Source organism: Mya arenaria, chromosome 11 (genome assembly GCF_026914265.1).
Source record: "Mya arenaria isolate MELC-2E11 chromosome 11, ASM2691426v1".
NCBI lineage: Eukaryota > Metazoa > Mollusca > Bivalvia > Myida > Myidae > Mya > Mya arenaria.
In genome coordinates this window covers 35271722-35329334 of record NC_069132.1, presented here as the reverse complement: position 1 = coordinate 35329334, position 57613 = coordinate 35271722, and the positions used below count along the sequence as shown (strand labels likewise).

Genomic DNA, 57613 nt, shown 5'->3' with positions numbered 1-57613 from the left:
AACAACGTCATGAAAGCGACACAAGAAAACAAAACAATTATTTGTTAAACGTTTTTGTTTTTTTTTATAACTATTACAGTTCAATTATACAACCATGGAAACAAGATCATATGTACAATCATACTCTTATTTAATATTAAATTTTGAAATGTTTTAAAATCTGTTCCTTTCATTTTGAAATATTGTCTTTAAATTGAATGTCAATGTTTAAACGAGGATACAAAATAAACATGCCCAAATTTCTCGAAACTTCTTAAGTGTCTTATATAACAGGATTAAGCTAAGCTCACTATTTTGGTTTTTCTATAATTTGCGTTAAATTTTATCTTTAAGAAAAAAATTAGACTTTAAGTGTAAATTTTTAGCTTATTGAAATCAGTTTATTAAGCCGATTAACCTTTAAAAAATCAGGGCCAGAACCCTATTCAATAATGAACTAAGTCTGAGTTTCAGACTAAAGACTCAGAAATTCAAAATCTTATTTTCATTGTTAATTGTACTGCAGAATGTATGGTGAATTTTGCTGAACATATTCCAGATGACAGGTTTTACCATTGAATAACATTTTTTTTCAAGAAAACTACATCAACTATTTTCCAAAACATTTAAATAATCAGCAGTTCTGAATCTGAATCTTAAACCCAGATTCAAGACATTCAAAAATTTGATTGCATGAAAATAAACAGTGTCAATTGAATATAAAAACAGGCCAAAAGAAACCGCATACATTGTAAAATTACGAATAAAAACATGACATATATCAACAATAACACATTGGTATCACCATCCCAGAGTCATTTACACAACCATAGAACCCGTGTTTGATTTTCCTGACGGATGTAGCTTAAAACACCACACGTCTTCCGTCGAACCAGCCGTCCAGTTTCCGTTCATTTCCCTCGGTGGACAAAAATGTCTCTATAAGCTTCAACCAATCTTGCATTCTAGCTTTCACGTAAGCCCCGTCGCTCTCAGCATACCTGTTGAAGAACTTTTCATCCATGCAAAACATTTTCCGAACAGAAACGTCTGTATCTTTATCCAGAGTTCTTTCACCATGAGCTGCCAACATGTCTATGATACTCTCAGCCAGATTCGTCTCCCCGTTTGCTGGATCTGCATCCATCATTGACGGGGACTTGCCCCGCCTACCGTCCGCGTCTTTAGGAAAGAAATATTCGGGGTGATGAGTATTGCTACAGTAATGATGCTCAAGCGCCAATTCCCACTCGTGTTTCTCCCGTTCATCGTCAATTTGTCTGTATCCACCTCGCCCAAACATCACTGCATAGCCTAATAGTTCTTTATCGCTATATTTACTTAGATCATGTATTCTGATACGGTTCTCCATCTGCTCCGAAAATTCCACACCGACCGCAACACAAAGTTCATAGCACCGCCTTATCCAGTACCGATGAGATGTTGCCTTGTCGAGTATTAGCGGCACATTCCAGCGCCTGAGTGCATCGTATGTTGTCGCGATTTTTTCATCGGTCGGATCCGTGGCTGTTAGCGCCACCGGCTTATACGTGTCGGCAACATATTCTCGTATGGTGTCCTCTTGCTTCTTGTCCAGCCTAACGCCTGAACCAACTTTTCCACTTAGCCATTCGTTAACCAGACGAAAAAGAGCTTTGAAATAGACGGTGTGGGACACGCCTAGGAGCGGTACAAAGCTTCGATCCTCTGACAATGATTCACTAGGAATTTCACGCGATTCCTGTAGGAGAAATATTGATAAATAATTCAAACAACAATGTTATTCATTAATTCATTCAATTCATTCATTCATTCATTCATTCATTCATTCATTCATTCATTCATTCATTCATTCATTCATATGAAAATTTATTTATTTATTTATTTATTTATTTATTTATTTATTTATTTATTTATTTATTTATTCATTTATTAATAAAAGTTTTATTATAACATACCATTCGATTCGGCATTCTGAACAAAACAAATGTTGGTTAATATTCTCAATGTAAACCGTAGTATGAATGTTAAGAAATATGATTGAGATTTTATTTTGCCGCGTTTTGGTATTTCCCATAGTTAAGGGAGTAACTAAGAGTTGTAAGAGGAAATGAAGTAGTAAGGAAAGTAACCTATAAATACACCGCTACGTCACAGCATATTGGCCAATGAGCTATTTTAATACTGTGTACATCTATTATTTTCCTTTTTTTTTTTCAATTTTCGTAGCCATCGTTTGCTTTATATTATACAAAATGACTTGTATCAATAATAGTTTACTATTCAGTGTACGTTTGTATTCAGCTAAGACGTTTTTTATGTTTATGTAAGAAACCCAGTGTTAAATGGTGACCTAAATTTTGTCCATTGATATCGAAACTGAAAGTGGATTTTCAGGCGTGTCCGGAAGTCCCGCTTATGTAAATAATTAAATTTCCTATGTCATCTTTTTGCCATAGTATAGGATATATCAACTGCTCGGAAAAAGTAAAAATGTAAATTTACATAACTTACAAATGCATACTATTTTAGAAAGACACGTTTTCATTTAGATTGTTTTTTAATCTCCACATCGGGACTCCTGGCTTGACTTGCCCGCCTTCTAAACATCTGATAGCTCTTGCTAGTCGTTGCTATTGCACGTGCATTTCTGAATTTTAAAAGCTACTGAGCATTCACTTGAAATTCTATAAGGAAGTATTACATGTATTTAAATTCTCGAACACGAGAACGTTCTAGTATACTGGCTGAACGGAATATATAATCTACGAAAACATTATTACGACGAGGAACACTTACATGTTGCTCATAGCTCTGACGTCCCATACTATTTTCCAAAACAGTAGGCACCGACTTCTCACGTCCATGCCTCAACGGAGCATATAAACGGACAGGTGCTGTATTAATTAGAGCTGAGCATTTGAATTCCAATTCCCACCTATTCCGTCAGATTGACAATTTTCTTAACTGATTTTTATTATGGAAGAAAGAGTAATGTCATTTAGTTAAAAAATAAAGATAAAGATTGGAATGAAAAAAATAAATATTTTCAAAACATACACTACCTGAAAAATTGCCAATTCAGGTGAAATATGGGATATATTCTTAAGGAATAAGCAATTTGTTGAGCAGATGTCTGGAAACCAGTTATATAAGACTGCTGACAAAAAATCATATCATTAAAAAAATCTTCGAAAAATAATGTTTTATGGCTAATAGTGCTACTAACGCTTTAAGAGGCAGTTTTCCAAGCAATTGAAACCTGTTCCAAAGTGAAATATCTTATATGACTAAATTTAATACATTGATGCCAATATAAGCTGATTCTGAGACAAACATTAAAACAAAGGTCAAAACTTTCAATCTTTGAGAGTGCAGCTTTAAGGAAACAGCATATATTGAACATGCTTACCCAATTTGTCATGCCATAATGACTATTGTCTGGTATCATATTAAAAAAGAAATAAAATGCAGGAAGAAAAAAAAACATTTTTTTTTTTGAAAGGAACATAATGGCAGTGTTCTACACTTTTTCCATTTTACCATGAAATAAATCCGTATTTAACAAAACATCAGATTGTGTTTAAAACACTTTGGAGGAAAGTAATTTAATCTTCAAACAATTTTTCACACCTCATACCGGCAAAGCCACTTGTTTCCAATATAAATACATGTAATTTAATCATTAAGTATTTTTTTGCGTTGACAAAACAAATGATGTTCTTTCGAAAGAAAGGTATCAAAGAGCTTCCATATCGAATTTTATTTTATGTGGCCCATATATAAATGATTCGAGTCACTTTGAATCTTTTACTTAAATGAATTATTCCTTTGCAGAAAGGCAACCTTTTTATTATTCACTAGAAAAAAACAATTTTACTTTAGTTCGCACCAAACGGAATTAAACTTGAGTATCCATCGGTTTCATATTGGATTGAATGAAATGCATCATGATTAAAAATTTCGGGTGTAGCAGAAGTCTTTTTTTGTTAAATGACTCGCATGAGTTTTAGAATGAAGATTTGTTTTGAGCTGGAAAACGATGATCGCGAACTCCGGCCGGCCCCGCCGGTGAAGATGTATGGAAAACTGTAACCAGGGTATATATATGTCTTCCATGACCGAGAGTTAGATTTAGCCAACCCGAGCGTGATGGGCCAGTTTTGCAGAAATAAGGTTTTCTGGGATTCCACATCTAACATCCTTTGCGAGGGTTGGGATGAACGTATCTTATACAAGCGGTCATGGTAGATGTTTTTCTCCGACATCAGTCAAACAAAATATAGTAAAAATGTATTTAATTCATTTATACATACGAGTACTTTTTTTATCTTTGCCCGTGGGCAAGATAAATATTTGGATCTGGGGTGGGAGAATAGACATTCAACTGTTGCAATAGGCCTGGGCTGCTCTGAGAACATGAATACTAATATAGAAAATACCCCATCAATGTGACATTATGAAACAGACGTGGGAGCAGTCGCAGAGCAGTGCCAATGACCTTTCAGAAACGGTCAGTACCATGGGAATGGGCAAGGAGTTGATGAACAAGATGAAAGGATCCAGTCGTTTACATATAAGATCGTCGATCTAGAAACAAGAGAGCGCATGCGGAACTTGCTCATCAATTCGATTAAAGGAATCACACAGAATTGACACACATGACATGGTAAATGACTTTTTGAATGATCAAATAAACTAAATCCTAGTGATTTCCATATTGAAAATGCTATTCATCACGGTCACATCAGTCGCCGAAACGCCAACAACATATCCAGGAGAAAAATTAGAGTCAGATGAAGAATCTTTCCCATATTTCACTGTAAGTGGTAATATTTTATGTTTTTTGTTTTTTTTTAAGAATGAAATCTTGGAAATTAATTGGTCTTCATTCTAAACAATCTTCAATTTCTGTATTTTATTTTTAGTCTAGGTGACATTACTCTTTTCTCTCTATCAAAAATCAGTTGAGGAAATTGTAATTCTTGCAGAATAAGTGAAGCTTCGCTTAAATGGCACCTGTTTTTTTCCTGACCTGTGTTAGTTTTATCCATGCCACTATATTTTATAGTTTATTTACGTCTCATCAATCTTTATCAACACTTTAGTTAATTTCAATAATAATAATTATAGGCTTCTCGGAGACATTCGATGAAGCATGGAGGCGTGAAAAGTCGGCGTCTGCGGTCCCGGTAAATAATTTGGAACGTCAGAGCCGTGAGCAACATGAACGTGTTCCTCTGCCTCGTAGGTTGGTCGATCCGCCATCATGGCATGATTTTCTCAGATAATATGCTGTTATGCACCAATCAATTGTAACAACGGCCCCCAGGTCCGGGGAATGACGGGGATTTTGACTTTCGGTCCAGCCAACCCCGACTAAAATCCCCACCAAATGCCCGCGCACCCAAGGGACCTTAAGTAAGGCCCATTCCCCGCTGACTTCGGGGCCACCTTAAAGTTAAAAACGGCCCATTTCCTCGGCTATTCCCGGTATACCCCGGACCTGGTGGTGGTGGGGGGGGGGGGGTCGCGGTTACAATAGACTGGTTCATTAAGCCAGTTTATTTGAGCGTTCTGGTGTTCCAAACACGTACCCCCCACCTTAATTACATGTCTGCCCGACCATGTCATGGATCTTGAGCGCTACAATGTGTCCATTTTACATGAAATGCTTCCTGATAGAACACAAGTGAATGCTAAGCAACTTTTCAAATTTAGAATTGCACGTGCGACAGTAAAAGCTTGAACTGCCGCAGATGATTGCCCAGTATGTAAATTGGAAAACAATCTAGTTGAAACCTGTTTTTTATTTGTAAGTCATTTTACTCTCACTGGAGTGCAATCAAAAACAATTGGTATATCATATATTATGTCAGAAAGCTGACAGAGGATATTTATGTATTAATATTTAAGCGGGACTTCGAAACGGCGGCAAATCTACTTTCAGTTTCGATTTCAAAGGACAAAAGCGTCTAAGCTGATGAACCAAAATGCATAATGTATAGTTTCATATAATCAATTACATGTATGTTTAATAAAATTGGCTTCAGAAATTGAGGAAACTTAAGTGTCCAAAACAAACATAACAATAAAAAGTTCATTGCCCAATGCTGTGGCGCGGTGGTATTTTTGTAGGAAACTTTACTTTCTATATCATTTCCTTTTAAAGTTACTCCCCTTTTATATTAATAGAGGTAGCAAAGTTTCCTACTTCTCCGCATAAAACCCATATTTTTTAAACATTAACACTACTGTACGGTATACATTGAGAAAATAAACCTATAATTTGTTTTGTTCATAATTCCGAATCGAATGGTATCATGAAATAATAAAATTGTAAATTTATCGATGAACTAGATGGCGGTAAAATTGCGCTCAATTAGCAGAACATCATTTAAGTATACTCGTGGTCAATGAAAACGCACCACAGAACATTCTTATCCTAATTTGACGTTGATGTGAAGTTCCATTAGAAAACCTAGAGTAAAATGATGTTTATGCTATTCTGAAATGTAACACTTGCCAAATGATGATTTGTTGGTAATTTGATAATTATTGTGCCGCCTAAGACTTCGGGGGTAAACCGTTGAATTGAAATTCATAAACTCAATATCTAGTATGCCCGCCATTAGCATCCAGGACAGCATGTCATCAGCGTATCATACTACGAATTAGACATTGCATGCGGAAGCTCGGCCTTGTTGTTGATAACGTGACGTCCACAGTGTACCTGACGTCCAAGCTGGTTCCAAAGATGTTCAATGGGACTGATGACCGTAGAGAAGGCAGGTCAGGGCAGAACATTGATGTTCTGACGTGTCATAGAGTCAGTAGTGAGTGGGGCTGAACGGGACCGTGCGTTGTCGTATTGGAAAATGGTGACATCACGGTGATTTTGCAAGAAAGTCTGAGCAAAACCGCTTTTATTGCAGCACGTACGATGAAATTTGCAGAACAAGTTCCAAAAACAACAACAGGTTTTAGCATTGAAAACAGTGTTCCTACATTGTAAATTTTATCAGTACACATCTAAACTCCAGACTGTTCAAACGCCAGCAAAAGCAGTTTTGCTTAGACTCCGGTCATTATTGTATAAGGCCATGTTCATTTATTATCGTCGTTTATACAGTGGCACTCACTTTAAATTAATTATTTCAAAATGTGAGGGGACAGATTAAAACAAAAGTTTGATTATTCATTGTCCATATGATCTTGTTATCTCGGATGTAAAATAAAACAAATAAAGTAGTTTTGTGGTTTTTTGTTTCATAACGTTGTTCTCTCAAGGACTGAAACGCTGACTGTCACAATTGCTTCCTTTTGGCAACATTGTTTGAATAAAAACATTTGTAAATATATTAACCACGAAAAATCGGAACTACATTGTATTGCAAATATGATTTACGAAAGGTTGTAGAGTGTGTTCTGATATGCGGAAAAAAATATCAAGTATTACAAGTGTATTTAAATAAATGAATGTAGTTATGTTATTATAAGATCAACATCAAACAGGATTTCTAATAACAAAATTATTTGTAAAAATCAAAATCTGCAGGTCGGAACTTTGACTGACAATGGCATTTTCTTTTCAAAAGCATTTTTTAAACATCAAAATGCATGAAACTCATTGCATTCGTTTTACTAAAATAATGTTTGTACACGGACACTTATATGAAGTCATGAAACTAGTGTGTTCTTCCCTTTGAAATAAATACAAGTTGTTTCCAAAACAATCTTAGAATGAATGCTAATACAATTTTATTACTTTGTAAAAATGTTGACCACACCTTTTTACAAAGTCAATCCTTTGAAATGTACATAATGGGTTGTACATATGTATTTTTACACTTGAAATATAATTAGCACTCTTATTTTTTCCTAGGCTAAGGGCCATAACTCTGAATGCATAACCTGTCAAACAAAAGCATTTTTTTACATACTGAATGTTCCTGTGAAGTTTCAGTAGATCAGGCCATTATTCTTTAAAGATATGCGTTCTACAATAGTGTAAGTCCTATATCATGACTTTAATCTTATAAGGCAAAATTTGATCCTAAAACCCCAGCAGCCGATTGCATATAACTTACAGAAGTTATGCACCAGTCAATTGTAACCACGCCCCCCCCCCCCCCAGGTAGCGGGGACTTCGACTTTCGCTCCAGCCAACCCCGGCTAAAATCCCCGCCCTGCGAGGACAAACAGATGGTAAAATTCCCGCCAAATGCCCCCGCACCCCAGGGACCCAAAGTTAGGCCCACTCCCCGCTATATTTAAAGCGAAGCAAAACCACCACATTCACTAATGACCAATCAAAATACACTAAGGTTAACTGTAACCAAACCTAGGAATTATCCAGCTTGATACAATTGGTTGCAGGTTTGCATTTGCACATGCCGATAAACATTTTTATTTTGTTTCAAGAGGTTAGGTAAGGCTATATGGGCAGTATGTGCCACTCAAACATTCTAGAGAATGGTGGATGGACAGATGGACAAAACCAACTCTATACACTTCTCCCACTCTTTTAAATGAAAGCATAATAAACTTTGATTCAGTAAATATGCGTACTTATTAATATAACTTTACACAAATGCATGAATCAGAAACAAGACCATCAATAAGTGGATACAATATTTTCGAATACAGCGACGTTGACTGTAAAAGGTTGACTCTTAAAGTTTATCAATTGACCATAAATGCTAATAAATAAATTTATTACCAGTGACCTTATCTTATGTAACAACGGATTCATCAACAAAAACAAAATGCTTATGAAATTATTTATTTCATCAGCGAGAAAAAAAAATATTTTAAAAAACTGCATACTCCGGAAATTTTATGTTGTTTTTTTATCAACAAACATGGTCAAAGCAGTTCTATTAATAACTATATTATTTCTAAATTTCATCCTTAATTTCAACAAATGATCTTCATTATTTCATAACACTTTGTACCACCACAAAATATTTCCCAACTGAATGTAGACAGTTCCTGCATCAGCGAAAAATGAATAAACCTGTAATAATCATACAAGTGTGAAATTATTGACAAAGAATTGAATTTTCGATGAGGAAATGATTAAGAGTTTCCTATGTGGTAATGATAAGGAGTTTCCTATGACACAGAGAATGAACATACATGATTGGATGACCACTATGAAACAAACATTTCCTTGTATTGATACTTTTATACCACATACATTGTAAATTTGCAATGTCACCGATAAATGAACATTAGAATTTAAACTCCTTGTATTTTTTCGCGGCTTTTCCACTTTCTTCTTGTTTTTTCTTCCTTTTCTGAAAAACAGAAAATGACAGTATTAATATTAGGATTGAAATATTACATAAATTCCTGTTATTTAATTATTATTTTTTTGAGAAAATTATTGTTGAATATTGTTTATATACATTGTACTAGCAGAATAAAGTAACTGTGCATGCAATAAAACATTTCAGTTCCTAAATAACTACAGAAATAGAAAATAGAAAATGTAAATGGTAATAATAATATTAGTAAAAATAGTAATTGTTATGAGGAGTTACCATTGTATTAGAGTTGATTAAACAAATGAAAACCACAGAACGTCTAAAAAGGATTTTAAATAAATTTCCTAAAAATGCATACATTGTTACATAATTGTACTACATTGCAAAAACCAGCATCCCCTACCTTCTGTTTTGCGGCATGTTCTGCAACCATATCACTGAGGTCCTCTTTCTCCAGATGTGACTGTTGTTCCTTGAGTGTCTGGTCGTACTTGGCTTGCATGGCTGCTGTGTCAAGGTCAAGCTCCTCAGGATTCAAAGCCACCTCAATTCCTTCTGTTGGCCCTTTTTCTCCAGGTTTCTTGGCGCCCACAGGGACCTGTAAGAAAAAAAATCATTTGTGAAATTAAATAGCTGCAAGGTCGAGGTCAAGGTACTCATAGTTAAAGATCACCTTGATACCCTTTCTTAGCTCCTTTTTTTCCAGCTTCTGGTACGTAGAAGTTAGTTTAAAAGTGTTTAAATTGCCTAATGAAATGAATTTTTAAACACAATTAAATAGAGTCTTAAAGAATGTTTTTAAACTACAACTGTCTCTTTATGTCATCACTCTGTAAAATATGTATCAACAAGATATAAAAGTCTCTCAAGATGAGTTTCTGTTCATTTCTACTCATATTTTGTTTCCTTGACAACCGCTAACTTCGGAACCCCGAAAAATCTAGTTCATTCAAACTCACCGCAGTCACATCATAAACATGTGCCGATCCCATCATGGCCCCTCCAACACTAGTTTTCTTCTCAGGGATAACCTGGTAGAGGGCTGGAGTTTCTCCACCCTGATCCATGGCATCCTCAATCCGCTTCTTACGCAGCTCAATCATGTCTGGGGTCTCCATACCAGCAGGGACTGACGTCATTCCGCTTGGGGTTACCAGCCTGGTGAAGGAAACAATTATCATTTCACATTAGCTGTTGTTTTGTAACTATTTCTCAAACTCATTTTACATCTTAGCATTATAGGCAGTCCTGATCCCCTGATCCCCATCCCTACCCTAATAAGTATCTACTTAACCCCAAGTCTTAACCAAACCAGTCTCATTGGGTCTCCCTGTTCTGACCTTTCCTAACTCTATCATATACTGACCCTAACCCTAACCCTTGCCCTGTACCAAATGGGTGAGCAGGCCTGTATCATCTGATCCCCTTTTCTGTCTTTTCCTAACTCCCTCTTACTCTGACCCTAGCCCCCACCCTCACCCTGTACCCAATGGGTAAGAAGGCCTGTATCATCAGGGGCCCCTTTTCTGACCTTTCCTTACTCTCTCATGCTCTGACCGTTACCCCCACCCTCGCCCTGTACCCAACTTACCCCTCAGCGGGAGTGACCAGCCCTGTATCATCAGGACCCTCCTCCTCGGACTCTTCTTCACTTTCTTCTTCACTTTCGGACTCTGACTCCAGCTCGCCCCAATGGCTCTGATCTATGTCATCCTCCTTGACTTGTGTCTGCGTAAATATAACCAGAACTAATTTAGTTTAGTTTAAAGACTTTATTTTCTAATGACTGTGAAACGTAATAACATAATAAGACAAATAACACCTGTGGACATATTCAATACATTTGTAATGAAAGTAGTTAACAATTATCTCCAACAATATTTTTTATGATAACATCATTCATTAAATGCTTAACAGTGCCAGATCCTAATGAAAGCACTAATTAAAGGTTTCTATGAATGAAAAAAGTGCAAGCTCTGTCATAAGTAAACGCAGCACACTTGATAACACCACACCAACCACTTACCTCAAACTCGGCACTTTTTGTACCAAACACATCTCCGTACAGTGGTTTTCCAGTCTCGTCAACAGGCGGTTTACCCCACCCACCCGCATGGTAGCCAAACGAACAAGCCTGGAAATGGTAGAATATTTTTAAATAGAAAAAAATAGCATGCTTTCAACAAACATTTTATTGCTATGAGTGTCTTTGTGATGCCCAAATCCTATAGCATTGCATAATATTTACATACCGTATTGTACAAGTTGAGAAGAGATTAAAATATTTAAATAGGCACAGAAATTAAATTTTGTAACACATAAAATTATTCTGTTGCTGTACAAATATACCAGATAGTGATAATAGATAATTATAATAAAAAAGAATTAGAAATAGTTACAATTATGTTGGGACCATGTCACACATTCATCAAACATCTTTAATTTCTCATTTTACTAAGCTAAATATCTCCTTGGTCATGTGATATAATAACTTGATAATATCTGAATACTTTATTTTGTTGATTTTATTTCAAGTACACATTTTTCTTTTTATTTTCCTATTCAAATTTAAAGAAATAGACAATAGACAACTTCAGTTAAAAAATACCCGTCCACTTCGGTAACAGCATTTTATTCCCCATATGAAAAACACAGATATGCGAATACATGTTCTTTACATGTTTTTAAGTAAAGATAAAAGTCATAAACGTTGCACCTAAAAACCACACGATCACACTCCCATGTTGAGAAACAATTTCTTACCTCCGGTATAGGGGCGTTGAGACCAGGAATTTTAAGGTTGGGATAAGATGGTGGAGGGCCATATCTCTGCATGGCAATTAACCAGGGCGGAGGAATCTTCTCTGATTGCTGAAATTACACACGATTGGATTATATAACATTTAAATGATGTCATTGCACATGTGTGGTTAAGAAATGCATATATCAGATAGTCATTTATTGAGAATAAGTTAACATGTAACAAAAATATATCAATAACATGACTTTTCTGACAGAAACATACACACCCTTTTTGCAGTGTTTTTTGTTCCATTGGAAACAAATTTTTGTTTGCAAACTAAATGCAACATGTTTTTTTCATGAAAACAGAATCAGTACAATGTTTAAAACATTTAAAATTCATTTTTATTTGACAAGCAAAAGACCACTCACTGGGCCGATGGGCATTCCAAGGGCTGTTTTAAGATCATCAGACAAGTTGCCAGGCTTTTTCTCCTTCAGTCTGGTCTCAAACTCTTTACCCTGTAAAAAAAACAAATTAAAATATCATGGTTTAAATTAACAAGTCATTTGTACTTGGGTGCTCTTCTCTTAGAACATGCACAAACAATTCAACTCGTGACTATGAGGAGATTTTCTTTCTGCTTCCCAACGTGCATGTAAGCTTATTTATACTCGTCTTCAGTCAATAAGGTTCCTGAAGCACAGACAGAATATAACCCTTGTTAGAGCTACGTTGGTTCTTTAATGTGCACCAGTGTATAGCACTGTCACAAGGGACCCCCATTAAACATCCCTCCCATAGATAGTACATACTTTATTTTTAAGTGGTGCGGCAGGGAATCGAAACCTGTGACCCCTATATTTACAGTCAAGTGTGTTACAAATAGACCACAGATCTGCCACATTTACAGTTGTTGGTATTTATATCCCTGGATCAATAATTATTCCCCTATTGATAAACACAAGGTTGGCTTTAACGGACAAAGTGGAAAACCATTAGAGAGCACAAAGCATGTTATGGACATAGCATTATATCATAGATAACGAAGGAAGGAACTTGTCAGTTGGTCAACCAATCAAACATTTAGTCTAATTTGTAAGTTGATTTATTGATGGGTTATAGCCCCTAGCAAGAATGACACATGTAATCAATATGTTTACATGCCAAAAACTGATAAATTGAATTACTTAGGAAGAAGTGATTCAAAAGATATACAGAATTTATTGTTTTTTTTGTCAGATAAATTATTATTGTTCTATTGGTACCAGTATTATACAAAATATTAAGCCCCGCTGCCAAACTCCGCCCTCCCCATACCTCATAGTAGAGATCCCCATGAATGCTCATCTTGGGTTTGGTTTGCCAACGGAAAAAGGCGTCGTGCAGTTTCTGGTAGTCAATGTCAATTTTGCCCATCTTTGGTCGAACCTTTTCCCGCATTTTTGACTTCAGATTCTTTTGGTCCTCCTGAAGACAGTACACAAATAGAATTCAGTTTGGTTTGGAAAGAAAACAGCTGGAAAGGAAGACCGAAGTTAGGTACAATAAAAGTTTACATAAAGATTTTTCTTAAGAATATTTTTTACAAATAATTCATTGTGTAAGTATGTGCTCTTACATGTGTTGACATTTAATTCAAAAGAAATATGAAACGAGTTAGGAAAGCAAGCCTTTGGCCTTTAGTGAGCTTTATAACCTTTCTGTAATTTGATTCATAAAACTTAAACTATTAAAAGGCAGCAAATGTAAGAATCATTTCATCACATGACATATTCATCCATCAAAATTAAGATTTTATTTATTTCTCAATGTAAAGTCTTACTCTAAATTAGCAGGGCGAAATGAAGTTAAGGTCTAGATATATAACGATGGTGTTGCATCAGAATATGTGTAATGACTATATAATAATATTACACTTGAAACATACAAAAGTGAAATTGTTATAAATAAATGCCAATCAAGTTTTAGATGCATGATAACTTAATGTATATGGCTATTTAGCAAGCATAAGGATAATGAAATTGAAAAGCATTACATATACTTGGCAAACAAACCTTTTCAGCAAGAGCAGCCCTCATCTCAGTGATGCCTGTAGCCTGGATGAACTCTGGAAGTTCAAATGGCGCCTTCTCGATACCTCGTTTTCCAGCCAGGTACTTGCGCTTGAAGCACCAGTGACGGGGAACAGCAACAGAATTACGATATGCCTTCAGGTGCACCAAAAATTTGGGGTCCTGTAATAAATAAAGAATATTACTTAACTAGTTTTTTAAGGGATTTCTAGAATTCCAAACCAGGGGGACGTTTCAATAAAGACCTTAAGTCTAAATTGAAATTATCTTAGTACCATACTTTCATTATATTTTTGTGTGAATTGAAGTTTAGCTAACATTTAAGTTTAAGAAGATTTAAGACAACTGAAGTTTTGATTATAATCCTTCACTCAAACGGCCCCAAAGGACCATTTCCCTCTTGATAAGCATTTGAACTTCTTCCAAAAGAAAAGCAATCCTTAAAACAAAACAACAGTTTTTTACATAAATATTAATCATGATGAAAAGTAAACCAGTTGTTTCAGTGATGTATTATAAACTTTAAACAAGAATACCAAGAATCAGATGTGTTGTCTGGCAAAAGCTCAAAACACTTTGTGTAGTATAAGTCACCATGACCTTGACCTTTGACCCCAAAATTAATAGTGGTCATCTAATGAAGAATACCAATGTGCATACAAAATTTTAAGACTTTTCAACAAGTCATTCTAAAGCTATCAACTGGAAATGAAAGTGGGACACAGACAAAGCCCCTGACCACGCCGCCAGACAAAATAATTACTATGTGTCTGCCATGATTTACAGAAGACACAATTGAATAATAATCTACCAGACAGATAATTGACCAGACAAATATAAGAGCCACACGAAAGTTATATAAGTCACTACCATTCCATTTTGGGCAGAAAGGACGTAATAAATAGTAATCATCTACATGTACGTACCTGTGCATTAACGTCGTGCATCTCAACCACATCAGGCCGGGTGACAAGCTGTTTCAACTGGGCTACACTGAGTCTAGTCAACTTCTTAAGCTTCTTCTTTGACAATTTTGGGCGGTCATCTGTGTTTTTCTCATCCTTAAAGAAAACATTTTTGTTAGATACTGCCTAGTCAGAAAGCATCTTACATTATTTTGCTGGGTTTACCACCAAGAGTCGGAATACAATGTTAGCCTTTTGGGCAAATGAACAGTTTACCAATTTGCAGACAAGCTTTGTCTGTATAAACATACACATGATCTTAACTAAAAACAATATTCTGTCAAAATCTGGAAAAATGACAACTCCTTTTCCCTTTGAGATTCAAAAATACCAGTTTATCATCTGTGCTCGCAAAATGTTAAAATTCCTTTATATCTTAAACAAGATACCTGCAGAGCAATTGTCGGCACACATCTATACATTTTTCCGCAAAAGGGCAATAATTCAAAAACTATTAAAGCCAAAGTTATGAGCCTCGTTGTACACATGAGTATTGTCACTGGCAACATGAGCGCCAAGTTTCACTCAAATTTCTTATGGCAAAGTTATGGTAAGTTTTTACTCAAAAATGAGCCATCGCCACCAAACTGTTATCACAATACCCAAAGTAATTTTATTCGTACAAAAGACAAAAACAGTATATTGTGGAGTTAATGCCAGACGCCATAACTGTAGAAGATATTGGTACGTTCTAGCTTTACGAGCTAGAAACCAGATAATGCAATTGCAAGAAAAAAAGTAAAAACTTACATACAACTGACATTGTTGTGTATAACCCATTGAATCTTACTTATGTATCACATTGCTTTTGACACATGTATCTTTTGCAGTTTTTCCCCATTTTTAAATTTGAAATTTACCATGGTAGTCTACCACATAATTTCCAGTAAGTTTAAAAATAGTGTTGGTATATTTACCTATACTCATAAACAGATATGATTTAAACTGGGAAACCTTTATGCGCTTTTTTAAACGGGGAAACACAGTTCAGACAGCAACATGATTGTTGCGTTCATTATTTAAACCATGTAAAGTGATGTATTATCGACCTTAAACTAGCTCCCATTGACTATTCTAGGCTTGTTTTTAGGAAATACTATATTTGCCAATTTTTGGATCATCTAGTGTCTAGTCCCTTTAACCAGAAGAAATTATTCTTATTGACTCCACCAATTTCCTTTTCAACACCCACCATGTCTTCATCTGAGTCATCATCAGCATCAGGATCATGGACTTTCTTGGCTGGCTCTGCGGGCTTCTCAGGCTGAGTGTCCATGGCCTTGGGCTGATCTTTAGTCTCATCTTTGATCTGTGTAAGAAAAAGTTAATGACTGTGTATTGGAAAAACAATTAAATACATTTGCAATAGAACTTACAGGTAAACAAATAGGACTTGATGAGATTGTTCATAAACTAAGAACTGAACGTGATTGTTCACTACAGTGTTCCAGCCAGGATTTGAAAAGGGCAGGATATTAGGTCAAAAAGGGCACTTTTGATCTGCATTAAATGAGCATTAATGGGGCACTTTCGAGGGCCAATCTTCAATTCTTATTATGAATGTCTTGTAACTACTTTCAATACTTATATTGTTGTGAATACCTTAGCTGTAAACTAAACTTAAGTGTCAAAATTTTGTATATTTATTATTCTTTTACTTATTTCTGAAAATTGACAGGGTGCCCCTCCTGCAACAGGGTGCCCCTCACTAGACCTAGCTGGAGCACTATTCATTGCCATACAATAAAATTCAATTTATCGTCCCAATACATAACATAATGTGCATAACATATGTGAACATAATTTATCATTGCAATTTCAACTCAAATAACTTACCTTGAATGCCTCAAATGTCTTGCTGAAATAAAAGTAGTTGGGGTCCATGGGGTCCAAATCTGGTTGTTCAGGAACGTACCTACAAGGGGTTTAAAAGTATAGTGAGAAAGAGAGTAAGAATGTTACTGACCTACTGATGTTGTTTTTTGTCTTCAAAGTACTGCAGTGTCAATGAAACAATGGTTAAGTTATTTACACACATGTATGTACATGAATGGATTAACATCCTTTTCAACATAAATCAGTCATTGTAGAAAAGCACCACCAACAAGCTGATTGTAATCTAGTTATTTTGCCATATCATCTCTTGTACAGTAAAACTAAACCTTGGTACTTTTTCACTTCTAATCTTACCAATCTGATTTCATTTCATTGACAATATCATCATATCAAACAGGTCTAAAATTGTAGCTTACTCAATTTGAACATCGGATTCCTCAGCTGGTGTTTCAAAAGTCTGGCTTTGCTGAACATGACGATTCTTGCGAGACTTCTTTTTCTTCTTCTTACGCTTTTTGTTTTTGGACTTAAAATATAAAAATGAACATTTATTTAATTTACTGTCATACATGTGCATACTTCATTGTATTGAAGTGATTAACTATTTGAACATTATAACCACTATAATCTTATGAGGCTAAACACTAATATTCAGCAGTTTAGGAACTTGAAATGTATTATAACAAAAGTTCTAGCCCACTCATCTCCTTTCCTGTCTCCTGTTGCACTGGCTCAACCTTGCAAATAATCTCCTGCCCACTCACTTCCTTGCCAGCCTCCTGTTGCACTGGTTTGTTCTTGCCAATAACCTTTATCTCACTCACCTCCTTGCCTGTCTCCTGTTGCACTGGCTCCTCCTCTTCCTGGTCCTCCATCTCCACCATCTCAATCTCATCATCTACCTCCTCCTCTTCCTTTCCTGAATTACATATAAAGTGACACGATATAAATAAGATATTTTACATGAACATTAAAAGTTGTAATATTATGGACTTAGTGATTCAATATAATGTGATATGCACTAGGTCAAACAAAATCAATCAAGCATCAAAAGTTAAGTGTAAAAAAGCAATTTACAGAAGTGAGAACTCACTATCAGGCATGTTCATCTGTTCTATCTCCTCCTCAGTGAGGCCCACTTCCTGTGCTCGCAAGTCCTTGAAGGCAAGTACCTTCTCCAGGGCTGCTGACAGCTTAAGTTCCCGCATCTCCCCTGGGGGGCCTCTGTCATCTCCCCTAGGGGGTCGGGGCGGCTCATTTAAGTCCGGTGGCAACAGTGGGGGAATGTTGCTGAAGAAACAGAGAGAGCTAGTTATAAAATGAAATGCCCTGATCTCCCTCTGGGGGGCCTTTGTCATCTATCCAAGGTTAGGTAGGCAGGTGGAGGGGACTGGCTTGAGTTGGGGGAGAGGGGGCAATGACAGAGCCATCTTGTTGTATAAACAATCTAGATAGTTACTATATAAAGCTAATGCAACTACTTGCAGGAGTGGGTAGCTGACTGGAGTCGAGAGGCAACAGCAGAGAATACTACTTAATAGTGACAATAAATGATTTACTTGGGTTACAATTAATGTATAACTTATACAAAAGCAAAAATAATTTTCCACATGGCCCCAACCATACAAAATTTGTAGCATTTTGCCAAATGGACAGAACCTTGCATTGTTATTGAACAACAGCTGATAATTGTCAATCCTGAAAAATAGCTGGGGTATGTTTAAGTTTGGGGGATTCATACAAAAAGCAGTGTAAGGGGCTGAGAACAAGTGCAAGACTAGACTCAGACTTGGAAAAATACCATTATAGATATACAAACAATCTTCTTTATTCCATTTATTACACACAAAAATATGTAAAAGATAGAAAAACTTAAAATAGTGATAAAATGTAGCAAATTAGAGAATTCACAACGAAAATAAGTTTTGACATGACATTTATGGAACATTTTATTCAATAACCCATTTATCACACCCACATTGTACCTGGTAGAAGTCTGTGGTGGCAGGAGGGGTGGGATCCCGCTAGAGGGCCGCTCCCGAGGTCCGGGACCACCGGAACCATGCATCATAGAAGGGCTCTGGCTGAATGGCATACTGGAACCAGTAGAGGCCGGAGGTGCTGTAATTGAAAATTGTTACAAATGTAATAAAGGATTTTACCTTAAAGAATGCATTAGACAAGTTAAATGTTGCAATAAGTGAAAAAGCTGATCTCAATCTGCATAAAAGATTATTATTTTTAATCATAACATAACCAACAAGTTTTATTGGCAAATGGTATCTTGTCATTGGCCATTTACAAATGGTTAAACAGTTATATGGCCAAGAAACACAAACACATTTACACAATAATAATAATGTACTTCACAGTAACATATATTTTAGATAAAAATGAACCATGATGATGAGCATAGTACTATTTACCATGATACAACTAAACAGATTATATACTATCCAGGCTTTCATGTGACCAATAACAAAAAAGTAGGGATAAAAGTAGGAGGATTTCTTTGAAAAAGTAGGGAAAAATAGGTATATTAAGAGCAAAAAAGGGGATAGTAGGGCTCTTTACTAACCCTTTTGGATGCAAATAAATGACTACTAAACCTATTCATCAATTGTAATGTACATGTAGTTATCTTTGCTTAGAAATCAGTGCTTCAAGAGGAATTCAGCCATAGGATCAGGAGATGAACCTCCTTCTCCTCATGAGAACCCCTCTTGCAGCACTACTGCATCAAACTAATCCTACAAAAATACTAGAAAGGGCTTCTTATTAAAATCAATATTTAGATTATTTCAATCAATGCATTTAGTTCAAACTGTTCTATTATTTCTCGACCTATTTTTACAAAAAAGTAGGGATAGTAGGGCTTTTTCAAGAAAAAGTAGGAGCCTAACAAAAAAGTAGGAAAAAGTAGGAATAGTAGGAAAATAAGGGCCCGCTTGAAAGCCTGAATATCGCCAAATATGTTATATATTAACAATTCAAGAAATATAAGATTAGGATCAGCTTATGACCTTCATTTCACAGCATCCGAAAAAAATTTGGATGAAATAATCAAAACAATTAACACCCTTTTAAAACTTACGCCTGCGAGCTTGTTCCTTCTCCTCCCTGTCCCGCGTCTCCATAATGGCGAGCTGTTGTTGCCGGAGTAACTCAGTCTCGCTTCGTCGTCGTTCCTCCTCCAGTAAAGCCTGCTGTTGGCGGACTTTCTCCATCAGATCCTCACCTTGTCCCTCCCCTGGTGGTGCTAGACCACCTCCCTGTTGCTGCTGTTGTTGTTAGGATAAAGAATTATGCAAATTAAACAACATTTTCCATGCACTTTTCAGTGTAGATCCAAAAAATTGGGGGAAGAAATGATCTCCTGTATTAAGATTAAAACCTACATTTACCACCAATAAGCCTTTATATCAGCCTCTAATAAGGACCCAACTGAATCATTAAGGATTGCAGTTTAACAACTTAACAGAATATGAAGTCATAATTTGGTTTCCCACCTTCTGAAAAAAATGTTCTTATCTAAGTCAGAACATATTATATAAAATCTCAACAACTAAGGAAGGCTCACTTACAGTACTTTGCTCGCTCTGCCCTTTCCACAGACTAAAGACCTAAGACAATAATGTGATTATGTCTGCTTAAAAATCTATCAATTCTTCAAAACAAATATGCCATAGACCAAGAACTGGAAGTATGAACTATGAAGTTTTTCACAGAAATGTGAAAGTTTAATATCTTTTTGCACTATTTTTCAACTAGTATCTTAAAAATCAAATTATTTCCACTTTAACATGCCAAATTCGCAGACTTATTTTAGAATAATTCATTTTAGTTTAAGACTGATTGAAATTGTGACAATAGAAGTAACATTGACACAAGATTTTGATATTTTGAACTGGCTAGATTTCAACTTTGGAAGTTTTCTTCAAATTTATAGATGTTTTTATACTCCAAAGGACTCATTTTGGATGTTTTAACTAGGAATGCAAACAAATATTCGAATATTCGATCAAATGTTTGATATTCGAATGTCAAAATCGGTATTCGAATATTCCAAAAAAAAGTTCAATAAAGAGAACAAAACAGATTTTGCCTTCATCACTGATGTTGTTTATAAAGCTCGTTTATTTTGTTTTTACAACGATTGGCCCCTAATGCCAGAGGTGTGAATGTGATGACTAGAAACGCGTCATGTGTCATATAGGAACATATTGTCGGGTACTATAAAAAGTCCCCCTACTTTTACAGTAACTAGCTAGGGATCAGCTTGAACACTAATGTGTTGTCTTGGCTGCAAATTATGCTGTGCAACATAGCGCAAATCGAGGTGATGATATAAATGCCATAATAATGTAAAATTGTGCTCAATAATGTTGTTGCATGATATGTTCTTTAAACTGTTTCTATCTGTCAATAAAAATTTTGTGCTTTGAAATGGATTTAAGGATATATTTCCTCTATTGTTGTACAGTAGATGAGTCCAATCCACTTATGTTTTAGTTTTACTATTTTACTAGTTCCCGAGTTGGTTTGGGTTTTCCATAGAACTTTATATTTAGTCAGTTTAGAGGTCAATCTCAGAACGAGGCTGATCGTCCTAGGGAAAGACCTTCCATTGGCGCAAAACACTGCTTGACTAGGAATCCATCTTATTTCACATTGTTTACAAAAGGAAGCGGAATTGAATTATTCGATTTTGTTGTTTGTCTGTTTATAATGTAATGCATTGTTTTTTTCTTCCTGAAAAAAGAGAATTTCAAAGGCTCATTTGGGGAAAATCAGGGTTCGCCGGGCGTACTGGCGAATAAAAAATAGGGTTTAAATGACCTGGCTATTACTTATATATATTTTGGTAATCGAATATTCGATCAAAAGAATTACCGAATATTCGAATATCTATTTTGCCATTCGTTTGCATCCCTAGTTTTTACCCATTTCTAGGGAGTAATAAACTTCCAAACTTCCTTAAACGGAAGCCCTGATTTGTTACCTGCATAAGAAGAGCCTGTTGCTGTATGGCAAGCCTCTCTTTCTGGCGTTCCTGCTCCAGCAGTCGCTTCTGTTGCATCTCATCTCCAGTCTGGACAATGGACGGAGAGAAAAAGGCATTGATACAGTGTCAAGAATATGATCTAGAGACAGTTGAACCTTCCTATCAGTTGTTTGAATTGGTAATTTTTAGCAGTAATATTAACCATTTCAAAACAGATTGTATCATTGGTCAGGTATGGCCCAGTTAATCTGAATTGGCAAAACAAATAAAAATTGCAATTTTTAACTAAAACATATGCCCTTAGTGATAATAATTATGATTCATTTAAATAGGCTTATTTATGTATGTCAAAAACAGATACTGAACCAGGCTTGCTCTTACTTCATTGACTATCTATTTGTCATAGATATTTTCTTAATTATTTTTTTTTTGAGACAGCTTGTACGAAAAAAGTGTGTTTGAGTGATGTACAACAGAGATAATTCAAGTCAGAAGTAGCATAAAACTTTTTTCTTTAAAGGTCAGACAAAATTCAAATGGTTAAGGTTCCAGGTCTCACCTGTTTTGGTGGCTGTACTTGCTGCTGCATGAGGGGAGGGGGCTGGGAGGCAGGGGGACCCAGGTGGGACCCTTGGGGCATCTGACCCATGGGCCCTGGGGAAGAGGACATCTGGCCCGGGTGTCCCATTTGAGGAGGCTGAACCATTTGCTGAGGCGGTGGAGCTTGGCTCATCTATAAAATGTCAAAATATTGTATTTTGCTTAGTATGGAAATTTGTATCTGTGTCTTATCAACAATTTTAAAGGCTGAGCAACTGTGATCTAAAACACCTTTTTATTAAAACAATGCTAAAAAGTAAAGCCCTAAAGGCTTGCATTGGCTTCTATCAAAGAATTTACCCAGGCAAAATTCATATCATTGGAGACAAGTCTTCAAAATTAAGGTAAAATAAAATATAGACTTAATTCATTTGTAGCCCATTATGGGTTTTGAAGTTGATTACTCATATTTCTACTTGTTATACCTGTGGAGCTGGTGGTCCGCCCATAAGAGGCTGAGGGGGCATCTGTTGTGGCTGGCCCATGTGTGGTGGTCCAGGAGCCATTACTCCCTGAGGTGGCTGTGGGGGACGGTATTGTGTGTCTCCAGGAGGCCCAGAGGACATACCCCCCTGGGGATGGGGTGGCCTGAATGGAGCTTCCCCTGGGGGTCTGACTGACATACCCCCTAGGGATGGAGGAAAACCCATTGGCCTGCTAGCCTGTGGAGGAGGTGGTCTGAACTGGGGACCTTCTCCTGGTGGTTCTGGTTGTCGAACCGGGGGTCTGAATTGGGGCTCCCCTGGTGGGCCCAGATTTGGTCGCATCTGGCCTTCTCCAGGGGGCTTGGGCATTCTGGGCTGGGGTGGAGCAACTGGCTGTGACATCAGTGGTGGAGGCTAAAACAAAGGTTAAATGAAGGACTTATTTATATTTTGTAATGAAACAAAAGCACCAATGAACACCAAATTGCAACGAAGACATATTTGAGTCAGAGGATTGTGACTTGGTACACATATATGTTATTGTATGCATATTGTCATTGCTGAATCAAAAAAGTTTCATTGGAGTACCTGAGTAATGGGTAAAATTGAAAGCTGTAAGGACTTTGCAAAATATCCAAGCTGTGGCCAACATCAAAGTTTTATCACAACTCATGTGCGGTTAGAGACAATGACAATGCCTAAAAATATTTCTAAAAAGGCAAATAAAAATGACAAGTTGCTCCAAATTCTTCTTTCAACAAACCTGTGAAGGTGCCTGAGTGGTGGGTGCCTGTGCAGGTTTGGAGCCACCCTGATTGTCTTGATGGCCAGCCATCTGTTGCAGTCTCATCTGAAGTGAGGTTCTTGTCACATGCCCTGGGGCGGCCCATGTGCCAGAGTCCTGCTTTGGGGAGGTTGCAGGGGGTTGGGGTCGCTTGGGCTCTTGGGTGGGTATGGAGAGTAGAGAAGGGGGCCCTGGTTGGCTCTCAGAAGCTTCATCTTAAAGAACATACATTAAAATGTGTGATATGATATTTTGAGGGTTGAAGTTGAGAGAAAAAAATCAACAATATATTTCTATCACAAATATATATAGTATTTATAGTTATATATAATAAAAGTATGGTGTTATATATACATAAGTTTCATTATTGTTAATTTGCATTTATCCATCATAATGTGGTTAGCCTGGTGTAGTTTGGTGGCCCAATTGATTTAATTTATGCATATCAGCAACCATTAACCATCTTTTGTTGAAAATTATAGTCATCTAAAATCAGTCTTTTGACTGAACAAGCCTGATTTTTACACTAGTGCCTGGCATGAAAAAAGCAGGGCATACACTAATTTCAGACTCTGAAATCATAATTTGTCATCTGGGCCAGACCCTATTCAAATCAACTGTGTATGTAACATTGTTAAAATCAATAATGTCTGACTGCAAATTGACCAAGGTAAATGTCGGTGGAATTTGAGAAATACTATAATTGCATTTGACATTTTTTTTACATTAGGCCTAAAAAAAAAAATAGTTTGGTTAGGGTTACATCCTTTTCAAAAATAGGTAGGGTAGGTAGGCTTTTTATTTTTTTTTATTTATTTTTTTTATTAGGCTTTATATAAGAATGTCATTTTCATCATTGGAGAATGGTGTTAAAGTTATCTTCTATATAAGCAATTAAGGTTTTAATCTAAATATTTAAAAGCAAAAAAAGAAAGAATTTTTTTTTTTTTTTTTATTTTTTTTTAGTTTTTTAGTTTTTCATTTTTTTTTTTCAAACTGACTATAAAAACGTTAGGGTCGGCGCCTATTCCGTAGGTAGGGTCGGGTAACCCGAACCAAATGTATTTTTTTTTAGGCCTTAAGTATACAAACATCAATGTTTGAAATCTAACATGAGTTCAGGCTTTTAAAAACAAAATTTTGATATTAAATCAATTTGATTGTGGCAGTGCTTCTGATAAATCACTTTATTCCAGATGTGCATACCCCAATAATAAAAGTCATACTCCATAGACCAATACAAATACTATTACAGTACACTCAATGAGTTAGACCCACTTTCCTCGCTCACTCCGAGGGATAGAGTCGATGATCGTGGGTTTCCTCAGAGGGTAAAACTGTTGCCCTCGCTAAAATCCGCCCGAGTTCCTCCGAGTGGCTGGCTTACCGCCGAGTTTAATATGAACGATAGCGTTGAGAATCGTCCGATTTTATGACCCCGCGGCGGAACTCCAAGTCTAATCAGATAAGCAAGAAATCATTCTTGTTTAGAAGTTACCGTATTATATCATGCATAGGACGCACTTTTTACCCCCAATTCTCGTCTTAAAAATTGCCTGCGTCCTTTCTATGCTATTAGAATTTCATCTGTTTTTTTCCAAGTCCATTTCAGGTTGAAAATATCGGACCGGGGAAGAACGCGGTAATAGTAAGTATCTGTACTGCGTCACCGAAGAGAACAACTGACATAGGTAAAATCACGCAAGTTAACACACGCAGAAATATATTGAATGTTTACTTTAAAATGATTTATTGAGAAATAAATTGAAACTAGAAATGTGTCCATAGGACACGGATGCCCCCACTTCGATTTTTTGTCACAGAAAATAAGCCATAATGATTATTCAGGATAATCTGAGGGCCCTAACTCCTAAATGATTAAAGCGATTTCCATGGCTATCGAACTTGATCAAGATATTATGGTCACAAACATGTGTTAAAAGTTTGTTGAGGATTGGACAAACAGTTTTCAAGAATTAGATCGGAAACAATCTTCGGGACGTATTTTTCAAGTCTTTTTTTGCAAATAAAGAGCCGTAACTCCTAAATGACAAAAGCGATTTCCATGGCTATCGAACTTGATCAAGATATTATGGTCACAATCATGTATGTAAAGTTTGGTGAGGATTGGACACATACTTTTCAAGAATTAGATTGGAAACATATATTTTTGAAGTATTTTTGGCAAAAAAGGGCCGTAACTCCTAAATGACTAAAGCGATTTCCATGACTATCGAACTTGATCAAGATATTATGGTCACAAACATGTGTTTAAAGTTTGGTGAGGATTGGACAAACGGTTTTCAAGAATTAGATCGGAAACAATCTTCGGGAATTTTTGGCAAAAAAGGGCCGTAACTCCTAAATGACTAAAGCGATTTCCATGACTATCGAACTTGATCAAGATATTATGGTCACAAACATGTGTTTAAAGTTTGGTGAGGATTGGACAAACGGTTTTCAAGAATTAGATCGGAAACAATCTTCGGGACGTACGTACGTACGTACGTACGTACGTTACAAGTCATATACGTACGTACGTACATACGTACGTACGGACAAGGGCAACCCTATATGCCGCCACTTTGTGGGGGCATAAAAAACACGAGTGTTTACTTTTTTATAAAAGGGACGCTACTCACAAAAACTCGATGTGAGTCAGCACTTTAACTGGATTGAGTTATAACGGCAACGGAAATCGGGAAAGGAAGTAAATATCAATTAATCGTTGTTTATGATTTTAATGTTTCGATATTTTACAAAACATTTTGTTGTATGTTACTGTTTTAAAAAATTGATAAATGAATGTGCATAACGCAAAGTAGCATTATTATCACTATCAAAACGTTTCAAATGTGCGGAGGTGTGAAAAACACCCGCTGTCTGTCATTAGAAAAACATCAATAGAACAAACTATTGTGATGGTAAAACCTTATGGTTGTTTGTTCACACTTTACCCGAGGTGCCTTCCGCTGGCAAGGCTAATTACTGACACTTAATTATGCCGACATGCTTTAATCCGCACAGCGACAAGCCTTATCAAAACAATCATCAGTTTTGACAATACACAGTTTTGTTGCGATTGCAACGGTTGCAACGGTTGACTGTCATTCAGAAAGCATGTCGAGACTATTGCAACGGTTGCAACGGTTGACTGTCAGTCTGGACTATTACGGCATTTGTATAAGTCTTATAATATGCGTAAATGTTCTCAAAATGTCAAGACATATATCATTGTTGTGTACACTAAATTACCAAAATAAGACAATAATTATCGAAATACACAAGACAGTTACCAAAATATGCCTTATATACAATTTTTTGTTTGTTTTTTACTTCAATATATATGTTATAAATACTTGACCAACCTCAATTTTTCGGCTCCGATTTTGACATTTTTCCGCTGCGTCCTATCTTATATATCAAGGGTTTTTACCCGTTTTCTCAACAATTTTTTTGCCTGCGTCCTATCTATGCTAGCGTCCTATACATGATATAATACGGTACTTATTTTTATGCTTATGCACATTGTTAAGCGTAAAAGATTCTTACATGTACCAACGTTTAATTTGTGTTTATGTTCGTAAACGCCAATTGAATATTGTCTTGAATTATAAACATTGAATCATTAAAGTATATCCACTAAGTTATTGCATAATAAAGCAGCAGACTATTTACACGATTCTGAACCATGACCTCTGACGTCAAGGGCGTGATCAATACAATGTAGAATATACTATTTATTATTGGTGGTTAAAAATAGCTATGACGTTTCATGGAATTTTCCACAGAAAACGAGGCAAGAAGGCCTTCAAAACCCATGCGCTGTGAACTTTGAACGCGTGTTTGGCCTCCTGATTTTCTGAAAATGTGTAACCTAGAATTTCTTGGAAGAAATGTGTTTATCAGTCTTAGCAAAAACACGTTTATAAGATGCATGTGCAACTAGTGAAATATGACTGCATTCATGTGGTAAGCTAACTTCATGCAAAACGGGCAGAGGAAAAAGAATAATAGCAATTTACTGGAGCTGTCTTAATCGGTTGAAAGTTTTAATTGAATAAATATAACTTTAGCGTAGATTCTTATCTAGTGTCCGCCGAGTTTCGCGGAGTTAACCCCTCAGGAACGCTGAGTTCGTTATTCTTCGGTCGACTGATCACCCTCCGAGGGCCTTAAATTCAAACTCCGAGGAACGCGGACAGTCGATAAAATCATTATGTTGGCCGCGATAGCAAAAATCCGCGGAGGGAAATGGAAAGTGGGTCTAACTCGTTGAGTGTACTGTACCCTTAATTAATGACTCTGCATACATGTACAGGCGAAAAACTGTAGAGATTGACAATTTGAATCAGTTAATAGTTATTATTAATAATAGTTATATGGTTATTGTTTAATAATACAATTTAAAGAGCAGTACCTTGTGCACTGCTCTCTGCAGCTTCCTGGAAAATAAAACACATTACTTAATATTATAAAGAGATGATTTTACTAGAAAAAAATAAAACAAGAGAAATCAACCTCTCCAAAATGTCAGGAAGCTAGTTTAGTTTTTATAAAAACTGTTATAAAATTGTTGTTGTTACAACTCTTCCATTTATTTTGGAAGATCAATTTTAAAAATCAAAAACAAGTCTTATTGATGAACTTAAGTCTGTTAAAAAATATTCTTTAATATCTCAATATAAACTTAAATTCTTGAAAATAAAATGCAACAAGCCATTTCATCTATTCTGAATACAACTACTAAGCCATACCTCTTGATAATAAGTGTGCAGTCGTTCCACAAGATCTGCCTTAAGACCTGAAAAAGTTTTGAATTGTAATATCCATGAAATTATACAATATTTAAAGTACTTGACAACAATTATGTCTTGTTAACTTAAGAGGTTAGGGTGACATTGTGTTGGAAAGAGTAAATACCAAATTATTTTTACGTTGGAATAAACTGATCTAGTATTTAATTACATGATATACACATTAGATAGCAATTATAGTCATAATTGTGCCTAATTAAGTACTAATAGTGGTGTGTAACCTATCATAAAAAAAAATCTTCATAACTAAGCATTAGCTAGGCTAAATATTACACAGGACAAGTACTTATACTAAAGCAAACATGCATCATATACACATAAAAAAACCATATCAAGCGATTATAATGTGGAGCAAAATTACGTGTTAAATTAAATAAGGGCAATATTAACGATCGAAAACGTTTCAGCCTTTTGCATATTCAATCCTTGTTTTTAAAGTAATTACCCATTTTCATAGACAGATTTTAATAACTACTTTACTTTATCCTTAAGAAAAGTACTTATTTACCTGATGTTGTCAACCCAAATGATGAAAGACGTTCACGGAGCTTCACAACGGTCAATTTTCGCAAATCTCCTATCTCCGGTGTGCCGGAGGACGCCATTTTTGTTTTGTTTTATCTAAATACCATGCCCTAATGTTTCTTAGTCAAAACGGCCAAATAAAAAGTAATCGTATTCGCGGTTTGTAGCAGGAGAAACATTATATATTTGAATAGTAGTAAAATTCAATATATTAAAAACAGTCCAAGGAAGATCACTCCAGAATTAACCTAAAAGTCAGAATTCAGCGGTGCATTTAGTATTTACAACTACAATATTTATGACCCACATGACAAGTTACCTGAACAGGCGAACTTGCATCCTTTCTATTGTAAGTTTTCCACTGAAGCTGCATTTCATCATGATTCTCCAGGGACAGATCCAGGGAGTGGAATTAAAGGGTGCTCCTTAAGATGTGCAACATCTCCCTCACAAAAGACACGTGTGCTCGAAAGGTTTCATGACATGATATTGATGCGACAAAGGAGTGACCCAGAGTCCGTGAAATGCTGCAAATACACCATGGTCAGTACAATTCTAATTCAAGTGAAAATATGAACCAACTTTCTTGTTATTTTGTTTATTTTAAGAAATAAAAATATAATGAACTTAGACTTCTTTAGAGTTCCTCCTGGGACCAATAATCATACTCCCAGTCATAACCCTAAAAACTGAGAGCAACTCCCATCGACACACAGGATAGCTTTCTTCTACAGATTGTTAATTATAACTAAAGCCACTCAAGCTAAAATTCAATTTTTTTGTTGACAACTTCTGACATAATTTTAACTCTTTTTTTGTTATCTGCCACTTACGTTACATTAGGTACGTCCAATTGTTTTATAAAAAAAACATGTACGTACTCTTACTTGTATTCTTTGAATTTTGCTTTTATTGTAAACGAATTTGTGCCGTCAAAGTCACCACGATTGTTTATAGTGTTGTCGGTCAAACTGAGATGAACATCATAACACGTCCTTCAAGTTCAAACAAGACTAGTTATTTTGGGCGATATAGTCACTGTAGTGTAGAAATATCCCCGGAATCCCTAGCAGTCGCACCACCCGGGCTGCCACGTGTAATTGTGTCTAAATGTTGTAGGCGTGCCTGTATTTACTATTGGAGAATGTGTTTTTTTTTCCTTCATCGATAACTCCCATATCAACACGGTTACCACGTATAGTCGGAGCTTATCCATGATCCTCGTGATCGAAATTATACTATAACGAAGTATCTTCCATGGCCGACAGTGTAAGATAGGTACATTCCGACCCGAGCGTAGGATGTTTTACGGAAACGAGGTTTACCGAGCGGCTATGGTAGATGCTTTTTTCCCACCACGGTTCAACAAAATTAAGTACAAATGTATATTTTGGCTGGAACTCTTTTGTGCTTAGTGAAAATAGTTGCGTATGCGAAAGTTCGTGGTTGTCATGGATATGCGCGCATTGATTCAGATTATGTTAATAGTCAAATCGGTCTTTAAATAGTTCTAAGGAGAGTGAAGCATTATTTCTTGAAAGGTGCGTGAAAACTGTTTTATGGTGACATTTGAAGCGAGAAATAATTAATTAGCATTCTTAATATTGCCACAAGACAAGGTTTCCATGATGCTACAGACGACAGTTTTCAACAAGGGAGGTAATAACAATGTGACGACCATTAAAAAGGGGTTCCATACGGGCATTTTATCTTCGCCCGTGGGCAAGATTATAAGTATCTTCCATGGCCGAGAGTGTAAGATAGGTTCATTCCGACCCGAGCGTAGGGTGTTTTGCGGAAACGAGGTTTACCGAGTTTCCGCAAAACATCCTGCGCGAGGGTCGGGATGAACCTATCTTATACGAGCGGCAATGGTAGATGCTTTTTCTCCCACCTCAGTTAAACAAAATTAAGTAAAAATGTATTTTTTGCTGGAACTCTTTTTTGCTTAGTGAAAATAATTGCGTATGGATATGCGATAGCACGTGGTTGTCATGGATATGCGCACAGTGATCCTGCAGTGCGTTCAGTAAGGTAAGAGTTTACAAAACGCTCGCAAACGTTTTGTTTTGTATCCCTGTTGCAACGCAGCGCATAAAAGTTAAGCTGGAAACCAAACAGCGAACGTTCGCCGCAAACATCTTTACTGAACGCGTTGCAGTTAATGTTAGTAGTCAAATCGGTCTTTTTAAATAGTTCTAAGGAGAATGAAGCATTATTTCTTGAATGGTGCGTGCAAACTGTTTTATGGTTACATTTCAAGCGAGAAATAATTAATTAGCGTTCTAAATATTACCATAAGACAAGATTTCCTTGATGCTACTGACGACAGTCTTCAACAAGGGAGGTAATTACAATGTGGTAAAAGAAGTTCCATACGGGCATTTTATCTTCGCCCGTGGGCAAGATAAGAATATCTAGCATGGTTAAATTATTGGATCTACTTATCTGAGGTGGGAGAAAAGAATTTCTAGCATGGTTAAATTATTGGATCTACATATCTGAGGTGGGAGAAAACTAGCTCTTCGCGCCCGTACAAAATTACGCTTACTCGGGCAGAGGATGCAATTACTATTATGTAAAAAAATCTAAAAAATAATCATTTTGATTGGAAAAATGTTATCCTTTTTATTGTGGGAATAAACCACGTTGTGTTGTTTTGTGTAAAGAAGTACATACACTTGCGTGGAATTATCCACGGACATTTGAAGGCCATTACTGCGTTGTGGAAGACAGATGGACAATCAGAATCACATGTTTGCTTTAACTAGTCAATTGTCAATCTTCCTAATTTTGCGATGATTGAGCTATAAATGGTTTGAAAATAATGTACATTCCTATGTTTCTTTCTGGTTAAGCCCTTAGGAATGACTAAAAGTTTTCCAGGGTAATTGCCGATGTGACCTAGGACCATATTTGGTTTATGTATGCACGGACATACAAACTATGGTTTATATGTCCGTGATATATCTAACGGACGATCGACCAGATGCATTTTAGAAAAGGTTTTGAGAAGCCGTCTGTAAATTGACCGTTTCTTGACTTGCCGTTTTGTCTTCTTTTGTATTTTAATGGAGATTTACAGGTAAATAATCAAAAGGTGATTCATAACATAAAATTTCAGTCTAATACAAGTAGCTAATGAAGTATAATCGCCAACCTTCTTAGTTGCCACATAATTGATAATTTAAAAGCAAATTGTTTTCAGTAATTGTGATACAATATAAAAATGTACAATTGCGTCTGACATACATATATGTACATAGTTCTGGCTTCCATAACTTTAATGTTGATATTTATTTTTTTGATGTTTACAACACATTAAAAGCGAACACATCCAAAAAGGTAATATATAACGTGTTCGCTGAAGTTCTTTAGCTAATATGTACACTGATTGTAACTTACTGTACTGTAAGTGTAATAGAATGTAGAGCATCGTCAACAACCATGGTACTAAATTTCGTTATACTCAATACAAACCGTGAGGCAATTGACTGACAAAATCTCGTGTAAATGAATATGCATGAGGCAGTTCAGACAATTCTTCCAATGAATTTGTGTGTTACATTCTTCAATAACCTGATAGTGTCAGTAGCCTTCATGGCCGAGGGGTCTTGACTGATGACGAAAAAATATTGTACTGAAAAGGCAGACCCTGTTCCAATCCAGCTTTTGTCAGAATATTTTTCAACGGGAAAGCACCTGGTACCTTGCGGGACCAATGAAACTGCTTCATTAATTATTCATGCCTACTAGCTCTTCCTAGCCAAATTGTACACAACAAACATAGCGTAGTAGTGTTTTGGGGGTATCCGATGATTTTTGTAAACACAACCAGTGATGTGTAATGATTAATAAATTATTATAAGAAGTTGTATGTATCCATGGATATTTATTACAATATAAGTGCAAAAAGTGACAACATTATTGGTTGGTCCGTGTTTCCCCAGTAACACTAGGACAGGGATTAGTAAAATAACATAGACTAGCTCTTCCTAGCCAAATCGTACACAACAAACATAGCGTAGTAGTGTTTTGGGGGTATCCGATGATTTTTGTAAACACAACCAGTGATGTGTGATGATTAATAAATTGTTATAAGAAGTTGTATGTATCCATGGATATTTATTACAATATACGTGCAAAAAGTGACAACATTATTGGTTGGTCCGTGTTTCCCCAGTAACACTAGGCCAGGGAATAGTAAAATAACATAGAGTAGCCTCTGGTGAGTCATTTGTGTGTTTCTATGTGTAAGAAAATCAAAAGAAATAGGTGTATAAGGCCTTTTAAAGCTTCTGTTGTGACAGTTAGGTGGATTTTGGGAGGCGCACATGTACTCTCTTGGATGTGTGCCTTGAGTCACCTGGATGTGTTCTGGGAATACAAGACCATAAAGAGCAAACTTTAAAGATTTAATAGGTTCCTTTAAGTTATTTAGGTTATATAGGAATGAGAAATTGAGTATTCAACTACATACTAGCAGAAAGTACCAACACAAACGATAACTTTGTTTTAAGCACATCCTCCAACCATCCACAATAGGTTTCAAACAATTACAATAAAATTTCAAATGTTGACAACTTATTTCACGTTGACGGTTTTTGAATTGTGTTTATATTATACCTTAATTTCATCAGGAATCTACCATGGTCTTATAGATAAGGTGCCTGACTGCAGACTTACAGTATGCAAATATTGGCCATCAAAGTATTTGTTTTTATTATCTTTGTTATTATTACATATATTTTTCATTTAAATATCTGACACCTTGATATATTTAAAAAAAAGTTTTTATATTTGATTACATCAAAAAACCCAATAATCATTAATGCTCATTGAAGACTATCTGTGACCGATATAACTGCCTCTAACTTTTTTTTAAATTGGGTTGCAGTAACGCTAGACAACTGATCTTTAATGATCTATGGATGGGTCCATCATAATAAGTCTTAACTAGTCATAGATAATTTTGCGACAGGTTAGAGGTTATCACACAAAGGTCAAGAGCTAGTCATGTCCTTTAGATTATTGTGTCTGAATGCATGAAGAGCAATTACAAAAATATTGATGCTTGAATCTATTTTACGATTGTTGCCAACCAATTCAGTTGAAAACTCCCAAAGATTGAAAACACCTGCCAAAGATTGAAAACACCTGTACAATAGGAAATGATTATCAAAGACAAAAAAATTGCTTATGATTGATTATGATCGTCCATCTACTGTCAGACAACCTTTACATGATTAAATACAAGTTGCAGTCGCATGTAATCTGAACCTGTTGTAAATGATCTCATGGCCTATTGCGACTTGGCTATTGGCAAAACAATATTCAATGTTTACTCATTTAAATACACCATCAAACTTACACAGACCTTCTATGGGGTTGATACTGATAGCAGAGTGCCTTATTTCTGCAGCTTTCATCACTGACCACAAGAAACACATGCTTCTTCAAAAATACAGTTGTACTAACTTTATTTATGTCATAGTGTCATCATTCTGTTATTGACATTCTGTATTGATTTGCTGACAAATCCTGCCTTGTCAGTTTGCTGAAGTGTGTACCTTTGATATAGTTAAACTAGTTGCAGAGCATTTTTTAGATTGTGGCAAATGACCCATACTGTTTAAATAGGGCATTTTTGCATGTATATGTTTAAATTGGAATAGGGCAAAAGTAGTAACAGTTAACCAAAGGTATGACAGTGAGTATATTGTACATTCTATCAAACTTGGTACAATTTTGCATATGCGTTTCAATCAGCGGTTCTAGATTTTAAAATGTTTAGTTTCTTATTTGTGAAGAATCGTAACTTATTGCTGAAGATGACTCTTCATGATTAAGTAATTTGCTACAACTGCACATGCACATAAAGCCAAGCCTTCTGTTTGCATATGTGTCGCTGATTTGAATGCATAACAATATCTAGGATTGATTGACAGGTCTTTTTGACTGGCACACAGCTTGATTTAAAGCTGTACAATTTGGGAGGGGCTCACACTTAGTTGGTAAGAATTTATTAAGTAATTTCTTAGAGAATAAGTAACCATAGTCACTTTGCTCCCTTCAGTTACTTATTCACGAAGAAATTACTTAATGAATTCTAACCTATATATAAAAATAGCTGAAAAAAGACTGACATACAGTTTTAGAATGTCATTGACAAGTTTACATTTGTTTTGTTTAAAAAAAAGTATCAAGAGGAATATCGCTTATCAGTTGGTCAACCTGTCTGTGGCCACTGGTGTGTTGGACTGTATGAGATAGATTGCATAACTGCCTTTACACAACCATTGAAAGAAAGAGTGAAATAAAACTAGTTGCATTCTAATTTCTTTGTCTAATGCTGGAGGTGAAGGCTATGATAAGGGACAGACACATCACAAAAGTGATGTTTACAAACCTTCTGATTGTAATTAGTTTGACATGCAAGTGATATTTATACCTAGTTTATTGTCAGAGGAATGTACCTGTCATTGTAAATACTTGTTAGAGAATACCATACTGTCATGTTAACAACAGTTTAAAGGATAACATGTGTAGTTGATGCTGCTGTGCATAGCATTGTTCAAGGTATCCAAGACCAATTGTATAAAAGTTAACTGGCTATTTTTTTGGTAAAATTGTCCAAGTTTTCATTGATTGTTCAATATTTATCCAATAATTTACTAACCAATCAAAATTTTAATTTTTTAATGAGTCAACTTGACAAAAGTTCGCTGCTGACAACTTATCAAAGTTTTACACAATTGGCTGCCGACAGACAAAAAGTTTGTTATATCATCATGGCTTTCTTAGTACTGTAATATTTAATTTGAAGAAAATTGCTTGCTGATTACTAATGTGTAAAATAAATGACCTTAAAACTTTATAGGTCAATTTACTGCCGTTTGTTTTTTTTTGTTCTTTTTTATTTGACTTAAAATCAGAATTGATATAACCTTTTTTGCAATCTTTCAATGCCATGTTCGTAATATTGTTGGTATAATTTTTACATTTTTTTCTCTACCCATAAACCCCTTTCAAATGAGGCCGTAATAATATGGGGTCACCAGGCAACCAATATCCACATGATCGTACATGAGATACCTTAAGTTGTTTCTTTCTTACTATCAGGTGTAGATTTGTAGATGCTAGGCATGGTTCACATGGCCTACAGGTAGAAGATATCTAAGTATTTTTTCCATCATTTTTATGTTGGATATTAAAAATAAAATACTTGTAAGTATGGTTTGAAATGATGTACAAACATTTATTTTCTCTGTTATTTCTGAAAATATTTCTCATGTGGAATCAAGGAATTCTACCATTTCAGTGCAAATGTTGATGCATCAATGTTGAAGGGATTCACTCACGTTTATGATAAGATACCAAAAGCTGGAACTCTTCAGCGAATGTTGATAATTGCTTAAATATTGTCTTTGAAAACCACAATTTTTATTAGCGTTAATAACGGCTATGAGCAAATCATTGGTGTTTGATTGGTTGATTGATATTATAAGGTGATGTTATCAATATATTGTTAAAAAAATGTCACCCCTTATTGTCATTGATGTTTCCAAGTTTTTATCAAATTACCTTTTATATGTAAAAACAGTCAAATATTCAGTTTAAACATTACTTTTTACAACAATTTTGAAGAAAATTGTGTTAACTTATGCAATGTCACTCTTCTTGGCTCTGGAGTACTTGGAGAGTACTTCAAGTCAATTATTTAGCTGACCCTTTTGCAAATCTTTACTTCAAGTCTTTAAACTTAGCAAGTATCTTATTCTTTGTGTAAAAGGTTCATCAAATTCTTGATAGACAAACATGTCATGTCTATATGGTTATCTTTTATTGGGATGATATTTATTTCAGGTCTTTATGCTGATCCATGTCATGTGACTATCGGTATACAGTGGTAAAAAGCCTAATATTTCGAGGCTGATTCCTATGTGAAATTGCGACAACTAGGCAACGACAATTGTTATTACCCAAAGTGTGGCATCCGTGTGTGAAGTGTGACAACTCCATGCAGTGTGACAACTATAAATAAAGTGTGACAATACATGTGAATCGTTAACAGATATTTTACATTTGCCATGGCTTCTGCCGGGGGAGAGGAGCAGTATGATTTTATTTGGAAAGGTATGAATTAGCTATATTTTTATTCAGATTTTGCAATCTTTGACAGCCGATGAGAGTAGGATTAAATTATTTCCAATAGGGTCCAATGGTTGTTGCTTAAGAGACAGCTGAGTTTTGAAAAGAAAGTGTGAAGTTTTAAGAAGTCCAGGCCAAATAAATACACTTGCTTATATTTTGAAAAGACCCTCGGTTAAAAAATGTGCCTGTTATAAAGCAGCGATGCATGGGAAACAAATTTCCTGGGTTTTATCAGTTCTGAGTGCTACCCTCGAAGTGGAATGATAGGCAAGGGAGCGGCTAGCTCGGATTTAAAATCGTCATTGGTTCGAAGTAGTTTGGGATTGAACCTGGACCACCTGTTTCAAAAGGTTACCCTTAAATAATTATTTGTCGGTTCAGTTTTTCTTTTTTGGTGTTGGTCTTTCCCTCCATTGACAATTTGTGTTTCATATTGAAGGCAATATGAACGTGGTAGATTATTTACTTAGAAATTCTAAATGTCATGGCCACATTTTTAAAGTAAAACAGAAATATCCAGCATAATAATTACACTATTGATTGTAACAAATCCATACGTGCATAGAACAATTTTAACATTATGCACACATATAAATTTGGCCTTAGAGGTCAAGGTCAAGGCAACAGATGCTGAATGATTTATGAATATGATATTTCAGTTGTGTTGGTGGGTGACTCAGGGGTGGGGAAGACAAACCTGCTATCCCGGTTCACCCGTAACGAGTTTAACATGGAGAGCAAGAGCACAATAGGGGTTGAGTTTGCCACGAGGTACATTACATTAGTATGCTACATGTTTATATATACAGTATTGACCCATAATCTATCTTTAAAGATGTATATTATATTAATATAGTTAAAGAAAACAACTTAATATTCTCTAAAAAAAAAGTACAAATTAGTGAATAAAAAGTAAGGATTAATTTGTAAAAAAGGGGTAGATGCATTACGATTATTTCATAAGCAATGGTCTCAGACTATATCTAAATGGAACATACACGTGTATTAGAATCAATAAGAAAAATGTATAAAAACATGTGAATATATTATCTACCATTTGCAGGAACATGCAGATTAAGGGTAAGACGGTGCGAGCCCAAATCTGGGATACCGCCGGGCAGGAGAGATACCGTGCAATCACCAGTGTGTATGTGTATTTGTTTTATACTGTTGACATGGTTTTAGTCAATTTTGCAAGGTTTAAAATTTGTGACAGCATTATTAGATTACTTGATCAATATTTCCATAGGTTTGGTATTTACGGCCGGAGGCTGTATTCAATATAGTTTTTATTCTTATCCTCAGTGATTCCATTCAGTCCATCGGCCAATTTATTTTCACTCGAATCAAAACATTTGGATTCTCCTTTTTTTTTAAATCTAATGTGATTATTACATACAGCCCATCTCTAAATTGTGAGAACTAAATCTGTGCAAGATTAAAGTCTAAAGCATTAATACTAAATAAAACTCAAAATTTAGATATTGAGACATTAAAAACCAAAATCATACTCTGACTTCAATTGGGTTTTGTGTTCAGCCTTCATTGAAATAGATTTGAATTATAATATTCTGATAGAAAAATGAGTAAATGTGCACATCATTTGTCTTTATGTAAAGCGAGCTTATTTGAAATATTTACAGGTATTATCGAGGGGCAGTTGGTGCTCTGGTTGTGTATGATATAAGCAAGGCGTCGTCGTTTGAGAACCTGGACAAATGGCTCGGTGAATTGAGCGAGCATGCTGATCCCTTCTGCTGTATCATGATCGTAGGAAACAAAGTGGATCTTAAACATCTAAGGGCAATAACTGCTGATGCGGGCAGGTCCCTTGCAGGTGAGTGATGCCCCTTGATCTATGGATATTTAATCCAAATGCATTTTTTCGAGAATCCAGTAGAGAATACACTTAGTGATACTGGAAGACTGTCACCTCTTGGGTGAGAGGTGGACACCAAAACATTGACACATTTTCACCATTTTGTTGAACTTCACTTTTGCTAGCAATGGGTCTGAATGTATGATTCATACTGGACTATGCTATACAGGTTAACATAAAAGTTGTCTTCTAAATCTTTTCAAATTTTATAAGCAGAAATTCTTCAAATGAAACTTGTGTTTTATTGACGTTATTGGGGCATAAATATTACAGATAATGCTGGTCTGGAATGTTGTGAAGTATATTTCTTACTTACAAAATACATTTCAGAGAAGCACAACTACTCATTCATCGAAACCTCCGCACTGGACAACACAAATGTCGGAGAAGCATTCAACAATTTGTTAGTTGGTAAGAACGTTTCTTGATTTAAGTTTAAGCTTATTCATTACTTTTTCATTGGTCACAAGGTGACAAGCGAGTGTGTTTACCACTGCATTAACTGGGCAACTTGAATTTTATTCGATCTACTGTAGTAAAGTCACCAGAACAGTTTAACTGACTTGTTAGTTTTTCTTAAACCTCATAGCCTTGTAAATAGTGACGAAGGTATAAGGTAGGAAGCTTAATGTTTTATTTTCAAACACACTAAAAGAATTTCCAACTGACCCCAATTTCTTGAACGTTCTTAAGCAAAATCTGCTTAAGTAACTTATTTCGAGAAGCCAAATTTCTTACAAAATCTTTATTTTACTAAGCTAAAATAAGTTTACTTTGATGATTTTAAAAATATAAACCAAAAATCCCAAAACTCTTATATTGTAAATATTGCACAATAATTTGGAACATATGTAGTGATTACGCTTCATCCTGCTGTAAGAGATCTACTGGTAAGATACTTTGAGAAATTGAGGCCAGATCATTACTACCAGCATGCTAAGTCCGTTTTTAGAATTTGCTTTCTGTGCTCTCATTATGCTACTGACAAGTATGGCTGTATGATCACTGTACGTGTCTTTCGGTATTGGTATAATGTTGACTCAAGGTGTTTAGAATATTGGTTCAAGATCATTTATAAATGAGTTTTGTTTAATAGGTCTACAATTTGACATCAAATGTGTTATCAAAATTTTAATGGGCTTGGATTAACATAATTGTTTATCCTACAGATATTTTCAAGCTACAAGTGGATGCCCCGCCCCCAAACCGGGGGGAAACAACAAAGCTTGGAAATCAGGAAGTAAAACAGATGGAACAAGTTTCAGACTGTCCCTGTTAACAGCTGGATGTACACTTACCCCCTTCATCGTGTGGACTTGTAATTGAGTGTGGAGGTGGGTTTGGGAAGGGGGTTGGTGTGGAAATTGAGCTGGGTGGGGTGGTAAAGGAAGGTGAAATGATCATCCAATAAAAATCTGTTCAAATAATTCATTTTTATGTCTTTATAATCAGCAGAACCTTGCACTGTATTGTGAAAATAATATTAAGTGTACCCTTATATTTATGCTTCATAAGATTCATTTTCTCTCTCAGAACATATTTTTGTCTTTTGTTTAAATAAATAACCTGGCAATGAAATACAAAAGTTGAAGCTCTAATTTGTTCTCATTAACAAGAAAATAAACACATTAGCAGTGACTGTTATGCATTTATATTATTTTACAGTGATTATTTATAGTAACACACTCAACTTTATAATGTTTTTAATAGCGTAAATGGGCAGAATTATCAGAATTGAAATTTCTTTCTTATAGAAGTAAACTAACTGGAAAAGAAACTTGAATTGCCATAGTGATCGTAATAATGAGTTTTTCACATATATTAAACAATTGATATGATTACGACTGCCCTGGATAATTATCTATTTTGTTGAACGAAAGAAAATATTGAAATCCATTTCCATGTGTATATGTTTTTGTTTTGGCTTATCATGTGACAAATAAAACTCTATTAGTTCAACAAGTCCAATTATAATACATATTTGTATCCGGCTGTTTTGGCGTCGTGATAATTTTACGTTGATTAATATTACTGACCCCTATTTCTTGAAAATTCTTTAAAGGATTAAGATTCTCATTTTATGCAGCCAAATTACTGCCTTTTACTAAAGTTTACCTATCAAAAAGTATGTAATTATTATCTTTCAAATAATTTTCTTCGAAAGTCTCAAAACTCTTCATAATGAGAAAATTACACAAATTTAATTAAAACAAAATAATGAGCTTAGTGTGATCCTGTTAATGCATACCTGGTAGCAGCTTTGTATAGAATAAGTAGAGAATAGCCAGTTTTTTTATGTTTTAGTTTTTAAACATGTGACATCTTCAGCTAAAATTATTTATGTGAAGGAATAAGCGACTATTGAATTCCATTTAACACAGGCAATAACAGATATTTATTTTATATTTTTGAAATTAATCTCTCTTTCAATTTAATACATTCTATCATATGTTTCTTTACTAATCCTTTACGTGGCTACATTCCATATTTTGTCGTGAACAGGACACATTTTTTGCAGACAAGTCATAATTATTACATATGTCTGTGGTGCATTTCTATTTGATTGAAACAGCATTATAACTGCCTTTATGCAAAAGCAATAATAGTGGCCGTAAGGGGTATATTTAAAGCATCAGAAAAGTATGTTTTGTATGGTTTTGTTTTTAATGATTTTATGTCCCCTCTTGATAAATTGTTTTTACACTCCTATTGAAAACAAGATTTATCCGTCAAGCAAAACATGTCACTTAATTTGGTTTGTTTATGGTATTTTTTTAATGTGTTTTTTTTAGATATTTTTCATTTCATATTGTCATATTCATTGTATTAAGATAGACAAGAATTTCAAAACGTAATGAAGGTCTGTTATCATCAGTCAAATTTTACTATTGTTTGTTATCTTGTGTTTGTGGAAAAGAAGATCTTCTAAGGGAGTTTGTCATTTAGAACAATTGTCATATTAAAGCTTTTTAAACCTGGTAAATATATCCCATTTTCTACTCATTGTCATATGGTCTAGATACATGTAGTTATCTCACCACTCATTTTATTTATTATATATTTTATTAAAAATGATTGCTCACTTATTCTTGTTGCATTACAATGACCTTGAATTGTTCTGACCTAATGACCTTGAATTGTTCTGACCTAATGACCTTGAATTGTTTTGACCAACCAGGGGTCAAATAGATCAGGATATATCCTGAAAGCAGGATTGAGAACATTTGACTTCAGACTGTTGTATAGGTGAAATACTGTGTTTTGCTTGGTATTATGCATCAGAAATGGTAAGAAGTTCCTTGATTCTTGAATTTAACTTCAATGACTTAAATAATAAAATTATTTCAAAAGGCCTCTTAGCCTTGATCCTGCTTTCTGCAGCTCTGTAAACCGCCCAGGTATTTTTCGGTAGAATTGACAATAATAAGCTGTTTAAACCTCTGGGCCCAATTTCTCGAAACTTCTTAAGCTTAACAGGCTTAAGTAGATTATTTCAAGTAGCCAAAATACATACTGAAATTAAATTATGATAAATGAAAAATGGTTTATTGTGATTATCATAAAAATAATTCCTATCTAAAGTATAAAAACTCTTAAAGAAGTCAATCTTACGCAATTTATTGAAAACCAAAAATAATGATATTAGCTAAATCCTGTTATAAGGGACTTAAGAAGTTTCGAGAAATTGGGGCCTGATTATTGGTGTAGGATAAGAAAGTTAGAGAAATTGGGCCTGATTATTGGTGTAGGATATCGCTTCATCATGTTTGTTATTTGCACGGTGCTAGAACATTCCACTTTTTTATCTAGTATTTATTTATTCCTTATACTTTCAAGCATTTGGATATGAAAGCTATGAGTTTTATTTTTATCCAATAATTTACCCTCATCCATCTATGATTCGTACAAAGATGACGGCATAGCACTTTGAATGTTTCTCGAAAAGATTTGTTGACCCAAGCTGGACCAATGCAATGCAATTAGCCTTGATTGTCTCTGGTAAAAGAGACTGTTCCTTCTAAGTTGAGTAACGTTTTACATGTCATTTATCTTTGTAACAACAACTGTTTGCGTTTCAAATGAGATTTGTTCATTGTCTGCTGGTGACGGTAAATTTTCCCTATGAGGCTGTCAAAGTCATTTTATGAGGGGGTCAAGCCATAATGCAGCCAATGGACCCCAGCATACCTTACAAGGTCTTAAACTGACAACAAAAAAGGAGAAAGCATTTGATCTTTGGAATAAATCCTTTTCGGGAGTTGGGAGACTTGCTACTTAATCTGACAGTTACTTGTGTTATTCATAACATTAATCTGATCTTTGCCATATGCATATCATTTTGCAGTACTGTTGTGATGTCATTCTGCATTAATGTGATACAGTGTGATATCAATTTGTATAAATGTGATATGGTGTGATATCATTCTGCAGTAATTTGATGCAGTGTGATATCATTCTGCAGTAATGTGATATGGTGTCATGACATTCTGCAGTAATGTGATGTGGTGTCATGTCATTCTGCAGTAATGTGATATGGTGTTGTATCATATGCAGTAATATGATATGGGGTCATGGGGTCATGACATTCTGCAGTAATGTGATGTGGTGCCATGTCATTCAGCAGTAATGTGATATAGTGTGATATCATTCTGCAGTAATGTGATATGGTGTCATGTCATTCTGAAGTAATGTGATGTGGTGTCATGTCATTCAGCAGTAATGTGATATAGTGTGATATCATTCTGCAGTAATGTGATATGGTGTCGTATCATTATGCAGTAATTTGATATAGTGTCATATCATAAGATATTTCACTTTCTAGCTGCTTGATTTTGACAATATTATGCAATTAAGCTAGGTGTTTTTTTATATCATATGTTATTAATTTTGTATGTAGTTTAATATAAAATGAAATACATAAGATAATATATTTTTTTCCTGTTGCCTTCATTGTTATAAACCCTAGATCTGATTTGCCTAAATATGCACTTTTACTATTTCTTACATTACAATGAAGATGAAAGATCAGTGTTTAACGTGTGTTTGCTATTGTTGTGACAATGATTTATTTTGGTATCTTTGTATATACATGACGTATTAAGTAATGTGGTATAGGAGAATTGTTATACAAGTACATAAAGGCTTGATATAAAGGCACAATTTATTTGTATTGTTTAACCAGCAACATTATTCAAATGTAGAATTTATATTTGTTAAAGATTAATCATTGAATATTATGTATGTGCATTTTAACTCTTATATATCAAGAATAAATGCTAAGCCAATGTGAAATTGAAAAAAAACAAGAGGCCATATATAAGAACTTAATTACAAGGCTTCTGGTTATGTTGGCCATCTTGGATTTTGGCAGCCATTTTGGATGGATCCTGAGTAGATCCTGTCTTTTTTCAACCATATTCACATTTTCCGCAATTTTTTCAAGTTTCTTAATTTTAACCAAAAGTGCACAATGTTTTCACTCTATGACAGGACTAGTTATAGGAAGCTAAAAACTGGCTAAAACTTCCAAAATTAATTCTTCCAAAATTTTGGAGAAAACTTCCAAACGAACGCTCACGGCTTAAAAGTTGAAAAAGCAATGTTACTTTTATGGTCATATTTTTAATCAGTCTTAAGTAAAATGAATTATTTTAATATAAATTTTCAAATTTGGCGAGTTATTGTTGTGAATTTTAATGAAGTTGGAAAACGATAGAATAAATTAAAGTGTTTGAGAGACTTAAACTCCCACATTTAGGTGGAAAAAGTTTATTGTAAAAAAGTTACATCCAGTTTCAATTTTTTATTCTTTCAGGCATTAAATAGCATGAGTGATACAAAAAATAAAGAGATGAAGGCAGTATTGCATAATTTGACATGCTCAGTAATCTCTATGCAGTTTTCTTATAAGTCTTGTTTACATAGACAAACATGAGCAAAGGAACATAAGCTGATCTTCTACTTTGTTTATCATATCTCTTTGTTGGCCATGACTCTACTTTCTTTTTTTCACATAATTATTTTCATATATTATGAATTATAAAAGAGCACCTCCTAAAAGCAACCTTAGTGGTAGATTTATGCAGGTATCTGCTGAATCAAGGAGGCGGCCTCGGGGAGGGATGGTGTTGTGAAATACTATTATTTTTGTAGGCTAAAGAGTCAACAACCATTAGTGTTCAGGTTATGACTTTGACATTCCCCTAAGTTCATTTAATCCATGGTGACATCATCAGCTAAACTGATTCTTGTGTAGGAAAATGTGATGTTTACATTTTTGCAAGATAACGTACCGATTGTTCAAAACTTTGTTAAATTTAACAACATTGTTAACACCATTAAATTTCAAATCTTTACTGCTATTCAAGTTTAATGGATACACTTTTGATACGCAGTTTTTGTAACAAGATTATATAATTCAGTTTCAGCTGTGCATGTACTTCTTCTATATAAATATGTGAGTTCATCATGAAATAGTTCAAATTTTAAAGTCGTTAATCTGGTTGTTAACTTTAACACAGTTCTTAACAAATGGCCCATCGTGTCTCATAAGCAAACAACTCGCTATTTTACCTTTTTATTAGTTAATCTAATTCTATTTTACACATTGTGAATAATACGTTTGTTTTGTAATCATATAACTCTTTCAAAATAACTTTTTTTCATAAACATGATAACTTTCAAGGCTCATTTATGGAGACGACTTCATATATCTTGTAATACGCTCAAGTGCTTATCCATAAAAAAGGGAATGCACAAAATTAGGCTTACCAAGAACATTTTTGCTGACTGGTTGCTTTGTTTTTAATACTTTGTTAGCACATCATGGGAATATTTTCTCATGTTAAGTTTTAGCCCAGATGATTCCTCACTCCTACTGCCATTATAAGTCTTGCATCTTTATTTCAGATGGTTTTAGAACCTTTGTATCATGATTATTATTATTACATTTTCAAGGAATTGTAAATACCCTTCTTTTATACTCATCATAATCCACAGGGGGCAGAAACAAATTATTTTCTTATATAATATGTTTCTGCCCCCTGTGTTATAATCATAAGTTTTGTTTTCTTTTTTCTCAACATTTTAACGTTGTGTATTATAAGTTATTAGACGGTTTAAATTTTTTAGTCTTTCATTGTACAATAATTATCTAAGTGTCTAATAATAATTGTGAAATTATATATAATTATTGTGTAATATTTTTGACTATAGATTAAAGATATTTTGCTACATGTTTGTTCGATTTTTCTTGTTTGATATTATAGTATTCAGAGTCATCTATGCTGCTTTCCAGAAGACATGCAGTGAGATTTTAACTTGCTCCCTTTTAAAATAAAGATATTGTGAAGCGTCATGAGAGGTTGCTTATCTGGAAGGAGAAATGTGTATTTTGTTGCAAGGCAATGATAACTCTGATGTTGTTTTTCAGTCAAAAAGGGCGATGAATCAATAACTGTTCAATCCAGATTTATTCCCTCTGATACCAATATCAGTTTTGTCACTTGTATCATGCGCACAAATGTCATATGCATTAGTTAGCGTTGTAGCGAGCGCTGTGATATGTTAAATTAAGTTCAAAATATGAACGAAAACAAATTAACAGTTTCGCCTATTTTGTCACAGACCGCATACAAGAATAATAACGGACTTATTTTCTCCATATCATGGCATTTGGGCATTTTATGAAAAATGATTTGAACTAAATCATTTCAACAATTATTGCAGCCTGTCTAAACTTCTCCGTGGATTAAGGGACTGAACTCAACAAAATGATTCATCTAAAATGCTTTGGATTTGCTTCAGATATGGGCAGTAACAATAATGTTTCCATATTCACCAAACATCATGAAGATGTCTTTGAGAGTATGTTCACCCTAAATACCATGAGTTAAAAAAATAAACAGAGTAATAATACTTATGTGAAAAACTAACAGAATGTGTATTCATGAATTTTTAAAACTTCCCTTGTGCATGTTCCCTGATTACATACAGCATGTTACCATTGAAAACAGCTGAAGAAACAACCTACACATGTTTTCACAATGATTTGACAATTTTACTTCAAAAACCTAAAAACAAATGTGCATTGTGTGTAAATTAAAGATGCCACTTGACTTTCATCTGCCCAAGTTAAGAACTCAGCCTGGCTAGGTTGCAGGGCCTAGATGTACCCATAATTAGAGCTATCTCTGGTTATATAGGAGTGTGTCACCACATAGCACCTGCAAACAGGACCCTTGTTCAACGCCTTTGGAAATTGATTTGCAAAGGTGTTTAATTGTGAGGCCTGGGGTGGAACCTGCTATCTCTGGGTTGATTATCAAATGATTTCTCAATTCCGCCTTATCGCTACCTTCAATGGAATGGGCTGAACTATAATTTTCTTCGTTTGAGTAAAACGAATAAGAAGGAAATCATTTTCCGTTGTTTGAAATGAAATAACCGCCAGGTGGCGAATTAAAAGCACGAGTAATTCGTGCGCATATGAATGTAAAGGTATTCAGCTTTTAGGAACCGATACGTTCACATCGATTTAATTAATTGTTAATTTTTACTGAATATAATTTGTATTGTGAACGTTTTCTGTTACTTTGCAATTTCATCATATGAATGACCAATTTGTTTTCACTTGTCAGGGGTTTCTGACTTTTCCCTAGAAGGAGGGTTTTATCTCAGTTTTTCCTCGGCCAGTCGAACACGTCTGTAAGCTCCATTATTGTCAGGCATGTTGTTACCAAGACATACTTTGTTCGTGTTGCAAGTTTATATTGTATGTGTTCATTGGTTTCCCAAGTGCTTCTCTAAATGAGACTTTCAATATAATACCATTGAAAAGTATTGATTTTGTTGTTTTCTATACGAGGTTATAGAATGGTATTCAGGGAATAAAAATTATACGCTGATTATATCAAAATTATACGCTGATTATATTATTCATGACTTGTAAAAATACAATCACGAGGATAGTTTGTAGTAACTGCTTTTTGCGTCATGGAAAGGGACAGCGTACATAATATAGGAATAGCATTGCAGTTTTTCAACACGCTGCTTATTACAAGTTGCTCATCATCATTCTTATATTAGAATGAATGAATGAATTAATGAATTAATTAATTGATGAAAAACAACGAAAACGCTTTCCAATATTGGGCAAATGGTTAGGGGATCTGTAGCTGAAGCATACAAAATACATGAGATCTGTGCCATCTGTTTTATCCTGACTAGTTAAATTCATACTAAACATAAAGTCTAAGACTGGAGCTTATCCCGAGTTCATCGGAACTAACTATCTTAGCACAAGGGCTAGCACTTAATGTTCAGACCCCAATTTTTCGAAGCTTCTTAAGTCCCTTATAACAGGATTAAGCTAAGCTTACTATTTTTCTTTTTCAACAGTTCGCGACATATTTACTTCATAAGAATTTGTGTATTTAAGATAGGAATTCTCTTTATGATAATCACAAAAAGAATTTTCATTTATCAAAATTCAATTTAAGTTTGTATTGTGGCTCATTGAAATCAGCTACTTAAGCCTGTTAAGCTTCAGACGTTTCGAGAAATTGGGGCCTGGAAATAATTTCAGAATAAATTTCTATACATGTCTTGTTCATTTAACTTAAACCATTTGATCAAACTTTACAGAAATTGGCTAACCAGCAAAAGAGAAGAAGTCATTTAAAAAACGTGTTGGCCTCAGGCAACAGGGGACACAATTGTTAAAATTGATAGTGGCAAGGCTCAACTAGTGGTTTGAAAGAAGAATTTATTTGAATGATTATCAGAAAAACAAATAGTGTGCATTACAAAGGCATACGTATCTAAATATATATTTTTTAAATATATTTGGTCAGAATGAAAAAGAAACTAATATGTTATGATTGTAGTCAATCAAGCTTAATGAGAGCGTCAGTTGACAAAATGAAACGGTAACTTCCTGTAAGAATAATATATTGTGATAAATTAAAACAATAAAATGGTGTCACACTTTAACATCTGCAGATTTAGCAATACGAGAGTAATGGGATCTGGTAAAAGATAAAAGGAAAAACTTTGACACCACAATGAAAATTACTTTTTAAAAACAATCATAATAATGATGAATACAATTTCACAGAAATTTGCCGCATAAAATATATGAAAGAAATACAATCAAGTATGCTTATAACAAAATCCCTCGATCAGATCAAAGTTGTTCCCTAGATTTACAAATCAACGATGCGGGAATATCGTTGTGAAAACTCGAAACCAAGTATAACTTCAATCATTCAAGTCAAGAATCCGTTCAATATTTTGTAGAGGTGTGGATGATAGACTGGACTTAATATCAAACATTGTTTTACGTGGGGAGGGGGTTATTTTCTTTGGCAACTATATTACCTCCGGTCAAAACGTTTTCGTGACTTTGGAACGTTTCTGTCAATTTATCAAATTTTTCAACAAGTCTATCTGAAATATAAAAAAGTTCCTTAAACCATACTTTATATTTCGGTATTTTTTCTCTATTAACAGTGTTCGAATATCAAACTAAAATATGTAATAAATTATGATTTATTTTAAAAGTCAAGACTATGATCAAGATTTTGTAAAAAGAAACAATGGACGAATAATGAGTCTATTTATCTTGGTAATCAAATATTATTTTACAAAGCCTAGGTTGAAAGGGGGGTTAAATTTATGTTGCAACTTTCCTATTAAATACATAGAATTTTGCATACAACAAAGATACGATTGTCAACAGGCTTTTATCAAAACCCTGGCAACGACTCAAAATCAATATTGAACAAACTGCAGACTAGTAAAATGCTAATATTGTAGACATCACAGTGGCTGAAATTTTGGAAATTAAATGTCATAAATACATCGATAGATGCAAATGAAATTAAAGCAAGTTTGTGCAACTTAAAAAAATCATATTGTAACAATGGAACATCTTTTAATGACTGTAAGGAAATAAAAGCAGTGTGGAAATCAATAAATAAACTCTTAAAAACAAAGACATTAATCATAATGGAAAATAAACACTAAAATATCGCTTCAAAATAGAGAGTTAAAAAACACATATCGATAACAAGCGTTTAAAATCATATTGATAAAAAACATATACCCTTCAAAGTTTAGAAAAACAATACCAAATTTCATCTGGTAATAAAACTATATTATTTTATGATAATAAGAGATAATATATAATAAAATAATAAAATTCACTCCAAAACGCATAATTATTCATAATACGACAAAAGAAAGTAAGTAGGTTGTATATTAATTAAAAATCCGTAATTAAAAAAAAATCAAAACATATTTACATGAATCACCAAAGCCGAAAGTTCTAATACAACTTGACAACAATTATCTGGTCCTGACGATAGCTTCCAATGATCAGACTGGAAGTTTGTTAACTGAAGTACACTGACCAAGGTACACACAGACCATAAGGTTTTCTGGCCACTGTGGCTAGCTTCAGTCTCCCGTCTCTGTCCACCTGTAGCACAGTTTTTGACTTCCTTGACCACACACAAACACAAGGCCACTGGGGTTGACACACAGTCCACTGAGCCTCTGTAGTTCAGGATCTTTTAATTTGAATAGCACTTGTCCACATTCATCCAGTGTTATTAGTTCACGTTTAGTATTGTTTGTTACATAAATTACCTTCCCATCTGGACTAACAGCACACTTGACTACTGTTCTTTTACATGACATGTCCTCGTAAATCGTCTTAACATGTCGTCCACATAAGTCGAACTTGTCCAGGGCATTACCGGAACACATATACAGTTGGCCCTGGTTGTGGGCAATGGAACGACAGTTCAGGTAAGTCATGAACTTTCTCAGTGTCTCTATCTTTTCTCTTGTCACTGAAAGGAAGTGGATCTCATATGGTGTCTATAATGTTTGTCATCAACAGCTACAGCTATAATATCATCTGCAGTGAGACACAGGTCATGTAGATAACGAGGTAGATCACAGTAATCAGTGACCTGGTATTGTTTGTTCAGAAGCTTCACTCTGTTGTTGGCTTGATCAGCAATAACCACCTCTCCACTTGGTAACTCACATATACCTACAATACAACATGTTTTCTCTTTTTCTATTCGAACGGAATAATTAGTTGAACCCAGGGCCTTGTACATATGAGCAGCACTTCTCGCTGGTATGGAATGACCATTGTCAACATTGCCAAAATTGTTAAGGATACTAAGAAATGGCAGTATGCTTTCATCCGAATTGAACCTTTTTAATTCTACTGGCATCTTCTGTATTTCTTGCATGCGACTTTTGACTTCATTCAACTTGTTCTGACATTTCCTGAACCCAATGAAATAATTGGTTTCCTTGTGTTTGCCAGTAATCTGCTGGAGTTTTTCCGTCATAGCTTTCAGTTGGTCATTCATATTGGCACAACATTCAATATCATCGTTGATAGTCTCCAAACCTTCCACCAGCCCATCTAAATGTTCAACTGTCTTCTTCTCAAGCTTGTCCAGGATTTTGATCTTATAACGGAAAGACTTCAGATTTTAGCAATGATGTTCTTGTGCGAGTCCTTCAGTGAGGCTTGATCTGTTATCATGGCATTCCTCAGCTCATCTAGCCTGCCCCTTATAATGTCCACTATTTCTGATAGCTGCTTGTACTCTGTTGTTTTTTTGTTTTCATGATACCTTTAGCCAGGTCAGGCAGGTGACTGATGCTGTTACACTGCCTGCAATACATTAACTCATACGATGAATAATTTTGAAATAAACTGAAAAAAACTAAATTCTTCGGAATTGAATGTATTGCCTCTTTGGAGTGCGCATCATAGTCAAACCAGATACATAATCACTGATTAATCAGTCATCAATTTTTAAGCTGCAGTATTTTGAAAACTGAGAACGTTGTCTGATAATTTAACCCAAACAACAAATAAGCTGATAGTATTTTAATGTATCCCTGTTATTACTGCGCCGATTTATCTAAAGATCGGATTCTGATCGAGACATTATGCCTAAAACAGTGTCAAAAAGTTTCAATTTGATTGGATAATACATATTTATCTACACATACTATAAAACTATTGTTTTAAATGTAAAAGGAGCATAACCCTAGTGTAACTTGGCCGATTTATCCTCCGATCGCACTTATCGAGACATTATGTCAACAAACTCTGCCATAACTCATAATTAGATGTCTATAGATACTGGGTATAGTCATGAATTTTTCAAAACCTGCAATCGACGACGCCTACGGCGCAAGAAGTAATACCTATATGTTCAGGCGACACAAAAAGGATAATTTCTACACATGCTACTTTTTAATAATGGATGTGCTGCACAATGTATAAAGAACTGTACCAGTATTTTCTCATCACTGAATCACACCATCAAATGAACACAAAAATGAAAACTGACAAAACTGTGTACATTAAGCTCTAGTTTACAATCACCTGTGGTTGAGGGCCACACAGACGCTGCAGCAAAGTTCCTCGTGGTCATCACAGTGGACGGTCAGCTTGTCGCCATGTACATCACATCTGTCTAAGGAGAACCCCACCCACTTCTGAATGTCGCCACGCCCGTACACCGTATGTTTGTCATGGTATCCATTGTGTAAATTCACACACTTGTCACACAGATAGTGTTCACACTGTGGACAGAAGTACTGGGCTTCAGTGTTCAGGTCATTTTCCTCACACTTGGAACAACTGTAGTCATGAATCAAGTCAGAACCATTGTAAAGCGATGAACCACAAGCGGCCATTTTTGTCTTCTTCTTGTTAAAGTACTGTTCATTTAAACTGAAATGTGTCTTTTAAACACCGTTGAATCTATTAACACTATCATGTTCTTGAGCACTTACAATGTCTACGTTATGATAGTTGGCAATTTTAGGAGTTGGTATAATTATTCAATGATATCTAAAAACTGACACAGACCAGACCCTAGACCAGTTTACTTATCAAACAAACACTTTGGTATAGATTTAAATATGATAAGCAGATTTCATTTACATTTTGACAAATATAATTTGTAGTGTTTATAAGTACAAGTTTAGAAACAGACATGGCAAAAACAAAACATTAAAGAGCGAACTTGTAAAGCGGTCTATGCAAATCTGCATTGAAGTTTTTGCAAGCACTTCGACAGAAACACTGATTTTCGAATGGCTTCATTGCACGCATTAATAAATTGCCAAATGAAAGTTGTTGTTAACCTAATAGGCGATTACCATTTTTGCCTTTTGTGTGTGTCCCTGTCTTTCAACGTGCTCGACTTAAACGGTCTGCAAGAAAAATAAGAACCATTACATACTCAGAAAAGATTAGGAAACAGTTCTATTGAAACTATCTCTAAGGTACAAAACCGCTCCTAGGATTCTTTATGAAACGTCCCCGTTTCAATTCCTTCCATCCATTAAAATGTTATGTAGCAATCAAAAAGTGGCATATTGACCTATGATCCCTGCAGTGGCCATGACTATGATTGTTCATCGACTCATTTTGTTGCTGTGTACCTTATACAGAGAAAAATATGGATTTAGCAAAACATCAATCTTAATATTGCAAAACATCAATTTATAATCATAAAATACAACATTATAACTTCTTCTTGTGTTCCTTCTGTACTGAATATACGTATTTTTAACACTTCTTAAACGTTTCATTTCGATAACATTATACAAAATCGAAATCTGATCGAAATGGCTTGACCGATTAATTTCGATAATGAATTAAGACAGATTTCTAATTCCTAGATACTGCACCAACTATTCGAGCTATTGAAATTATACATAACCAGCGTGCTGTGCAAGTAATGTATAATTACAATGACAGATATTAAATGTATTAACTGTTATTTCAAGTTTACCGTTGAAAAATAAGCGTGCATGTATTTAAAACAATTAATATTTACCCGCATTATATTTATTGCACGGTACTTCTGGTTGCCGTCCTCATTTGAGAGTCAGTGCATCAATGGAAACAAAGAAATCTCCTTTATAGTAAAATATGATGAAAATATGAACTGGTATGACTTGAACCTTGGGGTCACAGTAAAGGGAAATTCTAAGCATAATACCCATTTAATCATTTAAAAATAAAATCCTACAACTTAACAGACACAAAGTATGTAGTTGGTTTCAAGCCTGATGAGAACCTGATGTTATAGACACAGTTCGAACCCGGCTTTTACCGTTTGTAATACGACCCGAAATCAGGTTATTTCCCTTAAAATGTCAAAACTACCCAATTCACTTCATATAATTTTTCCCACAGAAATTTGACTCAGTGTTCGGTCTGAAATGAAATATAAAAGTCATTTTATAACCAATTGATAAAAATAACGAATAAAAAATAACGAACAAAAACGCGGTCACTTATACATGTACTATCATTAAAGATATTCAATGATAGTATTAGCGACAATGTGTTGTCCGAAATCGTTATTTTTGTCAGTATTTGGTTACAAAAAGACTTTAAAGGCCTAGTTAAGCCTTCTTGAAGTGACCCCCCCCCCCCCAAAAAAAAAAAAAAATGAATAAATAAAAAAAATAACCCAACGTGTATTAGTAAACAACCTCTGTTAATTGATCTTAATCTTATTGCCTAATTGGCGTATCAGATCTCCAATCTGAATATCCTGCTGTGGAGTTTTCAATGTTTTATTATAACAATGGACCCTAAATGGCACTGAGCCAATAAACCAATACACAGGAAATTGGCCCCTACTTGACACCAGTGCGATTAGCAGGAGATGCACAGCAGGGGATTATCATGCCGAACATTCCTTAACCTAGGCCTTTAATGTATAATTTTAGACCAAACACTGAATGATTGACAACATGTTCTTAACTTTTGAAATATTTGATGTGTGATGTGATGAACAGTACAGCTGAAACAGCTGTCTTTGTTTTACAAATACAGAAGATCACAAGTGTATCCATTAAACCTCTAGAGCAGTAATAATTTGAAAGTTAACAATGATTACTTTAAAAACGTTGTTAACTGTAACAATGTTCGGAACAATCGGTTCATTGCGTAAAATCTTTAGGGCTCTTCTTAATCATTAAGAGATTACACAATGTGTTCCAACTTATACTAAAATATTAGATTTAATTCATAAATACAGTATCCAACAATACATAATATGTGTGTTATGCTGCGATAGTTTTGAAAATAAAAATAAAAAAGGAACGGTGATGTTAAAACTGGACAGTTCTCACGGAAAGTTCTTGTCCTTGAATTACAGACTAGAGTGTACCTAAAGATCTGTAGATGTCTGAGCAGGGTGCCAAGAAACAAGCTGATTAACATGCACTCTATGCCCATCAACTCCACCAATCCCATGCTGCAGCTGTGAAAGTTACGTAAAAAATATGTATTCATACTTTAACTTTCAAAACTCCCTGTACTGGTAACAAGATAACATACAGCATGCCACCATTGGAAACAACTAAAGATACAACCCACACAGGGTTTCACAATAATTTGACAATTTACTTCTAAAATCTGAAAACAAAAACAAATGTGCATTGTGTGTAAATTCAAGATGCCACTTGACTTTCATCAGCCCATGTTAAGAACTCAGTCCTGTTAAGTTGTGGGGCCTAGATATACCCATATTTTGAGCTACCTCTGGTTTAACATGACTGAAGCACTGTCCCTTGTTCAAAACTTTTGGAAAATTGAACTTCAAAGGTTGTTTAATGGTAAGGTGTGCGATTGAACCTGCTATCTCTAGGCTGATGATCAAATGATTTTTCAAGCCTTATCGCTACCTTCAAACGAGTGGGTTGGCAATACGTTTTCCAAACAATTAACGAAAACTAATTATAAATCATCTTTTATTTGCATTCATATAAAGTGTAAAAGTAGGAAATGTGAACAATACAACAGTAGCATAAACTCTTAAGATGAAAATAAACAACACATCTATAAAGAAGAACACTAATTTATGCCCGTTTATATAACATGAGTATATATATAATACATGTAAGTCATCAAACAATAGAAAACATGATTTGTACACAATATGAAGACAAAGTAAGAGGCCATCGTTAGAATTTACTGTTTCCGACAGGGGACCAGGCATTGCTTAAAGCATAATTGCCTCTTGTTAATTGTTTAAAAAGAAAAAGACAAGATCTAGTAAAAAAGAAAACAGCCAAAGATGCTCTTTGATATACACTTACGAATAATAAAAGGATAAAAAGTAATTTATCCTCTTTTTTACTCCTTTAAAACAATATTGAGCACTTAAACAGTTATGGTCTGAAGTAGGCAAGAGGAAATGACTTGCAATTGTATTTTGCTAAAGTCTAAATGCATACATATTATTTATTGAATATTTATATGTAAAAGATAAATCAACAACAACATTTTGTCTAAACGTTATAAGATAATTGGCTCAAACTTGTTAGTGGATGAACATCTTTACATCTTCAGAAGCGTTATTTGTGACTCAATGTATAAAATATTGTTGAATATAAATGACCATGAAGTTATTTTTTGTCCACATTCATTAAACCAAGCAATACATTACCTAGGTGACCAATGAAAATATTACTGATGTAAAGTGAATAATTGAACAACGGCAAGATAATTGAAATACATTCACTTTAAAATATTGGAAAAATAACCATAGACAATTGACTTAAGCCATATAACTTTAGACAAATAACCTAAGACGAATAACCAATGATGAAATACCTTTGACATATAACCGTTGACAAATGACTTTAGCCAAATAACCTTAGACAAGTAACCTTAATCAAATTAATCTTAGACAAATGACTAAATACCCTTCAGCATTAGACAAATAACCTCAGGCAAATAATCTTAGACAGTAACCTTAGACAAATAACCTTAGACAAAAATTTTTTTGCAAAAAAGTTTAGATAAATAACCTTAAACAATTAACATACATTTTGTTTTATTTCTGTTTAAAAAACACACACTTTTACGATAGAGTTTATAAGTAAGTTATTAAAAGTAAATTATATATTGTAAATCTAGTTTTCTGCTTAAATTCTTATGTTTAAAAGCACATTAAGTAAAAAGGGTTTTAACTATATGATAAACATATTTTATAAACACAAACAGTAAATAAAATGGATTTTAGATATAAACCACGGATTGATTATCATAAACTAGAAACTAAGGAACAAATGACAATAAATAACAAATTATATCACAAATGTTACGCATTAATGTCATAACATTTTAACAAAAACACGAACATGGTTTACAATTATAGCTTACTCAGCGACATAGATACTATGCATACACGTTAAAAATGATGTATATTATAATGTTGCGCATGTAACTATGAACATGAGAAACGGAAAGGGGGCAATGCCTTATTTCTAAATCACTTATGTTGAAAAAGATTATCTTAAAGTTGCTAATCTGAAAAAAAAAACGTTTTAGCAATGCTTTCATCATTGTGTGGTTTTCCTAATTAAAGTTCAAGGAGAATTCAGCGTGCTCGCAAATTGAGTCTGACCTGGAGGCTCAATTCTTATGATTTACTCAAGGTCTGTCAGAAAAAGCAACTCTTTTGAGCAACTAAGGC

At 34.8% G+C, this 57613-nt stretch overlaps 4 protein-coding genes across 5 annotated transcripts; 1 reads left to right on the top strand and 3 right to left on the bottom strand.

The window, feature by feature from the left end:
* Positions 1–56: 56 nt before the first annotated feature.
* Positions 57–2055, bottom strand: LOC128209473 (uncharacterized). Its single transcript, XM_052913516.1, has 2 exons — positions 1938–2055; positions 57–1720 (listed from the first exon to the last, which is right to left on the bottom strand). The coding sequence occupies exons 1-2, from the start codon at positions 1950–1952 to the stop codon at positions 845–847; spliced, it is 891 nt and encodes a 296-aa protein (XP_052769476.1). The 5' UTR covers positions 1953–2055; the 3' UTR covers positions 57–844.
* A 6695-nt stretch (positions 2056–8750) lies between these two features.
* Positions 8751–29137, bottom strand: LOC128209466 (splicing factor 3B subunit 2-like). The gene is made up of 24 exons (XM_052913496.1): positions 29010–29137; positions 28442–28488; positions 28105–28129; positions 23664–23899; positions 22901–23314; positions 22435–22608; positions 21873–21962; positions 19965–20151; positions 18856–18991; positions 17964–18160; positions 17695–17789; positions 17287–17396; positions 16871–16949; positions 16227–16343; positions 14996–15130; positions 14052–14231; positions 13315–13464; positions 12426–12515; positions 12015–12122; positions 11278–11385; positions 10843–10979; positions 10211–10409; positions 9655–9849; positions 8751–9281 (listed from the first exon to the last, which is right to left on the bottom strand). Exons 1-24 carry the CDS (start codon positions 29104–29106, stop codon positions 9216–9218), a joined length of 3372 nt encoding a protein of 1123 aa, XP_052769456.1. The 5' UTR covers positions 29107–29137; the 3' UTR covers positions 8751–9215.
* A 2947-nt stretch (positions 29138–32084) lies between these two features.
* LOC128208893 (ras-related protein Rab-11B-like) lies at positions 32085–46393 on the top strand. Of its 2 annotated transcripts, none has more exons than XM_052912581.1 (7): positions 32085–32111; positions 36893–37162; positions 37840–37951; positions 38244–38327; positions 38824–39017; positions 39390–39470; positions 40229–46393. In XM_052912581.1, the coding sequence occupies exons 2-7, from the start codon at positions 37117–37119 to the stop codon at positions 40336–40338; spliced, it is 627 nt and encodes a 208-aa protein (XP_052768541.1). In that variant the 5' UTR covers positions 32085–32111; positions 36893–37116; the 3' UTR covers positions 40339–46393. The 2 variants fall into 2 exon arrangements, with proteins under 2 accessions (XP_052768541.1, XP_052768543.1); XM_052912583.1 differs by having other exon boundaries at positions 32093–32126.
* Positions 46394–50519: 4126 nt separating this feature from the next.
* Positions 50520–52802, bottom strand: LOC128208494 (uncharacterized). Its single transcript, XM_052912056.1, has 4 exons — positions 52508–52802; positions 51725–51765; positions 51308–51556; positions 50520–50945 (listed from the first exon to the last, which is right to left on the bottom strand). Exons 1-4 carry the CDS (start codon positions 52800–52802, stop codon positions 50520–50522), a joined length of 1011 nt encoding a protein of 336 aa, XP_052768016.1.
* Between the last annotated feature and the right edge of the window lie 4811 nt (positions 52803–57613).

Excerpts from the sequence above, each read along its gene's own strand:
- LOC128208494 (XM_052912056.1), bottom strand. The coding sequence starts at position 52,802 with ATGGCCGCTTGTGGTTCATCGCTTTACAATGGTTCTGACTTGATTCAT. Across the intron at positions 51,557-51,724 it reads CCTGCCTGACCTGGCTAAAG|ATCAAAATCCTGGACAAGCT; the intron begins GTATCATGAAAA and ends TTCCGTTATAAG. Across the intron at positions 50,946-51,307 it reads AAGAAATACAGAAGATGCCA|ACACCATATGAGATCCACTT; the intron begins GTAGAATTAAAA and ends CAAACATTATAG.
- LOC128208893 (XM_052912581.1), top strand. The coding sequence starts at position 37,117 with ATGGCTTCTGCCGGGGGAGAGGAGCAGTATGATTTTATTTGGAAAG. Across the intron at positions 37,952-38,243 it reads GGGGTTGAGTTTGCCACGAG|GAACATGCAGATTAAGGGTA; the intron begins GTACATTACATT and ends TACCATTTGCAG. Across the intron at positions 39,018-39,389 it reads TGCGGGCAGGTCCCTTGCAG|AGAAGCACAACTACTCATTC; the intron begins GTGAGTGATGCC and ends AATACATTTCAG.
- LOC128209466 (XM_052913496.1), bottom strand. The coding sequence starts at position 29,106 with ATGGCGTCCTCCGGCACACCGGAGATAGGAGATTTGCGAAAATTGACC. Across the intron at positions 17,790-17,963 it reads ACAGATGAACATGCCTGATA|GAAAGGAAGAGGAGGAGGTA; the intron begins GTGAGTTCTCAC and ends TATGTAATTCAG. Across the intron at positions 9,282-9,654 it reads AACATGCCGCAAAACAGAAG|AAAAGGAAGAAAAAACAAGA; the intron begins GTAGGGGATGCT and ends TCTGTTTTTCAG.